At 37.7% G+C, this 72,089-nt stretch overlaps 1 protein-coding gene across 2 annotated transcripts; it reads right to left on the bottom strand.

The window, feature by feature from the left end:
* Positions 1-207: 207 nt before the first annotated feature.
* Positions 208-50,252, bottom strand: LOC145663049 (putative inorganic phosphate cotransporter). 2 transcript variants are annotated; one of them, XM_081729208.1, is made up of 11 exons: positions 49,344-50,163; positions 24,996-25,045; positions 22,994-23,232; positions 20,944-21,180; positions 15,374-15,461; positions 12,193-12,410; positions 11,630-11,779; positions 11,218-11,350; positions 8,483-8,638; positions 2,206-2,291; positions 208-474 (listed from the first exon to the last, which is right to left on the bottom strand). In XM_081729208.1, exons 1-11 carry the CDS (start codon positions 49,373-49,375, stop codon positions 313-315), a joined length of 1,551 nt encoding a protein of 516 aa, XP_081585334.1. In that variant the 5' UTR covers positions 49,376-50,163; the 3' UTR covers positions 208-312. The 2 variants fall into 2 exon arrangements, with proteins under 2 accessions (XP_081585334.1, XP_081585335.1); XM_081729209.1 differs by lacking the exon at positions 20,944-21,180 and having other exon boundaries at positions 49,344-50,252.
* Between the last annotated feature and the right edge of the window lie 21,837 nt (positions 50,253-72,089).

Below are 72,089 nucleotides of genomic sequence, written 5' to 3' on the forward strand. Positions count from 1 at the left end.
CGGGTTTGATGGGTCACCAGCAGCCGGTTCCATCAGTGCTGTACTTACCTACGAAATTTTAGTGTGTTTTAAATTTTGCGATTATTCTCTTTCAAGGGATGTTTTCTCCCAAAGAATTCTGACAAGGAATACTGGAAGTTTTTGTGCGCAAAAGGTAAAAAACGAGCATTAAATTGCATTGGGTTAGTTTGAAGTTATGAAAAGGAATTTAAAAACCGAAACGTAATTTTATTTGAACTATTGTACAAAATTAACTTGACAAACATCTCATCGTTCGAAGATTCTATTTTTTAAAATGTAAAATGTGAGTCACTACCTTTCCCTATTCTTCAGCATTTCTTTCGATTCATCTTTTTCTTGGGCATAATTCCATGGTTGTATTGCTGCAGTGGCGAAGAGAAGATAAACCACACTTCCGGCAGCGTACATGCCTGCTGTTGTATAAAATAAAATTCGCCATCCTGTAATACTGGGCTGAAATCCAGAAGAAGAGCATACATTTATTAACTTACTTACTTAATTTAATGTTTACATTGTTTTAATTGACACATAGCATGCATTAACATAACTCTAACTCTATGGCCTATGGAACCCGGAGGTTCAATGCCGCGTTCACAAAAGCCCTCCACTGACTTCTATCCTTAGCTAACTGCATCCAGTTTCTACTTTGTATTCCAATCTCTGCGAGATCCATCTTAATATTGTCCTCCCATCTGCGCCTAGGTCTTCCTAATGGTCGTTTTCCTATGGGTCTACCAGTCAAGACTTTGAAAGCGTTTCTACTTTCTTCCATTCTAGCTACATGACCTGCCCACCTAAGCCTCCTAGACTTGACGACCCTAACAATGTTGGGTAAACCATATAAATTATGTAGTTCCTCGTTATGAAGTTTCCGCCATTCCCCATTCCCGTTCCTCTTGGGTCCGAATATTCGTCTCAGGATCTTGTTCTCAAATACTTTCAGTCTATGTTCTTCCCGTAGAGTAAGCGACCATGTTTCGCAACCATACAGAACAACAGGCATGATTATCGTTTTGTCATGCATTAACATAGAAGTTAAATATTCAGATGATAAATGAAAAGTTAAATTGATCATTTGACAATGTTCTTACAGGTAGGTTTCATCCTTGTGATAAAACAAAGGGGTCTTGGATTCAAAGAAGTCCATGAGATCGTGCCACAGGTCTGCCTAACCGTCGAAGGACTTCCCACAAAGGTGGTGGCCCAGGGAATGGAACAGGTGAGAATATGATGGTACTAGATCCGGCAAGTGTAGCGGGTGTTACCCTGGCTCCAATCCAAGTCGCTCGATCGTATCCCTGATTATTCTTGCCACGTTTGATCTCGCATTTTCAACATACTCTTGCGATTAACCAACACTGGCTCCTACTGTAATGTATGCTGCACCCATTGCAATTGCTGGGAGAAGAGGTCGGTAGTGATGGTGTAGTTTGGTGTTAGGAGCTCGCAATGCATCACTTGGCGACTAGTTCACTAGATATAGAGCATAATCTTATATGGGTACAGATGTGGTCTTAAGGTGAGATGTACAAGGTCACGTAGTGACAACCAATGTCTGATACGATGGTTGTGTCTAACTGGATCTACTTCTTGTCATTCAATCAAATATGGGTGTGTTGTGGCTCAGAGAAATCAACGACTACTCATTATTGGCTATATGCTGCCTGCCGACAATATATGGGAGTACTCACTTGTTCAACCTGTACATACACCTTCTCTATGCAGTGCAGTTGAAATCTGACTGTTTCCTCGGAAATCTGAAAGCGTTCGGCAAGTTGATCACACGTTTGACTGCTGTCCTCCTGTATGGCTACCTTCAGTACTTCATAATCGATATAGAAATACATGAGAAATCAATTTTTCATTGTCCACATCTTGGGATCAACCGAGTCCACCAAAGAACTTGATTTCTAACTTTTGGCTGTATGTGCAACTTGGCCAAAATTGATGGCATTCCTTCCAGTAGTTATTCAAATTTTGTGTCCCCTTCAGACAGAGTAAATATGTGAAGAGTTTCTAGTAAACCAAATAGCTTAACAACTGTATCAAAAATGATAGTTAACTTTGAAGTTTATGATTGATTGACATAATTCTTCATAACGATTGAGTTAAAATTATCAATTTTAAAAGACAACTACATATTGAATGTTCCTTGCATAGTATATGATGTTTAAGAATACTTACATCATTTTCCAAGATAGCTCCCGCTAAAGCAGGAGAAATTATTCCAGTGATCGAGCCTAGGCCATTCCCAAATCCTGTGAGAGTTCCTGTAAAACAAGTGGTAATAGATTTGAATACCAAACTTCTGTTTCGTGTGTTTCGTTTTAAAATGATCGAAATGACAGAAATAAAATTATTAGTGTCGAATCCATAGTTTTAGGAGCAGCTGAGATTAATAGTGACAATTCTGATGCCGTGTACCGCAGCAGGAGGAAGGGGAGGTGGAGCTATATACAAAAAATGATCGAAAATGATCAATATTAATGTCTAATCCATAATTTTCGGGATCATTGAGATGAACAGCGACATTTCCGATCCGGTTTAAATCCAAAATCAGCCCCGCCACTTGCGGAAGGGAGACACACACACACACATATATATATATATATATATAGAAAAAGGATCGAAAATGGCCACTATCAGTGTCGAATTTATAGTTTTCTGGTCCCTTAGATGAACAGTGATACTTTCGATCCCGTTTAAATCGAAATTCAAACCCACGCTTGGAGGAGGAGGAGGAAGAGATTTAAAAATCATCAAAAATGAACGTTGACATACAAAGATGTGCATTTAAATTATTTATTTCAACTCTGCGGAGCGGGTAATATATGCTAGTATTTTTATCTTATATATAAAAGAGAACGTACAAATCCTTTGTTCCCTCATCACGCTAATACGGCTGAACCAATTTCTTTCATTTTTGGGGGGTTATTAGGATTTGGACCCTAGATGGTTTTTATCATATCACTTTAATTTTTAATTACCAGTGTCTTGAGATAATTGACCATTCAAGTGTCCATAACGTACAAATCCTTTGTTAGTTCATCATAGGTAAAAATAAACGTATTTATATGCAACCCGCATGACCGTGTCACTCAGCGGGTTAACATAAATGACAGGCGATATAATGTTAACATTAGTGCAATCTACTATGGTTTTTATCATATCACTTGAAAGCGAAAAAGTAAAAATTATCTAAGTAACAAAGTTTATTGCGTTCCGGGGTGACCGCAGCGAAGCGGGGCGGGTTAACATAAATGACAGGCGATATAATGTTAACATTTACTGCAATCTTCTATGGTTTTTATCATATCACTTGAAAGCGAAAAAGTAAAAATTATCTAAGTAACAAAGTTTATTGCGTTCCGGGGTGACCGCAGCGAAGCGGGGTGAACGCTGCTAGTATATTATACTTTTTCTTTATCTCAATAGTTTAGGAAGTTATTTAAACTCAAGTTAGAACATTAACTTAACTACAAAATGTGTTGTTCTACGAAACATCATTGAACAAATATTTTGTTTTTCAAATCGGTCTACACGTTATTCTATTATACGTGAACATAACATGCAGTTATGATGTTAATACTATCATCCACTGATAACTTCTATGGCCTAGTTCCAAAGACTATCATCAGAACCTGATGTAATTTACGTGGAATCACAAAGAAAGCATACTCTTTGAATAATAATAATAATAATAATAATAATAATAATAATAATAATAATAATAATAATAATAATAATAATAATAATAATAATAATAATAATAATAATAATAATTATTATTATTATTATTATTATTATTATTAATCATTATCGGTGCACCTTTGTCGAAATTATGCGTAAATATGTCCGTAATATACGATAAGGGACGGTACGATAATCAAGAAAAAGACTTTCAAAACTAGGTGACGAGTCTCACATTCTTAGTTATGCATGCGAGTTTTTCTTTTCAAATTTCTATCTCAAACCTTGATTTTGTTAATAATCGTACCACTTATGATGGCTCACAGCAAGGTAAGCGCTACGTATTTCAAAACCAATGCCTAGTCAATTCTATAGGGTGTTATGGGGATAACCTGACTTGAGTTCTCAAACGCTTAAACAGAGACACCAAATTAGGAATTTAGTTAGTCCAAACTAAGCAGTATGTATAAATTAACTACAAACGTAATATAACGTAATCTCCGTAATTAGGTGTTTCCGACCAAAGTAGCAGAGAAACTTATTTTTCTAACAGTGAGGTGCTAAACACCTATATCAATTCTTTCGGTTGTTTCATTTAGTGTAGCCATTCTAAGATCAATTCCGTTAATTACTTTAAATTGGTTGAATCTCCGTAATTAGGTGTTTCCGACCAAAGTTGCAGATATACTTATGCTTAGCTTGTCAGTTTATTTCTGAAACACGCCGTACATAAAATTTATATTAATATGTTCTCTTCATTACTCGCATATGCTTTCAACTCTATAACAGTAAAAAATATTTTATTTTGCTTGAAAAATATTTTGCGTATTGTTTCATAAAAAAAATTTAAATTCACATTGTATTATTTACAAATAATTCTAAAGGTATTTTAAAAAAAAACTACTATTATGAAACTTGATTTGCCCTTACATTGAAAGTTACAAACGGAACACAAATTTAAAAAGTTCTAATATTAGTTGAAATGAATTACAATATTGTAAACTGGAAATGAAATCCGTGCTAGGTACCAAAAATGGAAAAGATCAGTTTAATGTCAGGACGTGGACTATGTGCCTAACACTACTCAGTTAAAATCGGGTTATCTAGTATTCACTGTGGAAGCAGTTCAAATAATCAGCAGAAGAATGCGCGTGGGCCTAAGCGCTACTAGTTCTGAAGTAAAATTTGACCCTTTTCTCCATTTTCATTTCGGCAATTATCACGGAGTTTATAGTCAGTCTACAATTATTTCATGTGTTGTAAAAGTCACTTAAAATTATTACAACTTTACATGAATTAAAACACATCAAATAGGCCTACTATTACTTATATAATTTAATTACTGGTGAATATACTGTATAGTTATAGAATAATGAACACAAATAATATTTAACGATTTTCATCTTTAGGTTAATAAACACGACCCCCAAAATAAACTGATTTGATTCTTATTGTTTTCTCAAATTTTCATCTCGCAGTGTAAAGAGTTGCTTGAAAACATCATTTTTGCAATTATTTTCTCTTTAGCAACATCATATAAAACTAACATATTGCTATACCTCTAAGCATTGTTTTTTTCACCTTACTTCTGTATGTTTAGGATTCATAACTTAACTCATAGTTAAGATTAGCACAAATCAATCATAATAATAAAGTTGGTTTTGCAAAACCATTTATTATTGCTTGATGTAAACAATTTTATGAATGTTTAACTAACAATTTTAATAATTGATATTGGGTAGTTTTCCAAAGAACAACTGATCACTGCATGACTAAACAGAAACCAGCTGCATTTGAAGGTTATATTCAATAACAACTTGTTTCTCACATTCGTTTTTCACCAAGTTATAGTATTTAATTACTTTTTTTTTGTATTTTATTAATTAAAAGAAGTATGATACAAGTCAACCACATGTTGATCAATAACTTTTCCTTTTGTTGTCTATTACTGATCTCAAAAAGTGAAATTACCAGTTTCTCATGATAGATCATATGTTAATATGCATAATATCATTGAGCAGCTAGATGACCTGAACATACTGGTACTTCGAAAATTCTAATTTTTCCATACTCCTCTACATAAGTTTTTCTCTTTCTTATGCTAGAAAATATAGATGCTAGTATTTTTTTTTATACACACCTGTCATTTCCAGATCGAATTGTTTACAAATATTAGCAACTCGTAGAATTCGAACACTTGCAATTAAAATAAATTTTACTACACGAATAAATGACCATAGCAGATTAAAGTTACAAGAAAGCACCTTCTTAGTAAGGTTGCTCGCTTCGATTTTGGATATGATCTAAGGTTCATGCAGTGTGACGCACAGTGTGAATTTCAGTAACCTGATTATTTATGTTTACATTTAATGAAATAAATGGATTTATCGAGGGGTGCTCTTTATGATTGGCTCATTTGTTTTTCTTTCTCCACTACATCTTTCTAGGCGTTTTGAAAATTCTTCACCAAAATTTGCACAGTATTAGAGGTCATAGAGTGGAAGATTGCTACCATGAAGTTTTAAGAACTGATCGCAATTGAGGTTGAAAAATAGTGGCTATAAAACTATCCTGTATACCGTAATCTTTGTTATCGCACCAAATTAAATGTTTTGCAAGCAATCTGTTAGTAGCACTTGGTGACTAAATTAGGAATTTCTTGCGTAAAACACTGCTAAGTAGATAGTATCGTATACCGTTGGTAGAGTCTAAAAGCATACCTGGGCCGTTATAGGACGTCTTTTGTCTATACTTCCTTATTAAGAAATTAAAAGCATTTGCACATTCAGTGTTTAATACAGAACTACCTGAAATGCCTACTCTTCACATGGGAAGAGTAGATTTGTGGAATATGCATTTCAATGAAAGTGCAGCGATAGTGATTCAGTTGACCTCTTGCTGAATGTCGGTTTGAGCAACATAAACTGATTTCTATTTTCCTTTATTATTGTATTTTCTTACAAAGTATACACTAGCTAGTATGTACGTAACATAATATATTCTTTACACGATTATCACTGTTGTTTTACTTACTTGCTGATCACTCAAGATTAGAATCAATAATGTTTAAGTTAAACTCAATTTTATGAAGTGTTTTCACAGGCTATCTCCATAGCCACAAACATAACAGCATTTACCATTTTTTTTACTTCACTCTTCGCTCGAACTCGCCTGCACAAACTCCCGATCATTATTACTTTCTTAGTAAATGATCATGTAGTTGCGTATTTAAAGGAAAATTGTAGTTGCAGTAAGTTACAAAACAATCACTGGCGTTAAAATGATGTTTTTAAAGAAAGTTTAAGTGTGTTCAGAAAGAAAAAAAAGGAAAACATGTTGCTAAGCAATTCAAATAAACAAATTGAATACCTTGTCGTTAAATGTTAATCCATTTGTTAAGATTGCAATACCGTTGCTAGGAGTGTTTTCTCTCTCTCCCTAGAGAGCCCCCTTGGGAAAGCTTTTGATAAGAACTTGAGTTAGACCATGGTCCACTCATATACCAAAAGATATTCAGTCAGAGCAGCAGTCTAAAATGAGTTGACCGCCAAATATCGTTATATTTAATTTAATTGAAATAAATTAGTGGCACTGTTGCTTTCAAGCAACATCGCATTCTATTGCGTTAGCCGCACGACTTATAACTTCAGTAATCATTTAATTGACATTATTGCTTTCATACAATATTCATATACATCATTTGAAGGTCGCTTCTTTAGATACTTCTAATCTTCGTCAACAGAGGGCACAGAAACTTAGTATTGTAGAAGCTTTATCTCCTACGTTCCGCGAAAGTTCTTTTTCTTATATATATATATATATATATATATATATATATATATATATATATATTATTTGTGATTTCTTGCTTTGCAGGAAGATATTTCAACGAAACTGCTGCTAATTATTGAGAGTATCCTTATGATATTTAACCATATTAGGGCAATACTGCTTAATAGCAACATATAAGACCTATTTTATGGCAATGTTGCTTTGAAATAAACATCCTGTATTTTGTAACCAAAGTACAAAAACACTTTAAAAATTACGAAATTATGATCAGGAAGGCATGGTTCAACCATAAAAGCAAACTAAATATTTTAATGGTAATGCTATCAATGCTTGCCAATTAAAGGGTTAAAAACGATGATTCAGTAGTGCGATCGTCCAAGTTACTGTGCAGTAAAACGTATCGTAGGTAGCTCAAAAGGTGTACAAATTCATGTAACGTATTTGTATGTCTTCAGCGGAGTATACAGTCAAACCCTATTATCTACCATTTTCATAAATCATTATTTCTCTACGCCGAGATACCAGACATCCACCATGCCCTTGAGAAATGGTGGCAATAATTCCGACGATAGACTCAACAGTTACTAATTTATCAAAGAATTGGTGCACATTGCTCGTAATTACACACTTAACTTAGTTATACAATTCAACTGTCATTACAAAATATAAACTAGATCTTGTTGCTGTCCTACTATAAAATTTGAGAAATAATTAAAGGGTTTGATGCAAAAACCAGGTAGGTCTAGTTTTTAGCGAATGTGAGATTTTCACACGTTCCAATAGGGAAATAAATCACTCTACATTATGTGCAAGAATCATATGGATCCGACAATTATATTCAGTGTTATAATGCAAAGGAGGTGCCTACATACAGTATTTATTGTAAATTTAGAGGAATAAACAGGCAGCTGCGGAAAAATATCTAAAAGTGGACCTACCTGGTTCTTGCATCCAACCCTTCAATTACCAAATTTCGTACCTGCAAAATTTGGTGCGATATCAAGGGGATTTTGAAAGTGTCCAGAGGTAATAGCTCCGTTGATTCCTAATGTAGCAGTTAATACAACAACAGAAAACACGACGTCACATCCAGCAAACGTAAAGATAATCACTCCAATTGAAGTTCCAATATGAGCTGGAAATGGTTGCACAGAAAGAATTCTATGTAATACTAACTATGGTTGCGATAAAATGTTTATATATAATAAAAATATTTATACACTGATGGAACCTCACTCTGTATCAGCCTTGGCAAAATCTGCCAACAGTATTGCAAAATATGCGTTAAGAAATTCCGGTGTTAAGTCTGATAAATACTGAGTTTCTGGTCGCAAACTACGATGTGTGCATCAATACGCAATAGGCAACATGAACGCAAACTCAAAATTTCCGCCATTCACATCATATCTTAAAATCAGTTTGTAATATCAAATATCGAAGCAGACATTTTGCATTGCGTTGATGCAAACAAAAACAGACATTACGGCCCTGGACATGACGGTTTCAATATAGAAAAGGAATTATTGAATTGAGAAACAGTTTGCAAAATTTGATGTTTATAGGGCAATAAAAAGATAAGTCTTGCAACTGCGACGAATTACTTGCGCTAAACAAACAACCTACAAACAAATCCAAAACCACGCCAGAGAATCATAGTTTAGTAGTGGTTGAGTGCAGTAGTGACACGAAGGTGGAAGGTGAGGAAGTCCAATTGCACGATCTCTTTCCGGACCAATACCTCTTCTATCTGTAGAATCATGATGGCTATATAACCCTGTCTCTCAACACTGTGTCTAGAGACTGAATGACGTCTTCGTTGTGCGTCACCACACCGATCCGAAACTGGGCGTTAGGTGTCATTGGATTCAGAATCAACTCGCGTTTAATTCATACTGTCAGTTCTTTGATCACCAACGTTTTACTCAGTTATACAGTTCCTTCGCTGGAGGTCCTCTATGGTGACACTTTTCAAGAGGATAATGTGCAATGGCATGTTGCATGTAACTTAAAACACTTCTTGGATGGACACAAAATTCCACTGTTTCATTGGCTGCACATTATCTCTGTGATATGTTCCATGGTTACACAATTACAGTAGTAAACCAGTTAGCTTAACCGGTTAACTTAGCAATTATTTCCAAAGGAGCGTTTCAATTTTTACCTATTTTTTTATTGCTAAATTCTAACATCTAACATCTTCTAACATTTTAGGAACAAAACGAATGGCAACAGTGTGATTATTTTTACTGAAGGCAACAATGATTTACGTAAGCCTAAAATGTGCTTTCAATAAAACCTCGAATATACTCGAGCTTGTAAACTTTGTACCGTTCAACAGTGATCAATTGTAATAAAGCCGTATGATGCCCGAATATATTCGAGGTTTTAATTATTTGTAAAATTAAAATCTCGAATTTACTCGAGCTTTTCAGTTAACCGGTTAATCTGATGCAGCTGTCGTAGTTGTATGGATTGCCCTACTTCAGAAGGATATCCAAGGTTTCATTTCCTTTAAGGCGCGTTGTGTCGCAGTTATTCCGGTAGTCGTAAGCGCTAAAGACTTCTCGACTTTCGACTCTCGGTATGTCACATGTCACCCAGCATGATAAATGTAATCGTTTCACACTTGTACTTTACATACTCTAACCGCAGCATTTAAAATGTTTATCTTTTTTCCTTCTTGGTTACGTTTTAGTATCAAACAGTGTATTTAATCCTTAACAAAATGCCTCCATGAAGTTGACCGAAGATTGCACTTATTTGTCTGATGATTTATTTGCGAAGCCAACTTTTGTGCTATTTCCTTGATGTCGAAGATCACACCAAAAATAAGCAAGCTTATTAACGTTCGGTGGCTCAGAGAGGTACCATTCACCTCTAGTGTGTAGTATTCATAAGATGAATCCAGTGCGTGTGAATTTGTTTGTTAACGTGATGTCTGCGTTTTTCGTCGATGATTCTCTTGTTTGTTAAAAGAAATCTACGACCTCTAGGACTAGCAGAGGCACCTTCGTGGCTAAGTGCGTAGCATTCTACCGTTAGTGAGACTAGTGACAGTTTTAAGACATACAGTAAGTAACATAAGTAAAAATTTAGATTTTATGGCTACAACCTAAGGTGAGAAAGCTTACCTAGAGCGCTGGTTATGGTATATATCTCTCTGAAGCTGTGTGAAACTTTGTTCCCTTGTTTGTAGCAATAAAATTTAATTCTTTTTACCGAAGTGACATCTAAATTTAATCGCTACAAGCTAAAGGGAGAAAGCCTACATAAGGTACTAATTCTTGTATATATTTCTGTGAAGCTGAAGTGACATCTCTCAAGAGCCGCCACTGAGGAAAATATCACAGCTTCGATTTCAGTGAGAGTTCGTGTGATTCTGGTTCTCCGTTTAACCGTGAGGCCACATCTTATACAACCGCGATACTGAAAAGGGACATCAACCTATGAAAACAATCAATCATGTAGAAGGGGATTGGTGGTGGGAATAAAGTATATTGGAGACAGTATCTACGCAGAATTTCGTCAAGAAGAGAGTCAAGTTCTCAAGTTCACATTACTTCAGATGTTTGTATACATTGTATCTTATAATATGATAAATGTTTATTTTTTGCATTATATGTTACTTAAGGTGGGGCATAATATATTAAAGCCCAGAAACCTCACTTGCTTACGCCACTGATTAGAGAAAGTATGATTAATGAAAGTACTTACATATGCACATAGACATCTTCCTCAGGGTGACTAGTCTAAATTTGTTTGTCTTTAAAAGCCAATCTACAACACATCCATATCCCGTGGCAAATAAATACCGACACACGAATGGTAATCCAGATATTAAACTATTCTGTAAAGAAGAAAACGGAACATAATCGTGTCATACATTAATAAATCATCCTGAAATGGAGAAAGAACAGTAATATTAATTACGAAACAATAGATGTACCATTAAATGCAAGTTATTAACAATGTTAGAAACATTCCGATTTCAATTAATTTCAATCTTGAATCTTTTACTTTATGTTCCACAAGTTAGTCAACGTTATCCTTTGCTAACTTTTGGATTATATAATGGATGAGAATACAAAATAATGCTCACTATTAGCTACGATAGCGATGTCATTACCTGTTTCAAATTAAACCCAAGGATACTATGCAGGTACTTCGGTCCATACGTGAAAAATGTGTAGAAGCCCCAATCACTTGCAATGGACGCTATAATTCCAGCCCAAACTTGGAGAGATGTAAGCGCAGACAGCCAAGGCATAGATGGAGGCTGTAAGTATTTAACAAGAATTACTAAAAATACTTGAACAATAATGAATTTTAATCACACAAAATAGTCATATGTAAATTTGTTGTGTTTTAAAGCGTAATTCTCCACATTTTCAATTCTGTTTCCATAAGGAAGTTAGTACTACACAATATTGTGTACTGAAGTTGTAACTTATAAAAAAAAGTTCTTGTACAACTACCGTCAAGTAATCAAGATACTACTATTCATTATCCTTGCTGGTTGTTTATTCAGTCGATTTTTACCTGAGAGGTTAATCCTAGGATAACTTACGGATATCTTAAGATAATGGTAATAGACATACAGAATATCAAACTTCAGGAGTAGTTGAAAGTCAAGGCGATTTCTCACATTAGCTTACCTCTCTTTACGAACTAGTTACTATCGGTCCTTACCCTATTTACAGCTCCTTTGCCAATTGATCTTTTAATTACTTCCTTTTCTTTAGCAGATATTCTGGGATGTTCTTCAGGCCAATCAAAGACAAGGAACCACCACGCCAAGCACCATATAATACCAAAAGCTCCACCAGCATAGAAAGCCGCCTCCCATCCAAAGGAAGCGATTATCAATCCACACACCGGTAGATTTATTATATTGCCTAAGGTGCCACCTATAGAAAAAAAATTATAAACAATTCATGATTATTTATTTCTTATGATTAAAGAATTGAGAGTCTGAGTAACCTACTTCTGCATCTAATCAAAGTTGAGATGTTTACTTATTGTTTTCTGGTATGTTTATCACGTTTGAAAGTCTTGCTGATTGGATTGTCATTACATTTAAAAGTCTCATTGTGTTTGTTGAGTTGATTGTAGTTTAGCGTCCCTTTCAGCAGCGAGGCTATATGAGACGTGGACCTACTGATTAACGTGGAATCCCAACCACATGAGCTCCCGCCGGGAATCGAACCCGGGTCTCCCACGCCAAAGGCGCGTACGCTAACCGCTTAGCCACGGAGGAGCTTCATTGTGTTTGTGTTTACTATTGTATCCTGACTTATCTAATTGTGTTGATATTAATTTACTACAAACATTGCTAAAACTTCAAACTTTAAAAATTTCTGCTATGTTCCTGCAGAAAATTGCTCGAAATTCAATGCTATTGCTGGTCAAATAACTCCGTTATTTAGATTTCAAATGCTCTGGTCAACTTGACATCAAATTGACACAGACATACATTTCAAATTAAAAATAAAAATAGATAATGCAACTATAACAGTCGTTTCTGCTACATTCCTGTTGAAAACTGCTCGTACCGTAATATAATTTCTAGCTAAATAACGTCATTGTTTGTTTAGTTTTTAAATATCTTGAAATTATCTTAATATAGTGAAGACAGTTATAAAATATTAAAATTTGATAATTTGAGAACGTAATTCGTTTCTCCTAATTTTCTACTGAAAGTTTTTCATACTTGAATATTATTACTGAAGATAAATAACTCCATTATTAGGTTTCAAATTTTTCGGTCTAATTTGCATTAAGTTATCGCAACGTAAGCCAAAATTTGAAAGTCCGGTAATGTAACTATGCTAATCGTTCCTGCTAGATTCGCAGTGAAATTTATTTGAATTTCAACGTTATTACTAGTTAAGAAAAAACGCGGCATTTAGGCTTCAAATGTTCCAACTAACGTGACTTCAAGTTGGACAGGATACACACTTAGAATTTCAAAGTTGTATAATGTGTTTATGCCAATCGTTACTGTTATGATCCTGCTGAAAATAGCTCGTATTTCAACGATACCAAGACACAAAATCGAAATATTAAAATTTGATAATTTGAGAATGTGAATCGTTCCTACTCGATTCAGTAAGTTGCTCAAATTTGAACGTTAGGCCTATTGCTAAGTTAATTACACAATTCATTATTCAGGTTTGAAAAGTCCTGACCAACTTGACCAACTTGACTGTTCTGGATGTAACTGAATTTCAAAAGTGGATAAATTTGACCTTGAAAATTGTTCCTACTGAAAACTGCTCGAATCTCAACGTTACTGCTAGCTAAGTAACGCCGTTACTAATGTTGAGAATATAACTATTGACGTTAATTTTGACAGAACACAGGATCAAAATATTCTGGCCAATTTTATGTCACAACATTTCGAAATCAGATAATGCATTGATTCCAATCATTCCTACTAGATTCGTGCTGGAAACCGTTCGAATCTTAAACGTTTTAAACTGGAAAAATTACGTTATTTAGCTACACTAATGTTCAGATTCAAGCAGTTTTCAGCAGAAAACGATTGACACAGTCATAACCCAGAGTGTGATATCATAGAATCAAAAAAATGTGCTTTCAAGTACTTCTGGGAAGACAAAATGACAAGAAGTTCAGCAATAATCCAGTAGGTGGTGTTGAGCGTACTGTTACAGATGTGTCACAGTGGGCATTAGCAGCAAAACACCATTGTATTCAATATAAAGAAGTAAAATCCCAATGTTACATATATGTAACGCGGGGTATTTTAGGGTTAATCAATTCTGAAATGTTAAATGTATGCCCCCACCAGCTAGACATCAAGTTGGCCGGAACATTTGAAATTTAAATAAGGGCATTATTTACCGAGCAGTAACGTTGCAATTCGAGCAGTTTCCTGCAAAAACATAGCAGGAACGATTCGCGTAGCCAAGATTATGAAATTTTGAAAAATGTAAATAGATTTGATGCAGTGTTCGTAGGTTTCCTTACGAAAATTTCCCTCAACTGACTCAAAATTTTCCCTAGTTTGTTGAGTGTTCAATTCGTATGGCAGCAGTTATGTGATAAGATTAGCTTAGCTATATTAAAGGAAGTGACGACTACATTTGTTTTATTCATTTGCGTTTTGCTTCTTCTTCTTCTTCTTTTACATTTTCCTTTATTTTTTGTTCACAAAAAAAATATACACAAATACACCCAGCAAACAATGGGTGTAAATTATGCTATTTTGAACACACAAAACTATTGTTATTCTATTGGTTTATTTCTGAGGAACAAAGACAAATTTAAGCATTTATATTGGTCAATCAGTCAGAATTTCCCTGGATTTTCACCTTATATCGAGAAATTTCCTTTTTTACCTTTTTGCTAAATTTACCTATGAAATTTCCCTAGATTAGGGAAATTTTCATGAAATTACGAACACTGATTTGAAGAAGAAATGTGTAAAATCAATCCATTAAAATTCCAGTTCATTTTTTTTAAATCATTTAAATCAATGAGCCTAAATATAATAAAAATAAGATGGTGCAGAGGTATTGAACGCCATTAATGCATGCGCATAAATCCTCCGCATTGCGGTGGGACGAAGTCATCAGAGGGGGCCAAAATCGTGAAGTAGGACGTAGAGAAGGGGCCCCACTTCACACTGTCTGAGGCCTCCCCCAAGCCTTTAGTTACGCCACTGCATTAATGTGTTGGATTATTTAGGCTCACAGCTTTCTCTTTGTCCAAAATTTATTAATGTAGTATACGCTGTTTCTGCCACTAACACCCTTAATTTCAACATCTAAAATTTCTGTTTTTTTTTTAAAAAAAAGAATAATCAATCTATTGTAAAAAAAAAAAAAAAAAAAAGTTGCAAATTTACCTAAAGCTGCGGCCGATGAAAATTTTGATCTTTCCTCAAGAGGAACCCACCTAGCAAAAATGTTGTTTATACATGGAAATAGAACTCCCTGAAAGAAAGAAAAAAGACAATGAATTAATAACTTTAGAGATAGAAGATAGATTTTATTGAACTTCATATTTCCCTCTTGGGTGCAGTGATGTAACTAGGGTGGGGCAAAAGGGACTTGTGCCCCGGGCGCCGGATTGAGAGGGCGCAAAATTGGGCAAATATTTGAGGGAAAGTTTTGGTTGGTCAGGGGGTTGCTAAGGCGAGTTCTTGCCCCGGGCAACAACTAGCCTAGTTTGTTCGGTGCTTGAGTGTCAAGGAGCTAGAAGGATACAAAATTTGCTGCTTGTAACAGTGAAAGTAAGTCGGAATAAGTAGTGTGCTAGTATTCTTCAATTATACTAATTTTCAACAATTCTCTCTTTCCATATTTCGTATCCTTACTCATAACGGGAGTTTGCCTATGGCCCAGGATTTTTGATACACCCTGTATATCATATAATGTTATATCAACTGTTGGTCCATGCATAATCCCAATATCCCACCTTGTTGAAAAATCGAAGGTAAACAGGTAAACACATTATACATTTATTATAACTTGATTTCAAGAATATTTTAGTGCCTAGGTGATTAGTGGCTCTTAACCTTTCGATACTCGCGAACCAGCAAAAGACAGGGAGAAATGATGAGAGTGGCAAAATAGAAAGCACCATTATTAGCATTATCACTGTATTACGAGTGGTGATAATAATTAGAAATAATGTAAGTAAAAGGCTAATAGTCACCGCAACAAACAAACCTAGTGATTATTAGCATTATTATTTTTTTTCATTTTTTTTTGTGTTTTCGTCAATATGTCGTTATCTTGTATATATATATAACATGTAATCATTGCAGAACATAGTGATTATTATGTTTAAAATACGAGGTGTTCACAGTACGTTGACATTCTATATATGAATGTTAAATACAAATTAAGAAAATACCTGTTAAATTATATGATTTACAAAATGGCAAAGCTTACGAAATAACATGAAAATTAATTCTATCACAGAAAGAGTTTTAGAGTACAGGTGAAAGACTTTTAGTACATTTAGATGGGAAATATAAAACCCCAATGCCACAATGATATATTTATTTATTTCTACTATTAGCATTATTTATTATTGAAACAATTTAAAAATTGCAAATTTTAGTCTTTCAAATACGTTTAAGTTTATTTAGGTTTTGAAATTTTTACAGACACACAACTATTTAATTTATATTCCCTGAATTCTATAAGGCGAATTTCACATGATCTTACTAATATAACTCTGCCTGAATTTTCAAGGTAAAGAATGTGAAAGCAAATATTTTATCTATCATATATAGAAAATAAGTACATATAACAAATTCTTTGAAGCTGTTTTGAAACAGCTATATCGATTTTGTACACCAATTATTCACGATACTTTCAGTTAACTGATTACCATACCTTTCCCCATTTACTTAGCTACTTACATGATTAGCTCTTGAGCAGAACAGTACTATTTAACAATATTTCTTCCAGACATGTTTTTTGGCGGGCATTTCTCCCCCGGAGCTCTGAGTGTGCCCCCGAGATAGAAAAATGAATGAAATATTTTAGTTTTACGTCTAATGGTTTTGCCTGCTAGGCTAAAGGAGACGGTACCCCCGAGATAGAATAGTACTGTATGAAAATAATATGTGCCCCTCCGAATACAAAGTGTGCCCAACAGAACATTTTTTTCTGAAAGGAACACCACCATTTAACAATGAATCATGCGAAGAAAGGAGTCGTACTCAAAGCTTTCAGTAAAGTTAAGATTAATTTGTCATTCATGCAACCAAATACAAACATATTGAAGTACACATATGTAAAAATACACACACTTACGTTAATCATACTTGACAGTGTAATATTGTTGATTGTATACTACAGTACGTCACGAATGTCTCCATTCAAAAGGGAAACAACTTGTGTTTTCTTTGCATAATTGCAACTTGTTAATTTCCAAATAACAAGAAAAAGCAAACAAGATAAAACCACATACAACAAGGTTGTTTTGTATTGTTATGTACTAGACTTTAATGAAGCAGGTAATAGGGCTTTATTTTTTTAGTCTCACTTGTAACGAGGCTCCTGTTGTCCAGCCCCGCTTAAAATGGAGCCTCATCTCCCAGCCCTGCTTGTAATGGGCTCTTGTTTCCATTTAGATATCCATTAGGTTCATAAATTATCATATAACATATATTCAAACCTAAAAGACGGCGACATCTTGTGGATGAAAAAGAAAGCTTGACGTATAAAAGGCCCAATTTAATAGCTTAGGGCTCCATCAAACCTATATCCGGCACTAAGCATTTCTATAAGTGCAGAGACGACTGACTGATGTGCCGACTTATACACTCATGTCCAAAATTATTGTCGCATGTCTATAAATATCTTGTTCTAGGAATATAATTTGATAAAGAATTCGCCTGGTATTTCTTACAATGTTAGTATGTTATAATCGGCAAAGACATGTATGTGGCAAATTTCATGTCAAAAGAGCAGTAAATAAGAACAATAAAACGAAAATAAAACTTTCTTCTCCATTTATCAAAATTTTGTTTTACTCATTCTAATTTTCGTATTTATAATTCTTTCCCTATGAAATTGATCCCAAATATACATTTCCTGATTATACACATAGTATCAGTATTAGAAGTGCCCTGCAACATCATTATCAAATTATATTCTTACAAAAAGACAGTCATTTTGGACATGAGTGTACATGAGTGGAAGGTCAATTGGCCCAGACGGACTTCGGATTCAACATGCTCCTCTCAGACGCTGCTTAATTTTATCTCAATGCAGAAGTTAGATCTTACGACATGGTGATTGGAGATCTTCATTGTTCGGCAGATTCTAAACTGCAAGATGCCGGAAAAGTTGATGATGGTATATGATCCATTGAGGAGGAAGGTAATAAGGTCTCTTAACTTACGGGGCCTAGAACAGGGAATGACATTTCGATGCGTTTCAGAGGATAGCGATACTTTTTGGTGCTTAACGCAGAGAGATTATTGTCTACTTTCAGTGGACTAACAAGTAGACCTCACCACTTCGCCGTTGCGTTAGCAAAAGAAAACAACTACTGTCCTAGAGTAGGGTTGAATATAAGATATTGACAAAAAATTTAGCTGCTAATGAGCACTAGAAATATGGGAAAACGAAATAGAAACATGAGTGTGGGAAAGCCATCTATAATATAATTTGATAGTTGCAAGACCGATATTTTTTCGAAAAAGATGGAGGAACAATAGTTATGACTTCATCTATGTAAATCGAGTTAGGAGGGATGTTTTTATTGCGTTCCAGATCATGGCCGCCATCTTGAAATCCGCCATATTGGATCAACGTCAATTTTTTCAAATGGAAAGAGGGCCATGTGAGGTATCAAACAACAATGATTTTTTCCACCCAATCTCATACACTAATTAGTTTGTCTATATCTAGAACGGTTTACGACTTACAGTTCTTTCAATGGTGAAAAGTTCGTTGTTTGTAGCAGATAACAGATAACTACAGTGGCAATGAACATAGCTCCAGAAAAAGCATTCTTACAGAACAAAATTACGGCAATGCAAGAAATGAAAGTCCTCAGCATTCATAAAATGGTTCTGACCTCGCCACTTCGTGTGTGCGTTTGTAGATTCAAACTGAAACTATAAGCAGTTGGGGCAGCACGATGAAGAAAATAGCAATATTGGTTGCCAATGGCATTCCTGGTCGTAGCAGCTACGGTATAAGGTAGAAGCTTACGTGCATCATGTACCATTCTACAGCGACAAACTCTTTGTAAGGAGACAAGTGCTAGAAGAGGCACATCATGAGATAAACAATCAAGAAGCTAGTGTGGAAGCGGAATGATATGTGAATTGCTATTGGTCGAATACAGGGAGCAGGAATTCACTTATGCTGGATACCTGAGAATTATTTAATAATGAAGAGGTGCGAAGTACAATAGCTCCACCTGGGAAATCAGTGGAAGTGTGACAAATTCCAAAAGGTACCACCGGCATATTTCAACCTTTCAATGTATTTTTTTAGACAATACAAAACATTGGTGTACTATATGTGATTATGAAATAAAGGACTAACATTTCCATTCAAAACTGCATGACAGAGATACTATTGTCACTCTGCATTCCCTTGTGTACAATCAATTTCAGTCTCCTCGCTTCACAAGAATGATTCAATAAGCATTTTGTAAATCAGTATATATTGATGAACCGATCGAATGGTTCGAAGTGCCGAAGAAGCACGCTTTCAATATTTCCGGCATTAACTTTTGTGATATTTGTGACGCTTCATTTTTTATTAGGTGCTCATGGTACTCTGCAAAATTCTGTATTGACTGTTTTATGAATGCTGAGGACTTGCATTTCTTGAATTGCCGTAATTTTGTCCAGTAAGAATGCTATCTCTGGAGCTATGTCCATTGCCACTGTAGTTATCTGTTATCTGCTACAAACAACTAATTTTTCAACATTCAAAGATCTGTAAGTTGTAAACCGTTCTAGATATGGACAAACTAATTAGTGTATGAGATTGGGTGGAAAAAATCATTGTTGTTTGATACCTCACATGGCTCTCTTTCAATTTGAAAAAGTTGACGTTGATCCAATATGGCGGATTTCAAGATGGCGGCCATGAACTGGAATGGCATAAAAACATCCCTCCTAACTCGATTTACATAGTTGAAGTCATAACTATTGTTCTTCTATATATTTCGAAAAAATATCGGTCTTGCGACTATCAAATTATATTGTAGATGGCTTTCCCACATTCATGTTTCTATTTCGTTTTCCCATATTTCTAGTGCTCATTAGCAGCTAAAATTTTTGTCAATATCTTATATTCAACCCTACTCTAGGACAGTAGTTGTTTCCTTTTGCTAACGCAACGGCGAAGTGGTGAGGTCTACTTGTAAGCCTATTCTATGCATCAATAGCTACAGCTTCAGTTCTTTACCTATGAATCCCCGAAGAGAAAGACCCGTCAAGCTTTCTTGAAGCCGAGCTACTGTGGTAGGAAACAGCCTACTTTAGGCAAGGTAATCTTACATGATGATCTGGGTACCTGCTAATTGCACCACAATCAAGTGCCGACATGGGTCGAAGTCCACGTCAATAACATGCTCTATCATTCAAAACCTCGATGTTGCACACCGACGTAAAGCAAAAATCAACCACCAATCAAAGGTCACCGTAAGCCGTTAGTCTAGCAGAAAAAAATAATCGAAATTTGCATTATCTACAGGCTCATATCATCAACTCCTATCATTATGTGACGCCTTGCATCTAGCAACATGTGCACTTGTAGAGGCGGGAATTAACTTACTTATATCTTGCTCTGAAAGGCCGCTACATTAAGAACATTCTATGGCATTTTTGTTGAAAGCTGATCTTTTCTATGTGTTTAGAATTTTTAAATCTTCCGGCATATTTGTTACCACGGAAGCATACGTTTAAATAGAATGATTGAACCAACTGACCTGTAGAAGACCTTGCAATAATCGTACTGCAAACAGTGCTCCCCAGTGTCCTCTTGCAGCCAAAGGAGAAATGATTGAAAGTATAGCATTCCACAAGAGACAGTACCCCAGAACTCGCTTCGTTCCCCAGATTTCAGCGAGACGACCTCCAGGGACTTGAGAGACGAGATAACCCCAATAAAAGGCTCCAAGAATCAGACCTTGAGTTATTTCATTCCAGTCAAACTCGCCATAGTCCTGTTGAATGAAAAAAGTATTATGGAAAGGGGATAGTGAGTCATATACATCGAAAAGACAGCGCAAATGTATTTGATTTAAATAAAAGTAAAGTATCATACACATTGTTCTATCACAGGCCAGAAGTATACCGACAACAATCCCTGAAAAGAACTTGAAATTACGAAGCGGGGCCACTGAGAGGTTCTTGACAACGAGGAACAAGAACGTTTTGCCGAGTTGCCAGCAGTATAAGAATATTCGTACACGTATAGATGTTTAGCAGTATGTAAGAGTTACAAAAGAAAAAGTGTTGTAGTACGCTTTCGAATCAGATTAGGAAATTGAGTTTATACTTTTTAATGTAGAATGGAAGTTTAATCACACTATACATTCTAGTTTCTCCTATTTATGTGCTTTTCTTTGATTTACAAAGGTTTAACTGTATCCTGGGTCAACAGTTCAACCATGACCTCAAATCATGCAATCTTAATTTTTTTTCTCAACGTCATGGAATGATTGATAAAATTTTGCACACCTACGCAAGTAGGATGATGATACAATATTCCATTGTTTCTTTTGTATACTTATTATACACTGATGTACTACCGAATTAAGCACATTTTATTGTTTGAAGTTCTCGCATTCACACGTCCGTATACACATTGCCCCGATTACTCGCATTGGTACTATAAATATGCAAGACCTGTGGCTGCAAGGTGCAGTAGTCATGATGAGTGGACTCAAAAATTCACGGAGTTAGACATGTTCAATCGAGGACAGGTTGTTGGTGTTCGACGAATGCGGCACTCTATTTCAGAGATTGCGAATCAACTGGTGTTATTTCGTACCACAGTTCAGACCAGTAGCCAGCCCAAAAATGTAGGGGAGGCCCGGCTGAAGTTACGGTGGGCCCGACCCAAAAATATTATAGTTCATCACCATATTATAGTTCATTTGCAAGCCTACCGTGAAAATTTTATGGGGGCCCGCAAAAATTTAGGGGAGCCGGCCCCCCTAGACCCCCCTAGATACGGGCCTTCCACAGTTGGAAGGGTATGCCGAGATTATGCAAATGCAGAGAAGATATCTGAAAACCGGTCGCAGTACAAAGGTCAGTGCGCTCTCAACGAACGTGGACTGTCCCAGCTGAGCCGTATCATACGAACCAATAAGAGCTAGATCCTGTCGCAAATCACATTCCAGTTGAATGAGGGCAAGGTGACCAGAATTTTTACTTGCAAAAACGGGACTCATGCGAATCGGCGACGGGGGGGGGGGGGCTTAATATTTGAGTTTCAGATTGCATTTTGGGACTCAGCAGTGTTTTCAATTTACAAAATACACAAGTAAGAGCTATAACACATATTTTCTAACATAAGTACTACCCAAAAATATTTTTAACTACTTGAAAACTCAGAATTCTCACTCAATTCTCACTTGAACCACGAACACTAAACCCATTTGAAAATTCAGAATTTCACGGCTGAACCTTCCCAACGAGTGTTGGTACGGAAGAGTGTAGAATTAGCATTGACCATTTATATTTTGAATAATAATTACGGGACACCTGGGTCATGTTTGCTTAAAAACGGGACATTTAGGCGTCCCGTTTGAGAATCAGTAAAAAACGGGATAACGGTTGAAAATAAGGGACTGTCCCGGCTAAAACGGGACGTCTGGTCACCTTGAATGAGGGTTCCACTCGAAGTGTTAGTACACAGACAGTCGATTCTACTGAAATGTGTAGTTAGTAGAATGGCAGTGAACTAGTTAAGCTTTGCAACTACATATCCCACAAGTAACAATAATAAAAACTACAATGTATTATTACCTGGTTTTGTTGTTCACCGATAACCAGAGAAAAATTTGCGCCTTTAGTTTCATCAGTTGTTTCTGTTTGTTGTAAACACTCGGTATGTGAATAGGTTATGTTGTTGGTGCTGCTGTGGGTTTTATTCTTCGCAATAACCATGACTATGATGGCAAGATTAATATTAACTCTTGTAAAATACGATGACACAGCCGCAAAGAAGATCATAATTCCAAGAACCAAACGAGCAGGTATTCGGCCTGAAAAATAGACATTAATAAGATAAATAAATGGTCACCAGATTTAGAAAATATAAGAAATAGGACACTCGACAAAGTGGCATTGTTAAAACACCTATCAAATGGCTATGTCGTTATTCTAGTGAAGTTTCCAGCTTTTCATTCATTTAGTCCCCAACAGGCGCATATCTGCGTGTGTATGTTAGACAGTGTTTCTTCGAGACCTGTTTTAGGGGGACACTGCCCCCCGGAGCTCTGAGAGCGCCCCCGGAGCAGACCAAAATAATACGTCTATAATATAATAATAAATAGAATATCAGCAGTGCCCACCCCGGAATACTAAGTGTCCCCCCGAATGTTATTTCTGAAAGAAACACTGATGGTAGAGTGAAGTGGAAAAAGTTCGAACATTTTTTCAAGTTATAATATTGCGGAAAAGTTGCGAATTGGTGAGTCTAAAAAGGAGTAAGAAATGAAATGAAATCAGTTTTTATTTTCCGGTAGCGCATGTGCTCTAAAAATTTGCCGAAATCTGAAAAAAATAATATTTTTACGATAATTTTTTAAAATCATACTGAAATTTTGAATATTTAAATGTAGTAGCAATAGTTGAATCCACTCAAACCGATAATGATTGAGAAAAAGAATTATTCAAATCAGCTAAGGTATTTCACTTGCGCAGTGGCTGTCAATTTTAAGGAATTAAGGTGCTTGTTGCATCGCTCGGATCAATGACTACGATGCTCTACCAACCCAGTTAACAATGAGTGAAAATGGAGATGTTCAATTGTTCAACCTAAGTTTCGTGGACTTACGACTCTTCATACAAAAACTTGGATTTGCCAATAAAAATCGGCGTATAATTCTGTTTTTAAACATTTAAACTTGTATTCAATAAAGCCCATAACACTTAAACAAAAAATCCTGAAAAACATTCAATATATATTTTTTTTTAAATTTAAAAAATGGTCATTCGACTGGAAACGGAAAGTGTGCCTATTTTCCACTTCCAACGAATTCTTTATACAGCTGTTAGATTAACGTTCAAGTACAAAAATGTTCTACTAAAAAGTTTATGTGTTAGCAATTACTGTTCAGAAGGTGTCGTATATTTTGCGGAACAAAGTTATCATTTAAAACCAGTTGAGAATGTTCAAGAGCATTGCCAGAACGAACTTAAAAAGAATGGAGAAATGGAGCGGGAAGGAAAACTGTCATTGTTCCTAGATGTAAATCTTTTTATCCGAACCTTTTTCTCTTTCTCTCGAAAATTAGCAAAATATCATCTCTCTATGACTTACAGTCATAGAGAAACTGTTTCTTTGTTTATGGTACATTTTTCTTGCTTGTCAGATTGAATTTAGGCAACTAGTATATCATATAGGCGTACATGAAAACATATAGCCTCCAGGAATTTCATAGAATATTTAGGCAAGTGAAGCGCTAATTGTGTTATGATATTTGTGTTGCTTAATTTACACTTGCAGATAACAACTGGAACGCCAGTTTGAAACCCAATCAGGACAGCCAGTTCCCGAATTAAACAAAGACTCACAAGTATTGGATGTTGTAAAAGTTTAAGCAGCTTCTTAATTGTAGAATCCACTACAGGGAAACAGAATTGGTAGTTGAGCAAGACAGTTATAAAAAGTCAAAAGAGAAAAAAATTCCTTTTATTTTTAATTTCGCACCATTCCAAAAGAGCATTTTTCCTTTTATTTCTATTAACAAACATACCAATAAACAATCTGATGATAATATGGAACGATATTTCAAATACTTACCTGTCCATCGCTCTATGCCTTTTATTGAAGTGGATACAAGTTCTGGATCCCTAGGGGGAAAAAACATGTTTCTTAAGTCTTTTGTGATAGTACAGCATTTAAATACTATGTTTTGTATCCTAAGACAGAAGCAAGTACATACTTCATATGCATTACGTATATGAACAAGATATGCTCTATGCTGTACGAGCATAAAGGTCTGTCCTGAAAGTAATATCAGTAAACTTATTGTGACGCGACTGTACGTCGGAGCGCGGTCTAACTGGTTGAAACTGGTAGTGGGGTCACTCAGTGTGCTCCGAACATCCGGAGAGTGGGAACACGCCTGTCCGTGGGGGTTGTTTTCTGGTCTTGTGCAAGTGAAAATGCAGAGCTTGTTAGAACAAAGATTTGCGATCAAGTTTTGCGTGAAACTTGGCAAGACCGCTACGGAAACTGTTACTATGATCAAGACTGCTTACAAAGAACATTCCCTGTCAGATCGGCAAGTGTTTCGGTGACACAAGGCCTTTTTGGAAGACCGGGAACAGGACAGCACCGGACGGCCATCCATGACTACCACGACTAACAGTGTGACGCGAGTGAGGGGACTGTTGAACTTAGACCGACGATTAAGTGTTCGTTTAATGGCCAACGTGTTAAACATTCCGAAAACTGACGCGAGTGAGGGGACTGTTGAACTTAGACCGACGATTAAGTGTTCGTTTAATGGCCAACGTGTTAAACATTCCGAAAACTCAAGTTCATGAAATCGTTACAAACCACATAGGCATGCGGAAGGTGTGCGCAAAAATGGTTCCAAAAGTGCTCATTGACGACCAAAAGTCACGCCGCGTTGAAACGTGCCTCTTCCAGGCCTTTCAAAAGGGCCTTGTGCCACCGAAACACTTGCCAATCTGATAGGACATGTTCTTTGTAACCAGTCTTGATCACAGTAACAATTTCCGTAGCGGCCTTGTCAAGTTTCACGCAAAACTTGATCGCAAATCTTTGTTCTAGCGAGCGCTGCATTTTTACTTGCACAAGATCAAAAAACAACCTTCATGGACAGGCCCGTCCTCACGCTCCTGATGCTCGGAGCACACTGAGCGACGGAGCGCTGCTTACCAGCGTTGCCAACTATTTCACGGAATATTATGCTAGTTGTTGCTCAGAATTATGCTATTTACTAGAAAATTATGCTAGGCTTAATATTTTAAATAATAATAATAATAATAATAATTTTAAATAATAATAATAATAATAATAATAATGTGAAATTTATTATTATTATTATTATTATTATTATTATTATTATTACTGTGCAAAATTTATTTTGTAAAGTAAATTGATTTAACGTACTTAAACAAAATAGTTTACTTACCTAAAAATAAGAACCTTGATTGGAGTCCTCGATATATGATGAAAACCAAATATGAAAACTTGTTTAGTCTATAGTCTATACAACACATAACATAGGCATACATATATATACAGTATATATACACACACGTTCACATATCTACACAAATATTTACACAACTGTTCAGAATTTCAAAACTCGACTTCAAATTCAATATCTTCCACTTCCTCCTCCGGAATTGCAGATGAAGTCGAAGGGGCATACAATGAAGCTTTTGTCATTGAGGCCAGCATTCGTTCTGTTGGTTGGAATTTATTACAACCAGTTTGTTTTACGCACTCCGATGTCAAAAGAAGACCGTTTATTGTCGACGTGATTAGTTTGTTTCTTGTTTTTGTCTTCATCAAATTTATTTTCGAAAAAATCCGTTCACATGAAGCACTGGAATGAGGAAATATAAGTACGTCAAGAGCAAATTTTCCTAATTCTTCAAATTCACGCTCTCCAAGCAAATCCTCACTATTTCGAATGGTTAGCCAAAAATTATCCACATCAGAAGAAATCATGTCTTCGGGAAGATTAGAATACGGCAGCTTTCGCCATTGATCGTCTAGTTTTTGCTGCAGATCAAGATCATTAGCATCAACTATACGAGGAAGTTTTGATAGAAGAGGCGTAATAGATAATGGTCGTGACTGATCTATCTTCAGCGCGATACCGGGAGTTAGCCATGATAATTTTGAAAGAATTTCGTCCCCAAAATCGAATCTCTTTTTAATTTCTAAGCAGGCTGCAATGTAGAAATCCCTGCACCTGCGCTTGAAATCATTAATATTTTCATGGCTTTTGAGCACTGTCCCTAGTTGATTGTGTACTTCCACCCAAACATAAACGTTCATTAAGGGTTGAAAAAGTCTTTCATCCATAGGATCAATTTGCTGAAGATCAAGTCGCTTCAATTTAATGGGATCCATATACATCGAAAGTATCGATAAATATAAATCGGACATTTTAGTGTGAAGAGCACTCACAACAACTTTTTCGCTTTGAAAGAGCTTGTTAGCATTTGTAAAATTGGGCAATGTAAATTTCAAAAACAACAGAAAGAGTTTTGTTTCAGGAGAGTTCATTTGATGTAGAATAAAGTCCGCCTTTTCATCTCCTTCGAATGAGCGTTCAATAAAAAATGACCGAAGTGCTTCCCACTGCTCCAAAAGTCTTTCTATCACTTGAATCAGAGATAGCCATCTTGTTTGAGATGGCCTTAACATTTTGTGCGGGTCTAAGTTTAAAAATTCTTGAAATTCTTGAAGTTAGGCTTGCTTTACTACTATGCATAAAATAATTGTAAACGTCACGACCTAACTGTTCACAAGAAAATGGCAGTTTTTTAGTAGCTTCGTTCGCGCACAAATGCAAAGAATGGCAAATACACTTCATTGTGATCAGTCCTGGAAGACGTTCTTTGAGTTTGCTTGCAACGGAATTTCCCCTACCAAACATTACGTTGCAGCCATCGCTCGCAAATCCAACTATGTTCTCTTCCGGGATCTGAGCATCAATAAAGGTTTGCATGAGCTCTTCAAATAGACGGTCAGCCGTTGCTCCTACGAGTGCAGAAGCGGGATCACTTCCAGTGAAAACCTGGACAAGTTTCCAGAACTTTGTGTCCACCCGTTTTAGCTCCTCGTCAAAGAACCTTACGCACACCGCTAAAGTTTTAATGCTACCAATGTCCGTAGATTCATCAATTATTACACTAAACTTCGATTTCCGTAGTTGTTGTGCTATGTCATCAAAGTGGCATTTCCCAATGACGTTTTTAATTATATTACTGGCTTTTGTTCTTCCAAACTTTACGGATTCGGCTGTCTTACATTTACATGCAGCCGCTGCCACTTTTACGAGATGCTCTCCAACCCGCATAGGAATATTGTGTTCTGCCATGAAAGCTGCCCACAATATTTCTGCTCTCTTTACTTTTGCGTCGGGATTTGATTCCGCACTTGCAAAACATTGGGTTATAGATTTCTGTTTATGCCCTACTGTTTTAACACGATTTGTGTGTTTTGCAGATTCAGAATGTTTTTCAAGCACACTACGTTTTGCTGCTAACTCCGCATTACAGGCAACACAGAATGCTTTCCCCGGGTTTTCCTTTACAGGACGTAACCACCCTTTAAATTTTAAGTCACTTTCCCCACTCCGATCTATATTTTTGATCGAATGTTTCCCACTTTCGGTTTGAATCTCCTCGCGCTTTTTTTCGCTTCTCTGGAGTACCATCACACGCTTTCCTTTTCCGTTCATCACTCATTGTGTCGTAACGTTAACTCACAAACTGTGAACGTGAGAATATGATAATTAACACACGAAAAACTAAGACACGATGAAATAACAACCGCAAAGAGCACACGAACAATTTCTTTCAGCCAGCACTAACCTAACACAAACTAACTTTGAAATTGAAGACATTGAATATAAGACCTCAATAGTAATAAAAGAGAAAGAGTGGGAGGGAGGGGGAAGATGGAAAGAAACAACAACTTTGTTCATTTCAGTTAAGAGGAATTTTAAAAAGAGTACCGCATCCCAAAACTAAAAGTGGGATTGGGGTAGGAGATATTTCAACCATCAACAGGATGTGGCCTCAATAAGACTGTAACCTTGTCTTTCATTTAACTGTAAAGGCCCAATTGAAAAGTAAGGAGCTAACAAGATTCCTCTCAAACAACACGACTTGGGAGGCGTCAGGGAGTCTCATAGAAAGTGACCGTCACATAGAATGAGGAAGAATTTTTTTTTTTTTCGCAAGCAGCCCTTAGAAGCTCGTAGAGTAGGGACCCTTCTGGTTGCAATAAGAAAGATGCGTTTGTTCTCTTTTATCGTTTTATTGCTTCCTTTCCGCAAAATAATTTTTAAAGTTTCTTCTACTGTAGGAAGCTTTGACACTAGAGTAATTCGCCTTCGGTCATTCAACTATCAACGCTCCAACGCAAGGAAATAACAATGGTAACTGAAATATGCTAGATTTTAAAATTATGCTAATAGCAAGATGCTAGGTGCTAGAGCGTTCGAAAAGATGCTAGGTTTGGCATAATTATACTAGGAATGGCAACGCTGCTGCTTACTGAGTTCCTCCACTACGAGTCACAATCGGTTAGACCGCGCTCCGACGTACATCCGCGTTACAATAAATTCACTGACATTACTTTCAGGACAGACTTTGTATCTTGTATACGTAATGGATATGAAGTATGTTAATATAAGACTATTAACGATTCATTTAATTACCAATAACCCCTACTTCGTTTAACATTTACATTAATGATGGAAAACATGCAATATAAGCTGTAATAAAAAAAAGGAGGGGGGGGGGCAATTTCAACTCGCATTATACATGACACCAACGAGAAGAAACAAGAGTGTTACTCTTTGGTAAGTATACTAGTGTGTTTGCGGCCTCAGACAAACCCATGTATCTTGCAAATGAAGTCCAGTTACTAATCCCTGGAGAGCTTCACTGAAATTAAAGCCTAAAGTTTGATATTCAGGTCTTAAATACAATTGTAATCGCCTGCCATAAATAACCTGTTAAGGTTGTGTCCAACACTCGGAATGCGATGGGATTTCCCTATATAATAACATGACATATTTCTTTCCAGAATATTATGAAAACTATTTATTTCATACATTTCAAAATTCGTCCAAATGTTTGTTATTATTAATATCGCATGTTCAGTCTTACTTTTTCTTGCTAGGGTAATATTAGAGCACGCTAATTTAAAATTAATTTTCTTCCACTTAAAAACTGTGTAAGATATTGGCTGCAATTCGGAACACCGCAAACTAGCAGATAGAAGGTTAACCAGGTAGGTTTCTTTCATTCTCTGTCCCCTGCTAGGTCACATGCGCGAGCTTCGGGTTGTCACCGATGAAATGCAGATTGACAGCAGATAAGAGCAATGTCTGTTTTCTCTCTCTTCATAGATCGCAGCGGCGGCTGGTACTATATGTTGCATAGTTGTGCAACCGGATATTTTTTTTTAATACTAAAGATATTTTTAAGCATTAAAGTAATGCATCAGTAAACAATAAATCTTTGCTCTTGAGCGCAAAACAGTATTAGTGTATTTCTTTTAAAAAAAAATCAGTTAAAAAACTGAAACAAAGAGAGAGATTTACATTTCCAGTTGCAGCGAACGTTGCCACTGGAAGCAGTAACATTGAGCGTACGGCAGCGAGCTCCTATCTCTTAACATGAGGAGGATGATTTATTCTTGCATCGCTGCTATCCTCCCGTATTGCCCTGTTCCAGTTACTCCTTCGTCCGCAACTGGTATATAGTCAACTTCTGTAGTAGTTACGAATTCCTCCGCTTGGCAGCGCTTGACTCAATTGATAGAGTGAGTGAGATATAGAACGTCTGTGAAGTTGTCCCGCCCACCTAACAAATTTTTCTTTTTCTTATCTACATAGTTAGTTTATCGTTAGTTTACGTTAGTTTTGATAAAATTATCGTTAGTTTCGAAAAAAATAAAATTTTTATTCAACAAATAAATGGGCAGGCCAAATTCACGGTTCCCACCCACAAACGAATTTCAAAAGTTCTTCATATCACATCGTTAGTTTATCGTTAGTTTACGTTAGTTTTGCTAAAACTATCGTTAGTTTCAAAAAATAACGATTTTATTCTGGAAATAAAGTTTCCCGTCAAGTGTGAATTAGCCCGCCCATATTGAATTCTCATAAAATTCCAACTCATATCGTTACTTTATCGTTAGTTTACGTTAGTTTTGCTAAATTTAACATTTGTTTTGCAAAAATAACGATTTTATTCGAGAAATATGATCTCCCGCCAAATGTAAAGTTTCCCGCCCCTAAAGAATTATCATAAATTTCCATTTCACATCCTTAGTTTATCGTTAGTTAACGTTAGTTTTACTTTTCTTAGGGACATACTGGACACCTTCCAGTGTACCTGACGGAACATGATAGGCATATGTCTGCTATGTAATTGTGCTGTTAGGTTTACGCTTGGCGGAAATCTTTATTTCTCGAATAAAATCGTTATTTTTCTAAAACAAACGTTAATTGTAGCAAAACTAACGATAAACTAACAATATGAGTTGGAAGTTTAAGAGAATTCAATATGGGCGGGCTAATTCACAGTTGGCGGGAAACTTTATTTCTAGAATAAAATAGTTATTTTTGCGAAACTAACGATAGTTTTAGCAAAACTAACGTAAACTAACGATATCAGTTGAAATTTTATGAGAATTCAATATGGACGGGCTAATTCACAGTTGGCGGGAAACTTTATTTCTAGAATAAAATAGTTATTTTTGCGAAACTAACGATAGTTTTAGCAAAACTAACGTAAACTAACGATAAACTAACGATATGAGTTGGAATTTTATGAGAATTCAATATGGTCGGGCTAACTCACACTTGGCGGGAAACTTTATTTCTAGAATAAAATCGTTATTTTTTTGAAACTAACGATAGTTTTAGCAAAACTAACGTAAACTAACGATAAACTAACGATGTGATATGAAAAACGTTTGAAATTCGTTTCTGGGTGGAGAACCGTGAAGTTAGCCTGCCCATTTATTTGTTGAATAAAAATATTATTTTTTAGAAACTAACGATAATTTTAGTAAAACTAACGTAAACTAACGATAAACTACGTAGATAAGAAAAAGAAAAATTCGGTAGGTGGGCGGGACAACTTCACAGACGTAGATATAGACGCTTGGAAGAGAGACGTCATTCACAAAACAGAAACTCGCAAAAAACAAATACGTGTCTGGTGATAGCAGGGGCGAATCTAGGCTGAATGTTTGGGAGAGGGCGGTCGTTCGAAGTCAATAGACTCTATTTTACATTTGTAATACAAAGGTAAAAATTCTTGTGATAGATTTTATTTTTAAAATCAAAAATATCCTATTCTGAGGGGGAAGGGCGATCGAATTTCGAAGAAGAAAATGTCTTACCACTGGTCTAATTCCTAGCTCTGTGTCTTTCGTGCACATGATTCCGTGTTCGATTTCGTGCGGAGAGCATAAAAAATTAATCTCAAATCATTCACTTTCAATACTCATCCGTCTTCTTTAGCGTAAATTGCTGGAAGGTTAAACTATTACCTTTTTTTTATTTTCGAGGGAAAAAATCTTAGATTTCACGCTTGTTTATAATAGAATAGCAGACAAAAAAAAGTAGTTACTGAAAACGGACTTTTTGTCCCTTATATTCATACAAAGAGGTCTTATTAAACGCTTGCAGTGACTTGGATTTAGAAGTAAATGCAGAGAAAACTAAATACATAGAAGTGCGTCGGTACTGTAATACGGCAAATCATGGATGCGTTAAAATATGAAATGATACTTTTGATAAAGTCGATAGCTTCAAAAATGTCTGGGATCAATAGTAACAGGCGAAAATCACATTCACGAAGAAATTAAATGTCGATTAAAATCAGGGAATTAGTGTTATTATTCAATTCAAAATCTCTTGTCGCGAATTCTGTCGAGGAATTTGAAGCTTAAAATATATAAAACGATAATCATGCCTGTTGTTCTGTATGGTTGCGAAACATGGTCGCTTACTCTGAGACTGAAAGTGTTTGAGAACAAGATCCTTAGACGAATATTCGGACTCAGGAGAGACGGGAATGGGGAATGGCGGAAACTTCATAACGAGGAATTTCATAGTTTATACCGTTCACCAAACATTGTTAGGTCCACCAAGTCTAAGAGGCTCAGGTGGACAGGTCTGTACCCAGAATGGAAGAAAGTAGGAGTGCTTTCAAAGTCCTAACTGGAAGTCCAATGAGAAAACGACCATTAAAAAGACCTATGCACAGATGGGAGGACAATATTAAGATGGATCTCACAGAAATAGGAATACAAAGTAGAAACTGGACCCAGTTGGATAAGGGTAGAAGTCAGTGGAGAGCTTTTGTGAAAGCGGCATTGAACCTTCGGGTTCCATAGGCCATAGAGTTAGTTAGTTAGTTATATTCATACAAATAAATGCTAACAGAATGCGTATTGTCAGAGGAGAGAAGTGTTTCTGTACCCTAAAGAAAATAAAGCGGAAAATGTTTGCAGTAGCGATGCTTTCTATTCAGAAAAAACTTGGTGAGCAGCATTTCAGATTTCAATGAAGTCATAGAAAAATTTGAAGTTCGAAAATAACGAAGAAAGACCTTCCATTTTAAAATAATGCATAGTTTACTTAATTAAATAAGTTTGTTTAACTGCATAGATGAATATATGCAATTTTCTTGCTTTTTTCCCCTTCTTTTTGGGTTAATGATATCATTCATGGTTTGCAGCACATGCTATATATTCGATTTATCTCTTGTTCAATAGCATGAACGTAGAAGTTTTGTATATAAATAGTGTTTAAACGTACATTGGTAGTGTTTAAGAAAAGGAAATAACTTATATACAATATTAAGTCAATATTAGACAATACACTTAAATCAATAAATATACAAATGGAGCTTAAAAGGACTTTCCTCTTCGTATTTCCTGAATACTTTTGGATAAGACTCAAGAATGCTGAGGGAGGGGAACACTTGTGCGTAACTACATACCTTTGATATTTCAACATTGCAACCGGTGCTTCTACAGACCACGGACCGCTACTGATAGATCGTAAATATTTCATTGACTCTACATAAACATCTCCGCAAATGTAAAGGCATATTGGAGCTAACGACGTACGAAAGTTTCAGAAGATCTATCTATGTTGCTTTCAAGTGAGGGAAGCGTTCATCTTATAAAAGTAGTTTCGGCACGGCAAATTAAAGGTATCAACAATAGTATTTAGAAATGAATTTTATTATTATTCTACAGGGTGTCTACTAAAATTCAAAATGAAATTTCGTGACTTTTTCGTGACCTTTTCTTTACCAAATCATAAAATTTTCTAACATTTTGAAGAGCGAATTAGGCCGAATTTTCATCCATGAGATAGAAACGTACTTTGCTTGCGATTTGGTAGCGTCTAAACCCGACCATAGACATTTTTGGTGGTGAATTTTGACGTTTTATAGAACAACATTTTCCAATCTGTACTTACATTTGTACAGTTTAAAAAAATAGTGACCCAAAAGCTAAATTTCGTGACTTTTTCGTGACATTCGTGACTTTCGTGACCGATAGACACCCTGTTCTAGTATTTCTACTTCATGATGTTTGATCATCATCATAGGTATTCTGCCTTTATTGGCAGGTCACTTGCCGCAGCTGAAAAGCTTCCATGCTCCACGGTCCTCCGCTAACCTCTTTGTCTTCGCGTATGATCTTTCTGTTTTAATATCATCCATTAATTGTAGTCTCCTTCGCCCCCTCCCTCTCTTTCTCGCCACCATACCTTCTAGGACGTCCCTCATGATACAATCTCTTCTTAGGCAATGTCCCAACCAGTTTCTCTTCCTCTTCCTAATACTATCTAAAAGTGTTCTTTTCTCACCCACCATTTCTAACACTCTCTCATTCGTTTTCCGCTCTACCCAACTAATTCTTTCCATTCTTCTCCACACCCACATTTCGAAGGCTTCTAGTCGATTTTCGTCACCTTTACGTAATGTCCACGTTTCCGCCCCATACAGTACAACACTCCACACGAAGCATTTTATGAGTCTTTTTCTCAACTCTTTATTCAAGGTCCCACAAAACAGACTTTTCTTCCTACTAAAGGCTTCTTTCGCCATTCCTATCCTTGCTTTTATTTCACGTTTGCACTTCATGTCATTACTAAGAATACTACCCAGATATCGAAAACTATTCACTTGTTCTATTTTCTCCCCTCCTACTTTTATATTTGACACAGACCCCTTCGTTCCAATCACCATGGCTTTTGTCTTTCTAACATTTATTTTCATCCCATATTCTTCAAAACCCTTTCTCATTTTTTCTAACATTTTATTGATTTTCTTTTCAGATTCTGCAACAAGCGCCATATCGTCTGCAAATCTTATGCATCTAATCATTCTACCTCCTACCGAAATACCATCATCATCATGTAGGCTCTTTTTCACTATATCTTCTAGATAGACATTAAATAGTGTTGGCGAGAGGCAGCATCCTTGTCGAACTCCCCTGCCAATTGCACTGTCTTCCGTCATTTCTTCCCCTATCCTCACACTTACTTGTTGGTTCATGTATAAGTTTCTTATGAGTCTTCTATCTTTCCATTCCAACCCTATCTTCGTTAGAACTCCCAACAATTCCCAATTCACGCGGTCAAAATCCTTTTCTAGATAAATAAATACAACATACACCTCTTTCCCTTTTTCTATAAATCTTTCACCGATCGCCCATAATAATCCAATTGCATCTCTTGTGCCCTTGCCTCTTCTGAACCCGAACTACTCCTCTTCAACATCTTTATTTGTTCTTTCATATAACCTTCTGTTCAGTATTCGGAGCAGAATTTTAGCTGCATGAGATATGAGACTAATAGTTCTATAGTCCTCACATCTCTTTGGGTTCGATTTCTTAGCCATCGGTATCATGATCGTTTTCAGAAAGTCTTTTGGCCATTCTCCTGTTTCATATATTTCATTACATAGTCGGAACAATTCTTTCTTTCCCTTGTCTCCTATATTTTTAATGAATTCGATTGGTATGCTATCTATTCCGGTTGCCTTTCCATTCCTAATCTCGGATATAGCCTTTTCAAACTCATCCCGAAGAATACTAAATCCTTTATCATCCTCGTCTACTTCATTTTCTACTTCAACAATTAGGCTACATGGTCTATCCCTACTCTCATATAAGTCTTCAACGTATTCTTTCCACCTTTCTATGACCTCATTTCTCTCGCTGACTACCTTCCCATTCTTATTTTCTACTGTCATCATAATACCCCCTTGTTTCCTCCGAAATTCCATAGATTTCACCTCCTTGTACATTTCCTCATATTTCCCAGCTCTTTCTAATTCTTCTTTGTCCTCGCATTTTCTTTTGTAAAACTCTTCCCTCGCTCTGTCTGTTTCTCTTCGTAATTCATTATTTAACTTCCTGTACATCTTTCTGCCCTCTTCTGTATCAACCTGTTTCCACATCTTCCTCTCACTCATTTTCTGCAACATCTGCTCTGTAACCCATGGTTTCTTAGCAGTTTTGTGTTCGCGGTAACCTACTGCTTCTTCTGCAGCCTGCTGTAAGCAACGTTTAATATGTTCCCACCGTGCGTTACTACCTGCACCTATTCTTTCCTCGTTTGAACAGTTTTCTTCGAATTTTTTAACGAAGAGATTTCTTATTTCCTCGTTTTTCAACTTTTCAGTATTCAACACTTTGTTACCTACTTTTCTTCTGCCTACATTTTTCAGTTGAATATCTACTTCGGCCAGCACAAGATTATGGTCAGAGAAAATATCAGCCCCAGGAAGGGTCTTCGCGTTCTTTAAGCTATTCCGATACCTGTCCTGAATCATAACATAGTCTATCTGGTATCTTCCGCCGTCTATTGGTGATTTCCATGTATATCTTCTTCTCTTGTGCTGATTGAACCAAGTGTTCCCAATTATTAGTGAATTCTGTCTACAAAAATTCACTAGTCCCTCTCCCCTTTCATTTCTTTCGCCTAAACCATATTTGCCTACGATACTACCTTCCTGTTTTTCTCCCACAACTGCATTGAAATCTCCCATTAGAATTATGCACGCACCCTTCTTCTCCCTATCTATAATTTCTTCTATTTTCTCATAATTTCCCTCTACTTCTTCAGTTGCATGCGAAGTCGTCGGTGCATATGTCTGTATAACCACTAGATCCTTCGTTTTCCCTTTAAGTCTTAACATCATAACTCTATCATCAATAAATTCTACTTTCACTACCTTCTCCTTTAAGCGCTTTCCAAGAATTATTCCTACGCCATTATGACCGCCCTTTCCATTACCTGAGTAAAACATTCTATATCCTTCGCTGTTCAATACCCCATTACCTTCCCATCTAACTTCACAAACGCCTACCAAATCTAAATTATTTTGTTTCATTTCTTCTTTAAGATTTTCTAATTTTCCTCCCTGTAACATAGTGCGTACGTTCCATGTCCCTATCCTAAACCTTTTGCTCTTCCCTGTCTTTCTTTCTCTGTCTGTCTTCCCTCCATTATTACTTTCTCGTCCAATAGTCCTTCCCAAGCCATCCCTCTCCCGGAGATCCGAATGGGGGGATATTTTACCCCCGGAACTACATTTTGACCTGCGAAAGACCATTGTTCATATGTTCTATATTTTCTGCCAGCAAACTAGGGAAAATAGAGTGATGGTTTCCCGTTGCCTTCCACCCCGCAGTATCCCAGCCGTTAAAGTCACTCTGACCACGCCTGGGACTAATGTCCACGTTGCCGTACCAATCACTATTATTTCCGCCAACTTGGCTACTGGAGAACTGCTGCCTTCTCCCAGAACACTCTTCGTCTGGCTACTCCATTTAGACCAATTCGGTAGGGGTGGCCCTTCTGGTAGTGAACTACCACCGATACAGCTCTAAATTTCACTGTAGCACGCAATCCTCCCCACCCGATACATAAGTGTCTTCGTAAAGGTGGTGTTTATCGGGGAGGTGATGTTTGATGGATTGTCAAAAAATATTACAAGACTAGTAGTTTTGAGAAATAGTTCACTGCTGTGTTAGACACATACAGATTAACTGATAATTAAATTTAAATGTATTAATTCATATTATTTTATGAAACGAAATGTCGGATGGAGCCGAAAGGCCATTTTATAGCGAAACATTAATTACAAAGGCAAGGAAATGTGGAAGTCGGGCAGAGTATATGTGAGGAGTACATAATCCTGGTGATATTCGCCTGGTGGGACAGAAGAATATTGTGGGAGAACATAATAATAATAATAATAATAATAATAATAATAATAATAATAATAATAATAATAATAATAATAATATAAGCTTCTTGATATCACTTACCGATTCTGCTGTATGGTTTTGATTTCAGTTTAGCGTCCCATTCAGCAATGGGGTTATATGCTACGTGGACCTACAGGTTAACGTGGAATCCGAACCACATGAGCTTCCTCCGGGAACCGAACCCGGGTCTTCCGCGACAAAGACACTTACGCTATCCACATAGCCCCGAGGGAGCTCTATTGAGCTATGGGGATCAATATTGAAACTGGAAGAGTGAAATTGTTTTACCATTTCCGGTTTCAGTAGAGAGATATAGGTGAAAATGATATTTTCTTGAGATGCTCAATCGATTTTCGAAAACTGTCGTTATCTACGGAAGTTATCACAACCGTTCCGCGTCACACTTGGTCCAGGAATAGTGAAATATAACAACATTTAAATCATACTTATTATTGGAGTAAATTGTGTAATAACTTGCATATTTTAAACGTGGATAAATGCTGTCCATTGCTTTTGTACCATCATTTTATCAATTTGTAGTATTTTACATACGAATCACGCAACATTAAAACAATGTTTCAGATTCAAGACTTGGGTGAATTAGTGTTGCCCACGGGACTCGAGGAGTTTCTCCTCTTGAAAACGAGACGATAATTGTTGTCTTTCTTGCCTCCTCTCGAATTTAAAAAGTACTTCTCGTGTCGTTTTCGAGATTATAATCAAGATGGGACGAGGAATTTCTGGTCTCGTAGACAATGCTACATTTAGGGATGCGCACGAGACAAGATTTGTGCCTGTCTCGTCTCGAAAATGTGCTGTAAAAGTGATGTCTCGACTCGAAAATGTATATTTCTCTATTGGAAGAGCCGTGTCTCGACTCGAATTTTGTCAGGAAAATCCTGTCTCGACTCGTCTCGTGCGCATCCCTAGCTACATTTTCAGAATAGGATAAGCTGTGGACTTGTGCGGGTTGCGTTTGTAGGGAGCAGGTGCGTTAGCAAAAGTGGGTATGCGAGTAAACTAGAAATTTATCCAATTATTATGTGAACTAGAAATAAAAAAAAAAAATATGTATACGTTTCAAATTGCTAAAATTTAAATGCATCACGAATATCGACCAACATTCAGTTTTTGTTTTTCTAACGCTACAATGAAATATTTTCCAGTATAAACTGCTAAGGCGCTTGTAGAAATGTTAGTTTCAAATGCAAATTAACAAGTGAAGGGTCAGGGGCAAGAAGGCTTTCAGTCCATTTATTGAATTTTTTCAGGAGAGGAAAAAAACAAGTTATTCATTAAATAATCATTGTAATTACATTGTTAGAAAAATAGTTTTAAATTTATATCAAGGTAAATATTGTATATATGTAAAGAAAAACTTATTTTTACAGCAAATTAGAAAATTGGTGTTGGAGATATCGATTTTTTTTGGACTGAAAGCGTTCTTCCCCTGGCCCTTCAAGTATCTCTGACACTTTCATTCAAGAGGTTAACACTTTGGAAGTTCGTTCGACAATACGACTATAGTTACTAACACCCTGACGTGCTTATTTCGGTGATAATTCAGGTTTGGACTTCCTACAAAGTATTTCTACTTATAATATCGATTCAAAGGTTATCAAAACCAGCGGCGTACATAGCAGATTGTTTCGGGGGGAGTGGCTTGAGAACGAGTAAGAAGCATTTGTGTTGTACGTATAATGCGAAAAAAAATAATGAAATTATTTCGGGGGAGCTTGAGCCCGAGAGCTCTCTAAATACGCTACTGATAAAACATATTTGTTCTAATTATTAATGCGTAAATATAAATTACGCTTCATAATATTACTAAATACGTATGTTCATTACATTGTTTACAAAGAAAAATATTTTAATGGAGCAAACTTTTCAGTGCTGTATGTTAGTTACATGAGTTACACGTTATCCGCCTACATAAATAAGTTCTTCGTTTCTGAATTAACAAGTTTTCCCCATACATTTTCCAAAAAGTGGCACCTCATTCTTGTTCTGCACCTATTTTTATCTAAATTATATGATGAGCGTGAACTATGAAGATCTGTTTTCGACACAAGTGTTATAAGCTGGGAACTAATTGCTTGCCTATCTTTCTTTTCCTCTTTAAAAAATTAATAAAACCACTTATGTTCTGTCTTGCCATTTATTTATTATAATTATTATTATTTTCCAAGTATACGGTGAATATTTTAAACATTCTATACAGATGAAGTCACTACTGCAAGGTTTGGTCCCGCGAGATTTTAGATGGCTAAGTTTTATCCCGCGAAGTTTTGGCCAGGCTAGATTTCGTCCGGCAAGATTTTGGCTATGCGAGGTTTTCGCCAGGTGAGATTGTGGGCCACGAAATTTTGGTTGGGATGTTTCACCCACAAATCATCAGCAGATCAAGTATTAGCTCTGTTGTGATGGATGGTCAACTACAAAATAGAAGTATGCACGAATGTGGATATATGGACTAATATAGCTTCCTGTGGATATATTGTTATTGATTCCGTGCAATTTCTGATCATTCCAACTTGCGACTAGGCCATTACTGCTCATGTATCGGCCAAATTTGATTGAAAGTTTGATAAGATTCCTCAGCCGAAAATAATAATTCCAGTTTGCGACCAACCGGTAATTGGTTCTTTAAATGAATCAGGAGAGTGGAAGTGATACAGCTTGCCAGGTATTTTCCCTAAAATTATGAAGTGTTATGAACTACGTAGGGGAAACAAGGATAAACGTCTCCTTGTTCAGAAGTGACGCAATTGTAGATTTCTTAGATGTACCGTAACGTTGCACAAAACTATATGACACATACACACACACACACACACACACACACATATATATATATATATATATATATATATATATATATATATATTCTATGGTCAATAGTTCTGTCAATAATTATATATATATATATATATATATATATATATATATATATATATATATATATATATATATATATATATATATATATATATATATATATATATATATCAGTGGCGGTTTCTCTTAATGTTGTTTGCATGTTTGTACAAACCTCCTTCCAATATTTTCATTTTTTATTTGTGGTAAATCACTTTTCATTTTATTGTCAACATCATCTTTTCTTCTTAAACAAGTGCGTTTGAAACGGGGCTGGCTAGTTGCTTTCTGCTTGATAGTTTGCCAAACTCCCCAGCTTTAACAGCTTCTGGGCCTTTGCGAGGGTTGCGCAGTAAGAGGGGGGTTATCACGCCGTGCACTACCTCATAAGGATCCATATGCTTGCACATCTTTTGCAAACAAATCTACCAAACAAAAACAGCCTTTCCAAAACATAACGCTTTGGAACTGAAATTTCACTACCGTCCCTCCCCCTGTAGTATTGGTTGACACGGTTCTCGCCTGAAGGGAAATAGTCTGTTCCTTTGTGACAATGTTGCGTACCGTAACCAAGTCGCTACAGAAAGAGAGAGAGAGAGAGAGAACTTTCGCCTTGCCTAAATGCGAGATTGCCAAGTGGTCATAACAATTGGTTCTGTCAACCAAGTAACGTCAAGGCAGCTACGAAGACAGTAAAGGCGACCCCGAGAAGAGTGAAGACAAATTGAGTATGTCGGTATTTAATAGACTCGTATCTGAATAAGTAGAAATTTGTCAGCACAGATACAATGTTTTCCTTTTCAAGTGTGCATGGGTGAATGAGAAAATTGGAGGGCAGTTTTTAGAAAAATGACGTTAATTGGGGAAGGGGTGAGATTTTAAAGCGGGTAGCGGACTTTGTTGTGTTGTATGTGTGTGTGTGTGTGTGCCGGTCTTTGTTGTTCATTGGAATATTGTTGCTGTAATTGCATAATTACGTGTCTATCCCTGATATACGTGAACTAGCAATGCAGTAGCAATGAATTCTGTAACGTCTCTGTTGAATTAGCCGTTTTCGAAAAGAACTTCAGAAGCAAACCTACTTGTGAAAGAGATCGGAAGACCGATTCCGACTCTCAATATAACGCAAGTAATTAAGAGTCAGAAACGAACATTTACAAGGAAGTTTAATCTCAACTTGTACGAACAGCATAAGTGGTTACGTGAATGTGAAATTAAAAATGTTTTGTTTTGTTTTCCTTGTTTGTTGTTCGGGGCGGAGGAAGATGCATGGAGTCAAAAAAGGTGCGGATATCCAGCATCTGCACGTCAAAAAAAAAAAAAAAAAAAAAAAGTCGTCAGGTCATATAAGACACGTTCTGATCTCATTGTATTGGGAAACGTGAATATTGCTGCTCAACTAAATGCTGGTTATAGACGGTCCCTATTGAGAATCACAATTAAAAAGTGACGCAAAACAGGTACGTGCTCAATATAATCATCAATTGCATTTGGTTTCGTGGCACCTTCGAATTGGCTTTAAGAGGACATGATGAAAAACAGACTCGTGTTCAAATCGAGGCGTTTTTCGTAGATTAATTAATTTCAGTGCAGAACTTGACAGCGCTCTCAAGAGTCATTGAGAAAGCGCAATAATTTTCAAGAGTACGTCAAAAATCATACAAAATGAGCTTCTCCATTGCATGCTTGAAGCATGCCATGAAGAAATCGCTATTATTATTTATAACTATCAGTGGCGTATTTAGGGAGCTTCCGGGCTTAAGCGCAATAATTTTCAAGAGTACGTCAAAAATCATACAAAATGAGCTTCTCCATTGCATGCTTGAAGCATGCCATGAAGAAATCGCTATTATTATTTATAACTATCAGTGGCGTATTTAGGGAGCTTCCGGGCTTAAGCTCCCCCCCGAAATCTTACTTGCTATAGTAAAGTATATGAAACATCTTGCAGAATTTTCACATTTTCAGGCAAGGGCCCCCCGACAGTTAGCAAAGCCCCCCGAAACAAAATCGTGAATACGCCACTGCTATTATTATTATTATTATTAAATTATTATTATTATTTATAGCTCGTTCTTTTATAGATCGAATTGAGATATATAGCTCGTTCTTTGCCAGGGTTAATGAAATAGTAGATACTTTAGCATCCTGTAGAATATTAATTGTTGGTGATTTTAATATTCCAACTATAATAGATTCAAGTTATTACTCGGGGATTCAATATGTAAAACCCTCTCAAATTTCTTGGCATTACACGATCTTCGCTCTATAAATGATGTAAAAAACAAAGATGATAAAACTCTTGATCTGGTTTTAACAAATATGAGTGAATCATGTAATGTATATACAAGCGATAATTCTATGGTATTTGCTGATATATTACATCCATCATTACAGCTTGATTTACAAATTAAAAATATGAGGCGGGTTAAATTGAATGATAATATGTTAAAATACAATTATAGAAAAGCAGATTTTTATAATTTTTATAAAGATTTGCAAAAAGAAAATTGGGATCAATTATACACTTATAAAGAACCAAATGGTGCAATAAAATATTTTTATGAAATAATGTTTAATTATATCGATAGACATGTACCGAAAGTGAAAAGCCATAAAAAGAATTTGTACCCGGTTTGGTTTACTTCTGAGATTATAAGTCTTTTGAAACATAAAGAATATTATAGGAAACGCAAACAACATTCACAGTATAACTTGGAAAGGTTTTTAGACCTGCGCAGGAAATCTAAGACGATGATTAAAAGAGCTTATTCTTTATACATTCAAAATATAGGGAATAATATTAGTAGAGACACAAAACACTTCTGGAGTTTCATAAAAAATAAGAAAAGATGTTTACAAAATCCATCTACTATGTTATATAACGCTGAGTTATTAAAAACAAATAAAAATATTGTTGAGGGTTTCGCTCAATATTTTTATAGTGTGTATGATGAAAGGTCTTCATTCTACGAATGGAGCACCTCGAATATACCCTTAATACCTCACTGCCTGGTTATAAAAAAAGTGAATGAGGAAGAATGTAAGGAAGCAATAAAGAAAACTCGATCAACAAGATCTAGTGGTCCAGATAATTTACCATCTTATATTTTTAAGGGTTGTGTAGATGTTTTGGTAACTCCTCTTTGCTATATTTATAATCTCATTTTGGTTACTGGGTGTTTTCCTGAATGTTGGAAAATTAGTAAAGTGACTCCGATTTATGAATCTGGGAATCCAAAAGATATTACAAACTATAGGCCTATTTCATTAATATCGATGCCGTCTAAAATATTTGAACACATATTGTACAGTAAGATATTTAATCATGTAAAATCATACATAGTAGAGTGTCAACATGGTTTCTTACCGGGGAAATCCACTACTACGAATCTAACTAACCTTACGCAGTTTATTTTGGACACCTTGAACGGAAACAGTTGTTCTATTGATGTAATATATACCGACTTTGCTAAGGCATTTGACAAATTAAATCATAACATATTGCTTAACAAATTAGCAAATTTGAGTTTATCAGAAGCGTTATTAACTCTAATTAAATCTTATTTAAGAGAACGTGTACAGTTTGTTACTTATAATGGGCTATGTTCAGATAGATACGTGATTCATTCAGGAATACCTCAAGGGTCTAAACTGGGTCCACTCTTTTTCCTTTTGTTTATTAATGATTTGCCTGGCGTTATAAAATATTCCGAATGTCTGTTGTACGCGGATGACTTAAAAATATTTCGGGCAATAAATAATATGGAAGACGCAAAGAAATTACAAAAGGATCTTGATAGTTGTTACAAATGGAGTATTGACAATAAATTAGAATTTAACGTTAAAAAATGTTCTGTTATTACTTTTTCACGACAGGGTGAACCAGCTCAATATAATTATAAAACTTGCAATGAAATATTACAAAGATCAACACAAATTAAGGATTTGGGTGTTACTTTAGATACAAAATTAAAATTTAATATACATATTGATAGAATTGTTAATGAATCCTATAAAGCTTTAGGTTTCATAATTAGAAATTCAAAGGAATTAAACAATGCAGAAGTGTTAGTTAAATTATTTAATTCATTAGTTAGAAGTAAATTAGAGTACGCTTCATTAGTATGGTCCCCCTGTTATGATAATCAAATAAGGAAAATTGAATCAATACAAAAAAGATTTTTAAGGTATTTATGGTACAAGAGATTCAAAATATCTGCGTATGATATGAAAGTTAACTATAGTGTTATCCTAAGGGAATTTAATTGTACGTCTCTGGTAAAAAGGAGGGAAATAATGCATCATGTTTTTCTGTTTAAAATTATTAATGGTATTATAGTTAATCAAGATTTTCTGGAAATGTTAAAATTTAGCACTAGTAGATCTTTAAGAGTACGATTACCATTTGTTATACCTAAATCTAAAACAACCTCCCATAAAAATTCACCACTTGTGAGACTTTGTAAGAAACATAATGATATTATAAAATCTGGAATAACCGTGGATTTTACGATGTTTTTGGAAAAGTATATAAAATTGATTCAATTGTTTTTGAACCCTGCTTATGTAATGCAATGATTATGTTATTGCATTCAAAAAAGAAAAAAGTAGCCTGCATGAATGTTGCTATTTTAGACTTTTTTCTTTTTTTCTGTTCTTTTTCTTATATTTATTTTAATCTAATAGATTATTTAGCAATTTCTCAATTGTATATTGAATTTGTATTCACCTGTTGTAATTGGAGCAATTGGCTCTGTAATAGGTGTGTGTTAAATAAATAAATAAATAAATAAATAATAATAATAATAATAATAATAATAATAATAATAATAATAATAATAATAATAATAATAATAATAATAATAATGAAAAGGAGAGGTCATCTATTGTGCACCACCTAAAATTCAAAGCACCAGCCGCCACTGATATATATATATATATATAATGTTTTTACTTTTGCGTTCCCTCTGTTATTGTTCAATATTTACTATGTATTGTTCTTGTTCACAGTTTAATGTAATTGTTCAACATTTAGTATTTATTTGTATTTTCCTATTTATTGTTATTATTATTCACTTTTCTTTATTATTATATTTTTTTCTATTTTGCAGTAGTATTTTACATTTCGATTTATTCGTTTCTAACGTGTATTTACGGCAGTACATGTTTGGAGCAGTAGAGTTGATTGGGACGGGGACAAATAGCCTCGATGCTGACGTCCCCTTTACATTTTACTCAATCAATCTGTATTCCTTGTTTTCTTATAAAAGTTATTATTCCTTCTGAGAATATAGGTGGCAGTACGTATATATTACTTATCGTCGTTTAGGTATAGAATTAAACCGATTTAGTAGCTACTACATAATCCTGCCAAACTTTGAACTCCTCCCAGGAAAAAATTTTGGGTGTGTGTCTGCACATAGTACTAATACTTCGCTTATCCGATAGCACGTGTTTGCAGTGATAAAATGAGGGGCATTTTTAACAATTCGGAATGATATGGTATTAATGGTCAGATAATATCTTGATTATTGACAAGGGCCGCGGTGACTCTATGGTAGAGGTTCACCTCTAGTTCATGGGGTCCTTGGTTCGATTCCAGATCGCGCCAAGTGAGTTTGTGGTGGACAAATACGGTGTGCATGGATTTTCTCGGGGATTTACCGTTTCCTCCCACTTTCTTCATTTAACCATTTCATTCATTTCTCATCATCACCGTCTCGTTTAGCTTAACCGGCATAATCATGCAGGGGTGTAGCCAGCAGGTTTGTGTAGGGGAGGCCCGTCGTTTTTGAGGGGGGGCAGCTACAATGTACAAAGCCAAAAAAAAATGTGTTGCTGCTAGTGTTTTTGAGGTCTGAAAGAAAGAAAAATTTTGGTTTTCTTCTGGAAAACTAAAAACACTATTTTAGCTTATTATTATTATTATTATTATTATTATTATTATTATTATTATTATTATTATTATTATTATTATTATCCATAAATTATATTCAAGATAGTTTTTATTATGCTTAATCAAGAACTACTGCCCGGGACCAAACGCTATACTTTTGTGCATAACTATAAAGGTAACAAAGAAAGTTCTGTCCCTTTTCGTGGAAGTCTGTGTTCAATTGGACCTCACACCGTGAGTTGAAATTGAATGCCAGTGGAGATAAGACGAACGTCAGTTGTTGGTGTGGGTATATCCAACATACTACCTGGTTGTGGCAATTCAGACACACCGTGAACTTGCGTAAAGACAGAGGGAACATGGGACATCCAGAGAGCGTCATAAGAGCATGTATGCTGAACGAGTTCAAATGGAGGTCAAACGCCGCTGTAGCGGGACAGACGATATGCCAGGCCTTTGGTGAGGGTGTCGTGACGACGCGGACATTGCAGCGATGGTTTATCAAGTTTAAGGACGATGACGAAACACCCGAAAACACCACGTGCCAGAAGACCAATACATGTACAAAGAGGAATTGGGACTACAATTCAGTGTGCGGAGAAACCATTCGGCAGCAATCAATCAACTTGTGAAGCACTACAAGTTGGGTCAATGGGTCTCACATATTCGAGAAACCATTCGGCAGCACATCCATTAACTTGTGAAGCACTATAAGTTGGTCAATGGGTCTCACATATTCGAGAAACCATTCGGCAGCACATCCATCATCTTATGAAGCACTACAAGTTGGGTCAATGGGTCTCACTCCGGGCCAGAAGGCAACGCGGCAGTCGCCTGTGTTTATTTACTGTTTCGGAGCCATTTCTGGACAGGGCGTTGACATGTGATAAAAAGTGTGTCCTATAGGAAGCTCCACGGCGCCGTCATCATTGGTTAGCATCCTATGAAGCGATTTCGAAACAGCCGAAACCAGCACAGTACCAGAATAAGGTCCTTCTGTGTGTTTGGTGCATCGTGCATCGGGGACTGCTACCAGCTGGTCAGAGTATCAATGCGACTGTGTAGTGTCAGCAGTTGAGCTGTGCTCAACAAAAACTCAAAACTCTGGAGCCATCGCTTCTGAATTGCAAATGGGTCCTCGTTTACGGGACAACGCCAAGATGACTCAGGACACCATTTTCCGCCTTGGATGGGAAACAATATTGCAACCACTATATTTCCCGGATATTGCACCGTCCGATTATCACCTGTTCCATTCTTTGAACAATCACCTTAGAGGATGCCAGTTCAAATCCCTAGTAAAAGTATAAAATGCACCTGATACTTTCTTCTGTTCACGGCGCACCAAGTTCTACCGCGATGGATTCCATGGCCTTCCAGAACGTTTTCAGAAGGTCGTCGATTCTGATGGGGACTATTTTTGATCTTCCAGGTTAGGTGACATACCAATGTTCGAAGGTAGTGGGTGAAAAAGCAACAAAACTTTTCTTGGTTACCTTTAAATTTAAGACCTTGTATACAGAACCTATCTACACAAGATTGATTTTCTTTGAAATTTCACTTAATTTCTTTACGGTTTCCTGACAAAAATATTTATTATTCGTGACTAAAAAAACATAATTATTTTATTACACTGAGTAGAAATAAAAGAGAGAGCGAATGAAATCCAAATTGAATAAAAGCATTGTTTCTCGCCAAATTTTCCATCCTCTGTCTTTTAAAACACTTGTTAAAGCATATAAAAATATACTGTACTTACAAATCAGTTTAATACCTTTGTTTTATGGCTGTATTTGTAATACCTTGTTAAAACGTTTGTCTTCAAACTGTCAAATATAAATCGCAGTAAATTGTGTAATCTGCTGTCACAAAAAGAGTATCCTATTTTTCAATCGGTATAAGGAAGAGATACTATACTATTTTTCGATCAGTATGGAAAAAAAAATATTTCTCCTTACTATTTTACCATAAATTATTAATTGTCAATAAACTTTATTACTTTTAAATGATTGAAGCGAGATAATTTTACTATGATGTTTTAAAAGCTGGTCATTTCGGGGGGGGGGGCAGGAAACCATTTGGGGGCCGGCCCCGATGGGCCCCCCTTGGCTACACCCCTGTAATCATGGGACGTAAAACTTGAAATATTCAATTTTTGATTATAGACAGTGGTCGATTAGTATCTATATCTCTTTTCGGGAGAGAGAATTCTCCTTCCCGCAGGAAAGTAATCATGCCATAGAAGATTTTAGAACTCAGTTATAATTTCAATTAAAAAATTATTAAAACTAAGTTGAGACTACGTATTAGAATGTCAAAAAAATTAAACTTACGCATTATTCAATTTTTGTTCCTCTTCAGCCATTTTCAATCACAGAATCAAAACTTTTCACATTTCATAGAATCCAACCGAAAAAATCTTCATGGTTGCGAATTTTTGTAGCAACTGTAAACACACGTTATCTTTTGGCACCGAATGAAATATACTTTTATCTGTAATTCCAGGACGCATTAATTTAACTGTTACATAATACGACTAACCTACTTTTGTTTATTTTGGTGTTACAACAACAGGAATCCTTAGACAAAGAGACGGAAATTGAATAAAACTGTCTAGTTGCGAAGTTTAACAAAATTATCTTCAAGTTGCAGGCTGTTGTAGCACCAGGAAAAAAAAGTAATTTTAAATAAAAATAATAAAGTTCGATGTCACACAGTATTTATCTTTTAAGGTCAAGGAGATAATTATAAATGCAAGCCAATGATTTGTGGAATAATGACTTTAGAGTAGGTAATCAATATTCGCGGAAAACTCACGCACATCATGTTTATACAGTATATGTATTACATACGAAAACCAATACGCAATTTCACTATCAAAGATTGACTAGCCAATACTGCAGCAACGTTCGCAAGCCATTCTGGCATCATGGCACTAGTGGTTGTACACTTCTTCACTCAGTATTTTTCTATGCACCTGTCACTATTTCAAAGATGTTTTCCTCTGTAGCAGAATCAAACAGTAACAATAAAATCATTGTTCAATCACATTACACATTTTTTTGTTTCTCATTGTCTCATATATAGGGCTAAATAAAACATCACTTTCCATGTTTAGTGTTATTTTCTTTTTAATTTTTACTCTGACATTAATTCAGCAGAACTAATGGAACCCAATTGTTTTGAAACTTTGACCAATTTAGACAATAAGCCACAATTCTTTGATCCTTCCAACGTTTTAGACGGATGAACACACACCATGGTGGTACGATGCCGTGCGCTGATAATAAGGGAAGATCAAAGCGAGAAATAAATCTTGTCCTGTGGTCGAAGGTCATCCTGAATGAGCAAAGTTTTTAATAGGATGACTCTACAGACCATACAGAAACATTGTCATCGCCGGTCATTATTAAAAAGGAACTGACTGACAACTTAATTCTTCAATTCTTGGCGGTTGAAGGTGGTCTTTTCATTCAGCAACCTCAATTTACCACTTCAGTTGACTGATTGCTGGCGTGGCCTCACACGACTGAAAATTGGTTCGAATACACCAGGAACGCATTCACACACAGGGTTATATACTTCGACCTCCCTTGTTCCTATATGCTTAGCAGTGCGCCTATTTTTTTTTTTTTTATTCAAAGATTTTTTTAAAATATTAAAATAGCGTTTTAGTGAAAATAAACATTTGCCCTTTAAGCAAAAATCGGTATTGATGGATTTATTTTTAACACGTTAAATGCCGCTTGAGACCACGTTGGTCTTACATAACATATTTCCTTACGGCCACGTGGTGCGAGATCGGTCTCACACAACTTCTTGTTAGCTTATGTCCTGTGCTTACTCACTGATCTCACTTTTTACATTAAAAGCTGTTGCAGTGTATAGTAGTCGACCTGGTAGTACGAGAAACAGCCTTACATGTAGAATTGTGAGTCCAACGAACCACAATCGGCTAAAATTTGTGTAGTGACATGTTAGTCTCAACCGGCCGCTAAGCTTACTCCGGACGATGGTCTATCTGGGTTCACGTGACTCTAACGTGTAACCACAAGTAAAGAAAGAATCAATACTATTAGTATCGATACTACAAAATTACCTAAAATAAATAAGTTATTACTTAGAGAGACACACACAAACCAAAAATGCAAACACATTTTGGCTATAGGAGATGTGCTTGTTGCAATATAGGTGGCACTTCACCTGTTAAAAATCATGTCAAAAAACCGAACGAAAGAGAGAGGTTTACATTTCCAGTTGCAACGAGCGTTGCCACCGGATCCAATAACATTGAGCATATAGCATGGAGTTCCTATTTCTTAACACAGGAGAGTGCGTTTATACTTGCATCGTTTCTATCTTCTCGTGTTGTTCTCATGCAGTTGCAACCACCTTGGCAACTGCCATGCCACTCAGCTTCTGTAATAGTTATGAACTTCTCTACTCAGCAGCGCTTAGCACACCTAAATGCTAAAGGTGTGGATGTTGCATGGGTTACACAGCTTGGAGAACAAAGAGCACACTTGCAAATAATAAATAAACAAATAATATTAGTAATGATAATAATGAGTAGAGGATGTGTTGTGCAAAGTAGTCCGAGGTTTCGCTCATATTGTGGTTTATAATCAAAGAACCTATTGAGCTATTTTACTACAAGTGTGTGTGTGAAAATTGTGGTAGTATTTTTGTTCTTTGCCTGTGAGTAAAATGGAATATGTTTAGTATTAAAATATATTCCAGTAACAAAAAGCAATAAAAATGAATTTAGTTTAGTCTTGTCGATATTCCGTTCTCTCTGACGCCGACGAAGGAGAAGGTTCAAATGAAAAGTTTAGGAAATCCAGTATCAGTCAAAACAGGTAAGAGACAGTTTCAGCACACTTTTAAAATGGATTACTATAACGACAAATACCAGCTTTATGGTTCTGAAGAATAAATGCTTTATTTTGCTTCCCTTGTTTATTTTTGGGGGAGAACATGCTTGGAATAAATGAGGCATAAATGATTTTAACCATGTAAGTGAATGAATTAAAAGACACCAGGCTACAAACATCCACCTTACAAATAGATTACAGTTAGCTTTATTTGGCACTGTCAATATTGCTCAACAGTCAGACAGTGAGTATATGCGCAACATATCTTTGCATAACGAAAGAGTGAAACATAATAATTATTGTTGTTCTGAATATTTTTATTAATTATATGTTTCGTTTTAGTGGTGCATTTGAATTAGCATTGCGGGGTCATGAGAAGACAGAATAATATTCTAACCTAGATGATTTTTGTGGCCTCATTGGTTTCAGTGCAGAATTTGACAGACCCATGAAAACTCATTTGAAGAAAGCTACCATCTTCAACTGAACATCCCAAACAACTCAAAATGAATTTTTAAGTATCATGTTAGAAGTTTGTCAAGATAAAATTTCATAAGAAATAAAAGAATCAGAATTTTTGGGTGTGATTGCAGACGAAACTAGTTAGATGGCTAACACTTTTTCAAATGGCTTTCGGAGTCATATACGGTAATACATGAATATCAATTGTTCAAGATTTGAACAAAGCTGATGTCACAGAGTTACTGAGTAAGGGTTTGACACAATTAAATGCAATGAAGATTGTTGATGCAGTAACGACTTACGATTAGATCAAACGTAACTCGGCGGCGCAAATAAAGTGACCAATTTTCTAAAAGCTCCCAAGTCCCAACCAGGTAATTTTCTGATTGACTCAATAACTAAAACAATGCCGTTGTTTCCTATTAAGCTAGGTTGAGCAAAATTAATGTAGGAATTTGTTTACTTTTACTCGTATTTGACACATACTAATGGTCATAAAATATGCTACCTGTATGCCTTGTTACATATCATTTGAAAGTGTATGTTTAGCATTTCGTAGATATATACGTCATAGGAAATATATCTGCCTTTTCGTCTAGTTTCATGTTTGAGCAGTTAAGAAGCCAAAACACGATTTTCGTAAAATGTACTTCAAGATATTTAAATTCGATCGCAGACGAGTCCAAAGAATCGAAATATTAATGAAAGTGTAGGATAAATTAAAGCAATATAAACGAATATACAATGGAATTGATTCCAAACGTTCTATCATAGTGACTTCGCGAGAAACGACACAAGAGGTTGCAGAGAAACTCAGATTTGCTCATCCGACTAGTAAGACATTTAGAGAAACTAGAAAAGAGGAAAAGATTGACAAATTGATGGAAAACCATACAAACCAGCGTTTTCAACTCTGCTCTACGCTGCTGGCCCCAGCGTTACAAAAGTGATCCATTTCTCAAATATATATACTCAATATTGCACGGGATATTCTATGTACGCTAATATTAATAAGTTATTAATATTAAATATTAATAAGTTTATATATTCGAGAAATCTATTGAAAACTCAATATTATACGGGACCGAGACATTTTTCTTATCAATGGTTGGATAGTGTAGCCGTTCTTAAAATGTTTGCAGAGTCTACGTTGAATTCCAAAAAGATCACGATGACAGGTATTTCGTGGTTATACTAATGCACTATAGTTACTCTATCCAGACGAATCCATCACAGCCAACAATTCAGGAAATCTACTAAATGGACCAAATACTACAATGTTTATTCGTGGCATTGGTCAATGTAAACAAACAACATTGCAAAAGTTACACGCATTGCGATACGAAATGCTGCCCTATCCACCATGCTCGTAAGACTTCCCTCACTGACTTCCACCAAGCTCACCATCTGTACATGTTCTTGTAGGAATACGTCTTCACACTAGCGTGCGCAGGACATTGAGAATGTGGGTGCCAAATCTAAAGTACCACCATATGGAATGTCGTCCTCTCCCCTTTCCCTTAAGAAAAGTTAGCGTCATTGCACCCGACGCTGCGTCGGCGACGCACGGCACACATGCAGACGGGAAATGATTTACACGTAATCTCTTCTCAATTTGTAATAATTCTACATAAAAAAGTTTGTCTAATGGGGTGCCAAGGCACCCATGTCACCCACGTTGCGCACGTCTATGCTTCTTCATGTCTTCAACAATCAAGACACCGTTCAGGATACTTTGGAAGGGTTTACCAGCTCTAAGACCACAAAATTTTATATACCTATATAGACAATGTATAGCTGACCTCTAGCACACCTATATTGACAATGTATTTTTTTATTTATTATTCCATTTAATTTCGTTCAGCTTCAAGCAATTTATTGCAGTTCAAACTTACGACTCAAAATCCTGCATTAATTTCGCTAAGTCAGAATTTTCAACTTTTTCCAGCCTGGGTCCTTTCTTCAGATTCAAGGAACCAAGAAGAATAACGAAAATTCCTGTCGCACTTGAGAAAAACACTAATCTTATTATACTGAATATGAGGGAACGAATCTGACATACAGGGTGCGGCGGCTATTTGAGAACAAAATAACGTCTGCGTAAAAAAAAAAAAAAAAAAAAAAAAAAAGAGCAGAGACAAAAGATAGAGCATTTAATGACCATTAAACGTTATGTACACGTGAAGACAGACCCAATACAGGACATCATTAAATTAAGCCGCCATCTGCCGCAATAACAGCCTCTAAACGATGTCGAAACCGTGGACAGGCATGAATGGTTTTGGTCCTGGGAATGTTTGTCATGGCATCCACAATGGCTGCCCTGAGACCCGCAACGGTGTTGTGTGGATGCTTATTGGAGGCCCTCTCAACGACTCCCCAGACGTAAAAGTCTAAAGGGTTGACATTAAGGGAGCTGGGGGGGGACGTGTTTGGGATGAAGTGAAAATTCGTGACAAACATTCTTGAGTTGAACAGGCCGTATGGGCGGAAGCGGAGTCCTGCTGATACACATATGACCTGCCACATGCCTTAGCAGTAATCCCCCAGACAGCACAATGCACGTATAGTACCCGTACAGTACATGTATAATTGCACGGATGCAACATGTGCATCATCTGTATAAATGCACGCCTGTACATGTGATGCACATATACGTCATAGGTCCTATTCAACATCTTCACGTGCACAGGACATGTGCAATGCACACGTACACGTCCTGCACAAGTGATTTACACCTACCGCGCGGGTGATTTACAAGTAGCACGTATTCGATTTACATGTAGTTCATAGGTGATTTACACGTAGCACACAGGTGATTTACATGTAGCACACAGGTGATTTACACGCAGTAACCAGGTAATTTACATGTAGGACAGAAATGATTTACACGTAACACACAGGTGATTTACACGTAGCACATAGGTGATTTACACGCAGTAACCAGATGATTTACATGTACGACAGAGGTGATTACACGTAGCATACAGGTGATTTACACGCAGTACCCAGATGATTTACATGTAGGACAGAGGTGATTTACACGCAGCACATAGATGATTTATAGGCAGTACCCAGATGATTTACATGTACGACAGAGGAGATTTAAACGTAGCAGACAGGTGATTTACAAGCAGTACACAGGTGATTTACATGTAAGACAGAGATGATTTACACGCAGTACCCAGATAACTTACATGTAGGACACAGGTGATTCCCTCGTAGTGCAGAGGAGATGTAAAAGGATATTCGAGATGCAACGAAAAAAAAGAGTTTATATATTTGGCGCCTTACGCAGTAACACCATCTATAACACCAACTTTTTATTATTTTTAAATTGCTGGCCGAAGGCTAGCTCTCTTGCGAGGTGAGTGGTGAAAGTATTGGGGTAGTAAGGAGATTGGAGCTTGTCAATGGGATGTAGGAGAACTGGAACATCATTTATTTAAGTAGCACTTTATTATATTTCAACTGTATTTCATTTTATTTTAGTATCCATTGGACATTATGATCTTGTGATCATAATCATTGGGTCAGGAAGAGATGATGATGAGGTACACTTGACAGGACAAACACAAACAAGTTGTTAAAAACACGAATGCTGGTTATCTTCTTGTCCAGGGGCTGCTCTGGACAGTGATGAAGACGAGTGAAGCCCTGTTAGTATGATGAGTTTACAGAGCAACATATGTGGGCGAAACGTGATGGGGAAGATTGTCGGAAGAGTAGGCAGAAGCGACAAAATGATCGGGGTGGTCAGGTGGAATTGTTTTCAGATAAAGGGAGAAGAGCAAAGATAGAGGGCAAGTGACGCAATTATATTCCAGATCGTGGTTGTGGTCGATGTCCATTGTGTCCAGAAGTAAATAATGTATTTGCTGAAATCGGGTGGTAATGAATTTGAGCCTTAACTTTTTTACGTGATGATGTATGGTAGGAAAAGTTATGCGGTCATACAACTCCTGCGTTGGACTCGGGAGCTTGATTCGATAAGGTAAGCGGAAAGCATGGCGTTCGAGTACTTTCAATTTGGCATAGAAAAAAGGCAAAGCACTAACCCAGGCAGGGTGGCCGTACGTCAAGATGGGACATGAAAATACCTTATAGGCATTCAGGACTGTAGTAGGCTGTAATCCCCAGGTAGTGCCAATAAGTCGTTTATGGAGATTTAGACGATTGTAGGCCTTGCGAATGATTTCTTTTAAATGTGGCCGCCAAGTTAGATGATGATCGATAGTGAGACCTAGGTAAGTAACCTGTTTGGCGGGTTAAATTCGTGTGCCATCGACACTGATGTTAAGAAGATTCGGATTTTTCTGTATTCGAGATAGCTTGCGAGGTGGAATAAAGACTATTGCCTGCGTCTTAGTTGAGTTGATGTGAAGTCGCCACGTATTGTACAGCGGTGGACACTTCTAAATGGTACACCTTAGCCGTAAATCTCCATATGGCTGTACCATTTAGAAGTGTCCACCGCTGTACCATCGAAGGAAGCAGTAAATCGCTATGCTGAGAGAAGAAGTAATCTGTTGAACGGTCCGGGCTGTGCAGAGAAAAGCAGTGTCATCGACATATTGAAAAATGTGCACATTGAGAGGAAGTGCCGGCATGTCAGCTACAAACGAAAGGTATAGAAGGGGTGAAAGAGCAGAGCCTTGAGGTACACCAGAGTGAATAAAAATAGGATGAGATAGAGAGCTATTGATGGTTACGTAAGAGAGGCGGTTAGAAAGAAAATGAAAGATGAAGCGGAGATAATATAGTGGAAGCCGGAAGCGGTGAAGTTTAAACATGAGAGCTAAGTGCCATACTTTATCAAAAGCTTTTTCGAGATCGAAAAGAATGAGACAAGACGGACGTGCAGTATTATAATGATTCCTAATGAGATTTATGAGTGAGTAATTGGTCATTGATGCTAAAATTGGGTCGGAAACCAGCCTGATGCACAGGTAACAGATTATGGATAGTGCGATGAAGATGAAGTCTGATGACAATGATGCGTTCTAGGATTTTACTAAATACGGAGGTTTGTTGAATCGGTCGGTAAGATGCAACAGATGCTGGAGGTTTGTTAGGCTTTAGGAACATGAGTTTAGAGGAGGTTTTCCAGTCTGGGGGAAAGTAGCCGGTACAGAGAATGAAAGTATATATATAAGAAAGAAGAAGAAGAAGACAGTAAGGTGCTTCTTCAATGTGGTGCTACGTTATCCGATCCAGACCAGGACCTGTATTATTTTTGCGAGTTACAACAGTAGAGACAGGAGCAGTAGAGATAGGATCGGTAAGAGGATTATTACCTGGGAGAATGTGCGTTTCACTTGGTTGTAGATATGGTGCTGATAAGTTTAAGATGTCAGTAGGATGCCTCCGGGGAAAGTCTGGTGAAAAGGGTGTGAATGTAGTTTGCAGGTGGTCGGCAAAAGCGTTGGTTTTTTCTTCGTCTGTATGTAGTGGACAGTCGGTAATTAGCAATGGATAAGGCGTCTGGGTAAGCTTGCCCGTTAGCATATTAAAGCGTTTCCAGTACTTAATTGGGTGGGAAGTTTCTGCTAAGGTGTTGCAAGTTTGTACCCAGTTACGGAGTTTATATGCCTTGACATAATTTCGGACTGCTTGTGATGACGTCGAAGAGCTTCTAAGTTCCCAGTGCGCTGAAACTCACGGAAGAATTCACGGGAACCGTGTATAAGAGGTAAGAAGCTTGGTGGTAAGCGAGGTTCGTACCTGGTTATTGCAGTGGTTGGTATGTGGAGGTCAGAAGCATGACGGATAGAGCTGGTGATGTCGGAAATACGATTATATAGATCTTCTTCTATAGTAGGCGGCTCAATATGGGGTAAGTCGGCGGTAATGGTTGAACGATAATCGTCTCACAAGGAAACCTTCCGAAAATGATAGTTGCAGTGAAAGATGTGACCTATGCCAATTGGAAGAGCTGTAACAGAGATGTTCATTCCCAAAAAATTAGCTGCCCATAGCAATAGGTTCAAGAAATATAAGGGGTGGAAGTTCGGGAAACAGCAAGGTTGGACAAGGGGGGAAAGTGCAAATTCCGCAAAAAAGGGGGGCACGGCAAAATACAATGGTGACAAGTGATGTATAGAAAGAGACTTGCCACAATAGGGAACAAATGAAGGTCACCAGTGGGGTTAACAGTGTTGCCAACTGCAATGAAAAGTACATGTTTTGCAAAGAGCACTATATGAAGTGAGTGCAATATTCAGTGGCAATCTGTCATGTAGAACATAAGATATGTCGTGTATAATCAGTGGTACAATCTAACAAAAGAGAATAGAAAAAAAAACAGAAGTACAAAAAATACGGAAAAGACGAAGTTGGCCATAATGCGCCACATATGATCACGAGCTGTGCATATTAGAATGAACAAAACAAGAAGCACCAACTATGCAGGAAACCGTCGTACCTAGAGTCGAAAAGAAAACGAGTTCCAAAGTTGGCAGCACTGGCAATGAAAATCCAGACAATTCTAATATAGTTAGGCCACTCGCTTCACAAAAAGAAAATTCTGGCAACAGGCATTAGCCTTCGCATCATTTGTACATGCTCGTCCACATTGTACGTGCAATTGTTCGATGAGACAATGGTCCAAACAGAAGATACATTTGCAGTGAGCACAGCGGAATACTGCCAATCCTTCACACATGTACAATGATCGCCTGTGAATGTCTCGAAACAGTACTCTAGAGGTATCGGAATCTTTGGTGGTCTTTCTATCACATATCCACACCTGTAGAAAGCAAACATAATCAAAGGCTTGATCTGCTATGTGTTGCTGTCTGCAGTACTATCACCGCCTATAAAATCTATGATATATCCAGAATATCCCACCTAACTCTGCGACTGAAATAGTTTCAAAGCGAAAAAAAAGTGACACATCCAGTTGTGCAGGAATGTACCCATGTCAGCGGGCGACAAACTTCTGTGAGACGCAAGTGCCCCCAAGTCCCCCATCATAGGGTCCCAGGGGCCAACTTCAAAATGTCAAATAGCAAAACCGGTCGAGTTATATTTTTTTCGATAAATCTTGGAATATGCAAAAACAGATATCAGAAATATTTACTATATGGGATTTCAAAATGGCCGCCAACAATATCTGCTCGGTGACAAGAACAACGCCCATTTTTGGCGGCCATTTTGAAACCCGTGCTTCATATAGCAAATGTTTCTTATAGGCGGTGTTGTATCTATCCAGAGAAATATCATCCGCCCCCTGTTCCCATTTGAAATGTTGTGGTTGACCCCTCGAGCCTTATGATGGGGGCCCTGGGGGACTTGCTTCTTACAAAGTTTTCTTGGCCCTCGAAATGAGTACACTCCTGTGCAATTGGATTTGCAACATCTCTTTTCGCTTCGCAGCAATTTGAGATCACAATGTTCGATGCCATGTTAAGACACAACATATATTTGTGGCAGCCATTTTGAAAAGCATGCTTCATATAGCAAATGATTCCTATAGATGTTGTTTCACATTCCATGATCTATCGAGAGACGTACCACTCGGTCCCTGTTGCCATTTGAAAATTTGAAGTTGGATCCTGGGGCCCTATGATGGGGATCCTGGGGACACTTGCTTCTCACAGACTTTTATCACCCCCTGACATTGGTACATTCCTGCACAACTGGATCCGTGACATTTTTGTTCGTTTCGCAAATCTTTCAGGTTACAAAGTTTCGTGGGACACCCTGTATATTCCCACATACGACCCAACCATGACATAATGTTCACTACTTCTATTATCGGTTGTTGGCTCAACCCAACCATTTCATGTTCCCCGACTTGACATTGCCTCAACCACTCTAGCATTGATACATTCCGAGTGATGCCTGTTGCCGGAATTTTCTTTTTGCGAAGCGAGTGTCTTAACTATATTAGACTTGTCTGGATGTTCATGGCCAGTGCTGCCAACTTTGGAACTCGTTTTTCTTTTCGACTCTAGGTACGTCGGTTTCCTGCATATTCGGTGCTTTCTTGTTTTGTTCATTCTAATATGCACAGCTCGTGATCAAATGTGGCGCATTATGGCCAACTTCGTCTTTTCCGTATTTTTCGTACTTCTGTTTTTCTATTTTCTTTTGTTAAATTGTACCACTGATTATACACGACATATCTTATGTTCTACATGACAGGTTGACACTGAATATTGCACTCACTTCATATAGTGCTCTTTGTAAAACATGTACTTTTCATTGCAGTTGGCAACACTGTTAAACCCACTGGTGACTTTCATTTGTTCCCTATTGTGGCAAGTCTCTTTCTATACATCACTTATCACCATTGTATTTTGCCGCGCCCCCTTTTTTGCGGAATTTGCACTTTTCCCCCTTGTCCAATCTTGCTGTTTCCCGAACTTCAAACCCCTTATATTTCTTGAACCTATTGCTATGGGCAGCTAATTTTTTGGGAATGCTCATCTCTGTTACAGCTCTTTCAATTGGCATAGGCCACATCTTTCACTGCAACTATCATTTTCGGAAGGTTCCCTTGTCAGTTTATGAGCGTGTGGCCCCCCTCACTCCCATTCCATTTTAAAAATTCCCTATTCAATCTCATCTGAAGTAGAATTAGGCTCTGTACGTTGACTCAAACTTTATAAAATGGTACTATCTGTTTCAAGGTGCTGGCAATACTGCACTATGGTGACTTGCGTTACATGCTCGTGATACAATGGAGAGGGTGAAGTGTTTGTTCTTTGAAAGAAATAGTCCTGCGAACTCTAAAGTAATCAATATTTAATTTTACCGTTCTTAGTACTTTGGTTTATTTGTATTGATGGCTAATGGGTGCGGTAGTCTTTAATGCATATATTGAAGATTTTGCATTAATTTCTTAATATTTTCTTTTGTTACGAACGGGCGTAAGTACACAGACGCTCGGTAGGACGGCGGGAAGAAAGGTATTCAGGTCGGCATCATATAGTGAATGAAGAGAAAAGGCAATTTGTGTCAAACATGAATCTTTGAGTAAAATTGCCATCTTCGGGAATATTATGAATTGAGAAGCATAAATGACTTCAAAGAAGTGAACAGAGTTTTGAAATGCATGTGGTTAAAAGAAAACAAGTGTAAAAGTGTTATATTTATACAAATTGCTTCAGATGATGTCTGTCCATGCCGCAAAACTCGTTCAGCGGGTTCAAGATTGGTTCGAAAATTTTATTTTTACATTTGAAAATATTAGTTTTCATCTCAAGAAGTCCCCGGGAAGCAGAAAGAACAAATTTACATAAAACATTTGAAGTTTGTCGAATGTTTGGCAATTTCTTCTTAAACTTTGCAGTGCAGTGTGCAAGTCAAAGCATGTTGTAAAGAGCCTCCCATTCTTCTCTAAAATAAGAAGTGGAGAATCAAGGTCTATTTCATCGTAACCACGGTAAATTTTCCCTGAAATCCCCCAACCATCAAAGAGTGTAGTGAAGTGAAGTGTGTTACAAATTAACGTGTGTTAGATGGTCATGCACAACCAAGCCGGCAATTCATAAGCAAAAATCTATTATTTCTATCGAAAATTCATTCCTCGTTATTTTTTTAATTTTTTTTACTGAAATCGATAATGGGCTGTAGGTATTTAATACGTACAAAGAAAGTCATTACTAGAAATTTATTGAAAAAGGTGTGTGTGTAAGTAATTTCATATGTGAATTGTTTTAATCGAATAAATTTCATTACGTGTATTTCCTTATTATCTGTTGTTGTTTCAGCATGAATCGCTACCATACGAATTGCTACCAAGATTGTGGGTATTACGTCCAGGTACTTTGTGTTGATTCTGTAAATATTAACGGGCGTACCGAAGACGGTGGGTACGCGCAAGTGCAACCTCAATCTGAGTTCGTCTTGGTTCGTGACCCAATTGGAGGTTTGCATGTCTTCTATTCTAGCGATTATTAATAGCGGAGACAATTGCGCGTTACTTCTAACCACTAAACCCACTATGAGCAAAGCGTACCGAACAAGATACGAACCCGAGCGGGTCATAAGTTTGCTTGGTCGAAGCGTGGAATACGACGAGCTTCTGGTAATTCTCGAGGAGTAGGAGCCTGTGGTTGATCTATGTGAAGCTTGATGGGAAGATTACCACTACCAATGGAATCTAGTACCTCAAGAGGGCACCGCTGTGAAAGGTTGATAGAGGAAATGACTACGTCTGGTGTGGTTTCAGTGATAGGTCTAGTGGGCTTGGGGATGTGAAAAATATGGCCTGTGGTATGAGTTGTGATATAGTCAAAGAAGCGTTGTTTTTGATTATCCGGGCGGCTGTGAATGTTGACGTCGGTCACGATGATGTAGTATTTAAGGGTATTGGATATATATTAAAAGAATGAATGGGGAATTGGGTGTCCAGGGCGTACACAGATGGTGGCTATGGTAAGGTAAAGAGAGGGAAAGTACAAGGTAATAATGAGATACTCGGGCAGATTAGGCAAGGATGGATTATACTGGCGATGACTGATGGAAGGATAGAAGCTGATGGCCACACCCCCATTTGCTCGGCGTGCTGCTACCATAGAGTCACAACGAAGCAATGTATATCGAGGTACTTTGAACGACATGGATGGGGTAAGATGAGTTTCGTTGATGAAGAAGGCTTTGATGGTTTCTTCTGAGAGAAGCTGTTCAAAAAGGGTATAGTGAGAGGCGAGTGACCGGATATTAATGAATAATAGAGAAATACCCATAATTACGGTGCAGCAGAAGGGTTGGAAGTTTCGGGTGATGCATGTTCCTCGAGTGGGGTAACATGAAAGTATACGTGTGGGCCAGAGTAGGTGGCTTGAAAGGAACATTTAAAGATGAGGCGAGCAGAGTAGTTGACCACGCCAAGAATGTGTTGCCGAAGAAAAGGATACATATTTTGCATAGCGATAGTGAAAAATGAAAGTAGTTGTTGGATAGTAATAGCTTCGTCGGCAGTTGGTGGTGGTAGAGCTTGCTAAGTTGGTGGTAAAACAGGTCTTAACAGAACAGTTAGCTCCGGATTTAGAGGTTCAGCTGTAGGCCGTGCTTTTTGCAGCGATAACTATAAGTCGGGTGCTGCTCTGGACATATAGAACATTGAGGGGGCTTAGCTAAGTTAGTGCAAGCCTTGGTGTCGTGGGTACCACTACAGTATCCACATTTGCTAGGTTGTGTGCATTTCGAAGTCGGATGAGAATTGTACGCCTGACAGCGTTCACATCTCAGTGGTAGAGGTGGTAGTGATTTGGACGGCTCGACTCTATGCTTCTTTTTATAGATGAGAGCGCCATAAGTTAACAGATCATCAATGGTAGTTTGTGAATTAGTTAAAACGCGTACCATGTACGTGGCTCCATGATCGCTTTTAATGCGAATACACTTAAGAATGGAGTGACCCTCGAGAGTGAGTTCTTCCTGAATCTCGTCGTCTGTGAGGGTAGAATCAACCCCCCTAATAACAACTGACAGAGCCGGTGATTTGCGTGGTGGCGGCGCCTGTTTAAAATCCTTGGAGTCGAGTCGCTTCATTTGAGCATGCTTGCCAAAAATTTCAAAGCTGCATTTGTTACGTACAGTGGTTAAGAATGTTGAATCATAGGATTTGAAGATTATCCCGTTTCGTGTACGAACAATTTGAGCGACTGAAGCGCGAGGTAGGTATTTGATGAGCTGTTGGAAAGCCAGCTTGGTGTTTTCAAATTTGGTATTGAAATTAGTAAGTAAGAATGAGTGGAGACGAGGTTTGGAGGAATCCTGTAGAGACGGAAATTCATTACCGCCGCCGAGGTTCATGGACGAAACAGACTGATTCACTCACGGTGTGATGACGCTTGGACGGTGGCTGAGTTGAGGAAGTGTGATGTTTGTCCGGTGTGCGTAATCGGGATCTACCACTACATTTGTTTTGAGAAGCTGAGGTATGCTGTCGGTCATGCCCCTTGCCCATCGACGTGGGGTTCAGGGACGGCCCAGGAGGCTGCTGTGGTAGTCCCGGATGGCCACCTGACGCCATCCAGATGAGCGCAAAAGACTGCGGCGAAGAGGATGAAAGCGTGCTCGATCGGGTGGGACCTTCTGGATCCTGGTACTAAAAGGAAGCCCACTGTGGCTCTCACTTGAGGCAACAATACGTTCTCGCGGAGATGTCGGTCAGTGCAAGCACTGGTCCTCCACAAAAAAGATGAGAAGATGAATATGATGATGGCCACGGGCTCTCACTTGAATCAGCAATACGGACTGCAAGGGGATGTCGATTGTCTGTAACACAACAATCCTCCCTAAATGATCAAAATTACTAGTGAATGCTCGTAGAGCGTTAGCAATCGAATTCAGACCTGTGAATCGATAATCGATTCTGATTCTGAGTGGGTATGTCCAACACCAAATTTATTTATTTATTTTTAAACGTCTACCCGTTCAAAGGGTTGCGCTCTTTCTTCGGTAAGAGTTAGGTAGAATAGCAGAAGAAGTCCAAGTTATCGTTAGAAGGTCTAGGTGCTATTTAATTATCAATTTATTTGAAACTTTATTCATTTTCATGGGGAGGGTCATCAATTGAGTGAGGACAAGCCTCAGTTGCAGTGGATGTTGGTCCAGATTGGCTGGCTTAAGAAATTATGGTCTTGCTGGAACAGCGGTGCCTGAAATGAATAAATACAGCAAACATATGGTGGTTAGTTGAATACATGGAGAGCTATGAAAGCATTATTGTTAACAGCTAAACTTACGACAGTCATTAAATCTGTAATGATGGATGGTATGAGGGTGAAGTGCTACGACGCCACAACACATGAGTGATGTTAGTTAGACAAATGCTGTTATCTTCTGTTCCTGGGGCGACGCAGGAACTGATGGAGACAAATGCAGCCCTGTTAGTGCATGGTTTTACTGTGCATGAGATGGATAGATGAGTGGTGAAACTGTGCCAGGATGATAAATGTCAAAAACTTCTGGATGAATGTTGTCTGGGCAGATGTTGAGATGGTAAAGGGTCATCAGATGCTGAAGAGGTGTAGGATAATATACAGTGGAAGTGTCATTGTCTCGGTCATGCGGAGAATGCTCAGGAATATGGGATGAGCAGTTTCAATGCGTTTCTGAATGTACTTTGAGCGGAGAGCCTCAAGATGTGATAATAGTGAAGGAAAATTGATGCGCTCATAAAGAAGGCGTGTCGGATGTGGTAGACGGATGCGAAAGGCTAAACGAAACGCATGTCGTTCGAGAATGGCTAACTTAAGATAATATTTAGGGGAGCTGATATCCAGGCTGTGTGGCCATAAGTTAGAATTGGGCGCATGAAAACCTTGTATGTATTGAGGAGGAGAGAAGAATTTAGACCCCACGTGGTACCTGTTAGGCGTTTTAGTAAATTGAGGCGGTTTTTGGTTTTCTCGATGACTGTAAGAAGATGAGGCATCCAAGTGAGCTTGGAGGCAAATACAACGCCAATATATTTAAGAGTACTATGGATTATAACCGGACTGTTGTCGACATGGGGACGTAGCAAGTGGGGATTTCGATGGACCCGTGATCGTCGTCCAGATGGTAAGAAAACTATCGCTTGCGTTTTCGTAGCACTGATTGCCAATCGCCAGATGTCACACCAGTCGACAAAAGCATCAATGGCCAGTTGAAGGCGATATTGAATAGTAGTAATTGTCCGACCAACAGCCAGAAATGCTGTATCGTCAGCAAATTGGAAAAGTTGTACGTTAGGAATAATGGGCAAGTCAGATATGTACAGCAAATATAATAGGGGTGAAAGAGAAGATCCCTGTGGAACGCCAGAATTCAAAAAGACTGGAAAGGATAGAGCATCATTGATGGAGATGTAGGCAAGTCGGGCAGTAAGAAAGGAATGTATAAGTCTGATGTAAGAGCGGGGAAGTTGAAAAGAGTATAACTTGTATATAAGACCCTGGTGCCAAACTTTATCGAACGCCTTTTCTAGATCGAATGTGACCAGACTAGATGGATGGCCTCGATTGAATTGGTTATATATAGAAGTACTGAGGCGTAACAGGGATCTAGAATGTTAAAGTTAGGTCGAAACCCAGCTTGGTGCAACGGAAGTAACTCGTGATTCTGCAAATAGTCATGAAGGCGGCGAACTAATATGCGTTCAAAAATTTTGCTTAGTGTAGATGTTAGTTGTATCGGCCGATAAGACGTGAGGTCAGAAGGAGGCTTATTAGGCTTCGGAAAAAGTAAGACTTTTGAGTACTTCCAAGTGATGGGGAAAAAACCAGTTCGAAGTATGAATGTATAAATGATACTTAGTATGGTGAAGACAACAGGAGGGGCATTCTTAATCAGAGTATAGGTAATAGCGTCAAAGCCTGGAGCGGAATTTCGTTTGTTGAGGAGTGTGGCCTGGATATCAGTAGGTTGAATCGGCACTGCAATGGATGATCTAATTCTAGGTCGTGATTGGGATTAGGTTGTAAATGTGGTAAGTTGGGGTCAGACCGACTATCGACAGCTGCGTTTAGACGCAGCCAGCCAGGTAGAGGAGTGAAGATATTTTGAAAATGTTGGGCAAATGTGTTGGCTTTGTCTTGATCAGAAGCAAGTGCTTGCTGATTAACAACTAATGGGTAGGGCGTCCGTTGAAATTTTCCGATGAGCTGATTGAACTGTCGCCAATATTTGGTAGGATGAGTGTTTTCGTTGAGTTTGTTACACGTTCTGGTCCATAGAAGGCGCTTGTATGCAACGATATAATTGTGAGTGATGCGCAGATACTGTCTATGGAGGCGAAGTGCTTCTAAGTTACGACTGCGAGTGTATTCTCTGTAAGCACGCCGAGCGGCAGTAATGAGAGGTAGGTATCGTGGAGGAAGTTTAGGTTTATGCGGGGTAACATAAGTAGTTGGAATATGCTGTTGGGCTGCTGTTTGTAAAGTCTGAGTGAGTCGGATAACGGCGTTGTCAAGGTCATCTTGTGAAGTTAAGGCAAAATTAGCTGAGAGAGAGTGTGTAATGGTCGCATGGTAGGCTGACCGGTTAGCCTGATGATAAAGATACACTTTCTTCTTGGGTATGGTACTGTGTGGAGAAGTATTGGTAGTTAATGATAGCTTGATTGGAACATGGTCGCTGCCCAAAGAATCTAAAACGTCAATAGTGATGTGAGAGTTAATCGCTGTGGAATAAATTACGATATCTGGTGTGGTGTTGCTAGAGGGACGAGTTGGCTGTGGTAGAACATGAAAGGTACCGGTTGTATGAAGACTGATAAAATCCAAAAATCGCTGTTTCTCATGTTGAGGCCTACTATTAAAATTGATGTCTGTCATGATAATGAATTTACGGTAGGTATCGGAGAGGTGTTGAAAGAATTGGTAAGGTATATCGTGTCTCGGCCTGACATAGATGGTTGCGAAGGCTATTGTGTGACTCTTGAGATATAATAATACAACATTATATTCTGGCAGCTGCAATGTGTGTGGTAAGGTAATAGTGCGATGTGGTATGCGATATTGTAAACCAATGGCTGTTCCACCGTGCAGACGTGCGCCGCTGGGTCCATCGTGTCTGTGGAGAGTATATTTGGGAACAAAGCAGGTTATGTAAGGAGCTAGAAATGTTTCATTGAGTGCAAAAGCGGCGATATTCTCCTCCAAAAGAAGTTGCTGAAACAGCACTTGATGCGTGAGGAGAGACCGTATGTTAAGAAATAACAGCTTGTATGCCATAAGGTATACAACAAGAAGATTGGTAGTACTATAGAGATGACAAGCCATGTTCAAACAGTTTTTTCAGTAGGTTGTATTTGGAAATTGACGTTAGATCCGCTGTATGTGGCGTGTAGTTGGATATTATAGAGAAGTTTAGCAGAGTGAATGATTTGATTGAGAACGTGCGGACGTTGAAATGGCAGAATGTTTTGTAAGGTGAGAGTTAAGAATCGTAAGAGATCTTCTACTGTAACAGGATGTGTCAGCGACTTTGCAGGTGGAGTGGGGTCATCGGAAGTTTTGATGGGAACTACTAATTCTGGCTTATCAGGGGTAGGTGCAGGCTTGCCACGACAGCGATAACTGTAAGTTGGCTGTTTTTCAGGACACGTGGTGCATTGAGGAGGTGCACTTGAGTTTGGGCAATTTCGGGTCAGATGACTCCCGCTACAATATCCGCATTTAACAGTGTTGGTGCAGTTATGAGTGTAATGATCATTATACGTCTGGCATTTCTCGCAGCGGATTGGAAGCGGAGGAGGAGTTCGAGACGGTTCTACCTTGTAACGGCGGCGATATACATAGGCCCCATTAGCTAAGAGATGATCAATGATTTGTTGTTGGTCGGTCAAGACACGAACGAGGTAGGTAGGACCAATGTTGTTACGTATCCTGATACATTTCTTGATTTCGAGATCCTCGTAGCGAAGCTCATCAAATATCTCATCGTCGGTGAGTTCAGGTCCAATGCCCCTGATAACAACTGATAGCAATGGTGGACGACGAGGAGGTGGAGGTGATTTTCGTTGGCTAGGGGTAAGAGGCGTCAACACAGCCTGCGGTCCAAAGATTTCAAAGGTAGCTTTATTTCGAACATGTATGTGAAAATTAGGATTAGGAGATTTTAAGATGATGCCGTCCCTCGTAGGTATAATTTGATGCACATCTGCGCGTGGTACATATTTATTGATTTGCATAAAGATTGCTCGTGCAGTTCGGTACTTAGCGACGAAGTTCTTTAATATGAAATTATACATTGTAACCTGATTAGCTGGCAAGGTGGGAGATGGTGGAGCATTAGCCCAGTCCATCTCGGTGTTTCTCACATTCAATGAGACAGTGGAACCTTCTCCATCAGAGCTATAATGCCGTGGTTTTTAGACTCTGATTGCTTGGAGTGGCCGAGTGGAGATCGTGATCGAGATCGAGACTCAGTCTGTTTCGAGGTATCTGCTTTAGAAGTCTTCGTACCAGCACAGTGACCGGATTTGGCTGTACCCTTCACTCCCGTCGGGGAGGGGGGCATGATGATGGTTTAACCTAACAGAGTATATAACTTGAATGGTCGAGGCAATCGTATGGAGTAGGTGCTAGGGGAAGCCCACTGTGGCTCTCACTTGAGGCAGCAATACGTCCTCGCGGAGATGTCGGTCAGTGCAAGCACTGGCCCTCCACAAAAATGGATGAAGAAAAAGAATAGGTGATTATGGCCACGGGCTCCCACTTGAGTCAGCAATACGGACTGCAAGGGGATGTCGATTGTCTGTACCAGAACAATCCTCCCTGAATGATCAAAAATATCAATTGCTCACAGAGCGTTAGTAATCGTTCTCAGATCTATGAATCGATGGTCTATTCTGAGTTGTCCAACACCAAAGACATCACCTTCAAAGTAAACCCAAATAAATAATAATTGTCAGTGAGAATTTTACTTTTGGAGTTTATTATTTGCAACGAGCAAAGCTTTAGGTAGTATCTTTGTCATGTTTGCCAAGTAAGAAATAACGCAACATATTCTACTGTAATCGGTCATGAAAATAATTTTGTAAACCTATGAACTTTCTGACAGTAGTCACATCAGTACAGTGCTGCCACCTGTTGATCTTGTATCCTAGCTCAGCAGACGTTATGGAGTTTTTACAATCATTCAGATGTTATTCGTCGAAAAGTCTCTATAACACCGCCTGGATGAAAAATGGCACCTACCAAAAATGGAGGTTACTTTATATTGTTGATGAAAATGAGAGTAAAAGAATGAAAGTAAAAGTATACACTTGCACGGTATTATGGGCGTCTCATACACATGTGCAGTAGCCGTGCATATGCCCATATGCATACAACGGCTTAAGCACCGGTAATTTAAATGTGCTTCATCCACACAAATGCACATGTGCACATGCACGGCTCAAGCACGGGTTACGTACGTGTGCTGCATCCGTGCAAATGCACATGTGTACATAACGGCTTAAGCACGGGCTATATAAATGTGTGCTTCATCCATGCAAATGCACATGTGCACATAACGGCTTAAGCACGGGTTACATACGTCCGCTGCATCCATGCAAATGCACATGTGTACGTAACGGCTTAAGCACGGGCTATATAAATGTGTGCTTCATCCATGCAAATGCACATGTGCACATAACGGATTAAGTATGGGTTCTGTACGTGCGATGCATCCACACAAATGCACATGTGTACATAACGGCTTAAGCACGGGTTCTGTACGTGCGATGCATCCACACAAATGCACATGTGTACATAACGGCTTAAGCACGGGTTACTTACGTGCACTGCATCTACAGGAATGCACATGTGTATATAACGGCTACAGCACTGGTTATATAAATGTGCGCTTCATCCATGCGAATGCACATGTGCACATAACGGCTTAAGCACGGGTTCTGTACGTGTGCTTCATCCATGTAAATGCACATATGCACATGCACGACTTAGTCACTGGTTATGTACACGTGCATAACCCACGTAAATGTACATGTGCACATACACTGGTTATGTATGTGCGCCGCTTCATCTATGCAAATTCACGTGTACGGCTTATGCACTGGTTATGTATATGTTCATCATCCACACAAATGCACATGTGCACATGTACGGCTTATGCATGGATAGTGCACATGTGTCGTACATGTACGTGTTGTTTGGGCCGGGGTTACACAACCGTCTTGAACACATCGGTGTAAGCAACGGCGTTCACTCTAGCACTTTGAGTAAAGAAATGGAGGCATCACGTCGCCCTCACTGCTCACGACCCCCAGAACCATCACGGAGGCGGGGAACTTGGTGTGCATGACAGTCGGGACCTCCTCGCGTGTTTTGCACCGATCATTTCTGCGGTTCACCTTCTAGTCCTGGACGAAGATTTTCTCATCCGAGAAAAGCCAGAGCATTTCTGGCTACTCCGAATGTTTCAGCTTGTTCAAAGGCGCCTAGCGCGGGTATGAACTGGCATCTCCCTGGTTCGCGAGGTCATGAACTGGCCTCTCCGAATCACGTACGACCTGTAAGGAGGTTTTCATGCACCACACGTCGAATGGTGGCCTCGTCCACCCGCTGCTCCCTTGCAGGTGCCCTCATGGACTTCCCTGGGTCCACTTCAACAACAGCTTGGACGGAGACAATGAATTCGGGCGTCTTGGTCCTGTCCGAACTCTGACAATGTCGTTTCCTGTGGGAAACTATTTCCATATCACCACTGGCGGCCTCCACTTCTCTCCGAACTTTGAAGAGGAATGACCGGGCGATTTCAGGAAAGCAGCGATGTTGGAATCGGAATGTCCTGCATCCAAGGAGACGATAACTACATGCCTCTTCATTTCCTAGGTTAGCGTAGGGTTTGCCATGTTTACCTGCAATAAAAAGGCATGTGTTACAATGACATACAGGATACTGTGTCACTTATACTGCGTTCTCAAATAGCTGCCGCACCCTGTATATGTTTTTTTCTTCTTCCGTGAGACGAGAAGGTTGTTCATAATGACTTAATTAACTACTAAAAGTCTTCACATTGGCTGTGCTGTAGCGCTCACCTCTGGTGTGAAGGCTCCCTGGTTCGATATTGTCTTCGACAACATTGTATCTACGGATTTTCTTGTGATATTTAGTGTCCTCTCACAGTATCATCCACTTCCATTAATCATGTCTTGGGTCTTTATCTGGAAGAGTATTACCGTGGCACATAAAACTAGAAATTTCATTTCATTTTTTAATCGTAAAAAAATGTGCAAAATTTCGTTTTCACATGAACCCAAGATCAATATTGTAAAGTTACGGACTTTTAGGG

This window comes from Thermobia domestica, chromosome 10 (assembly GCF_964235325.1).
Source record: "Thermobia domestica chromosome 10, izTheDome1.hap1.1, whole genome shotgun sequence".
Taxonomy (NCBI): Eukaryota; Metazoa; Arthropoda; class Insecta; order Zygentoma; family Lepismatidae; genus Thermobia; species Thermobia domestica.

What these genes read in the sequence shown, in the direction of transcription:
- LOC145663049 (XM_081729208.1), bottom strand. Translation starts at nt 49,375, where the DNA reads ATGGCTGAAGAGGAACAAAAATTGAATAATGC. An exon ending in GCAAAGGAGCTGTAAATAGG is followed by an intron (nt 11,780 to 12,192) that starts GTAAGGACCGAT and finishes AAATACTTACAG; the next exon opens with CCTCCATCTATGCCTTGGCT. An exon ending in GAAGATGTCTATGTGCATAT is followed by an intron (nt 8,639 to 11,217) that starts GTAAGTACTTTC and finishes AACCATTTCCAG; the next exon opens with CTCATATTGGAACTTCAATT.